The 72,089-nt window shown below is 45.6% G+C and overlaps 1 protein-coding gene across 1 annotated transcript; it reads left to right on the top strand.

Moving 5' to 3' along the window:
• The first annotated feature begins 32,450 nt into the window (after window positions 1-32,450).
• MYOG (myogenin) lies at window positions 32,451-54,032 on the top strand. Its single transcript, XM_075333571.1, has 3 exons — window positions 32,451-33,012; window positions 41,770-41,848; window positions 52,009-54,032. Exons 1-3 carry the CDS (start codon window positions 32,506-32,508, stop codon window positions 52,128-52,130), a joined length of 708 nt encoding a protein of 235 aa, XP_075189686.1. The 5' UTR covers window positions 32,451-32,505; the 3' UTR covers window positions 52,131-54,032.
• The last annotated feature ends 18,057 nt before the right edge of the window (window positions 54,033-72,089 follow it).

Here is a 72,089-nt window from a genome sequence, read left to right as displayed (position 1 = left end):
AAGATCACTGCTATCCAGGACTGGCCGAGACCAACCACAGTGAGGGAGGTGAGACAGTTCCTGGGCCTGGTGGGCTACTACCATCGCTTCATCAAGGGGTACACGAAGATGGCCGCTCCCATGCAAGACCTCCTCGTGGGACAAACTAAGGGTGGCAGGTCCCCTGGATCTCTGTTTGTGTGGGAGAAGAAGCATGAGGAGTCCTTTCACCAGCTGAAGACGGCCTTGACAGGAGAGGAAATCCTGGCGTACCTTGATTACAGCCTCCCGTTTGTCCTCTACACCGATGCCAGCAATGTGGGCTTGGGAGCGGTCCTGTCCCAGGTCCAGGACGGGCGAGAAAAGGTGATCGCCTATGCCAGCAGAAAACTCCGGCTCACGGAAAGGAACCCCGAAAATTACAGCTCCTTCAAGCTTGAGCTCCTGGCCCTGGTGTGGGCAATCACCGAGAGGTTCCGACATTATCTTGCAGCGGCAAAATTCACGGCTTACACAGACAATAATCCATTGACTCACCTGGACACGGCCAAACTGGGCACTCTGGAACAGCGGTGGTTGGCCAGGCTATCTAATTATGACTTCAATATCAAATACAGAGCCGGCCGCAAGAACACCAATGCGGATGTGTTGTCTCGGATGCCCCACCTGCCAGATGGGGGATCAGAAGACGATGGCCTCGAAGAAATTGAGTTGCCCGCGTTCCATCGGCCACCGGTCGAAAGATTACATGTCAAACAACAACAGGCGAACCTGGACCCGCTACCCAGCCAGGGATGGCGAGAAGCCCAAGACCAAGTGCCTGCCGTCCAGTTGGTCAAGACCATAATTAAGCAAGGTTCCTCCGGACTGTATCCGGCAGCGCCCCCTGAGGCCCAACGCCTTTGGAAGGAACGAGCCCGGCTGTACCTGCACGAGGGGAAGCTGTATCGAGGGCTGATCAACCCGAAGACTCACGAGAAGGTTTGTCAGCTGGTGGTCCCTCAGGCCAGCGTGCCCAAAGTTCTTCGGGCATATCACGATGGCGCTGGGCATTTCGGCTGGAAGAAGCTGGAGATGTTGTTGAGAGAGCGGTTCTATTGGAGTGGGATGCGAGAATCTGTGGAGGCTTGGTGCCGAGAGTGTGGCCCCTGTGTGCTGAGAAGAAAGGATGAAGTCAGCCAAAGAGCCCCTCTACAGCCGATCATCACCCATCAACCGTTGGAGTTGGTTGCCTTGGACCACGTCAAGCTTACACCCAGCCGGAATGGGTATACCTATGCCTTGACCATCGTGGATCACTACTCCAGGTTCATGGTGGTTGTTCCAGTCAAGGATTTGACTGCCCGTTCCGCAGCCAGGGCATTCCAGGCCTACTTCTGTCGACGGCACAGATACCCGGAGAGGGTACTCATGGACCAGGGTTCAGCCTTTGAAGCAGAGGTGTTTCAAGAATTCTGCCAATTGTATGGTTGTAAGAAGATCAGGACCACGCCATACCATGCCCAGACTAATGGGATGTGTGAAAAGATGAACCACCTGGTCCTGGATCTTCTCAAGGTAATACCATTGAAAGAGCGGAACCTGTGGCCAGAAAAGCTGCCTGACCTGGTAGACATGTACAATAACATCCCTTGTAGTTCTACCAAATGCACCCCGGCATATCTGATGAGAGCCCGCCCGGACCGGCTGCCGGTAGACCTAGAAATGGGCTTGGAAGCTCCTGAGGCCCTTCCTTCGACTGCTGGCTGGGATACTCGGCGGCAAATCCAATACCGACAAGTCCAGGAGTATGTAGCGAAGAATCTCGGTCAGAGCTGAGAGAAACAGGCGCAACGCTTCAATAAGCGAGCGTCGGCCGTCCCCTTTGAGCCGGGAGATGTCATGCTGAAGCGGAAGAGACGGACTCATAAGCTGGATGACCAGTGGGAAAGGACCCCGTATGTCATACAGCCCACTGAATGGGAGAATGAGAAGGCTTATGTGATCAGTTGCGACCAGGGGAAGACTGACACTACGGTTTCCAGGGACCATCTGAAGAAGTGTCCTCACCCCTTGAGGGTGACAACCGAAGTTCCGGTTCCGATGCCAAGCGGGGAAAAGGAGAAGAGGGTGATCCACACAGTGATGGGCGATTTTCCAGCAGACTGGCCTATGCAAAACGGTGCGGTGATTGTTCCGGTGATAATGTTCCCACAACACGTGGAAGAAATGGAGACGGAAACGCCCGCCAGTGAGCCACTCGAACATGCGCCCAGGAACACACCTCTACCCCCTCCCCTTGGGTCTCCATCCGCCATACCTGCCATAAGGGAAGAGGGACCGATGGTCTCCTCTGTCCCCTTGCCCTCCACTGATGACATTGAGCCCAGAAGGTCCACACGCTCCAACCTAGGTCGACCCCCACTTAGGTACAGGGAAACTACCATTTAGACGTGCCGTATGTTAATCGTGTAAATAGCTGAATGAATGAATGCAAATCAAACTGAGTTTTCATCTGATTGTCGACAGTGATTATCCCGGCCATTGCCGGCAAATTGTCCCTGGAGGGACTCTCTGCGTTTTACCGCCCACATGAGAAACTGCTCATGAACATGGCCGATAACTTGCAGGCCACCCACGAACTTGTGTAAATAATTTGTGGACTGGTTTCCGTCCATGCCGCCTCCGGAGAGGCAGATTGGAGGAAGGGCCCGCAGCAGAGCAGGCTGGGGCCCGGCCACCACCCGGACCGGTGGCCATCCTCCGAGGGTCAGGGGTCTCCCTAGACGTGGGGTCCCCTGAAGTGACAGCCGGGTGCGAGACACCGTACCCGTTCCCGCTTGGGTAACCTGGACCTGGACTGGGGAAGAGGGGTGCTGCCCATTTCCTAGGGGCAGCATCAAGGATCAGGTTATTTGGGTGGGGGAGCGGATGACCATGAACCCGTCCATTTAATAAACATGTTCAATATTTGAAACGTTAAAGCACTGCACCTCCCGTAAGGGAAGATTTCTAAGTATACGTATATTGAATGTTTTCATATGTTATTTATCTTTTACAGTTTGAAAAATAAAACCGGTGATGGATGGGCAGCCCGCGGACAGTCTGCATTTTACCAAGGGGGAGTGTGACAGGTAGTCACATACATAACAACATGCACACACCCCCCACCCTAGGCAGCAACAACAGTCAATCAAAAACCCTTGTTGCCTCCCTCCAGGGTCTGATGTCCACACCAGGTGGGGCGGAGCCAGACGGTTGGCCCCACCCACCGAGGAGTTCACAGGCCTGGATGCGGGAAAAGTGTCAGATCAGTTTAGGAGGTGGAAGTGAGAGGAGTAAACACCTCAGGTGTCTGGGTCGGAGCCCAGGCACTGACAGCAAGGTTGGCAGACGGTGGTGGCCATCTGCAGGAGTTGGTGGAACTCCGCAGAGCCGTAAGGACCGGGGTCGGGGGCGTCGGCCCGCCGGTAGCGGACCGGGGAATGGAGTGAAGCTAAGCACACAGGCAGGGCCATCGGACCCCGACCAGGCTTGGAGCCGCCGTCAATAGTCAAATCCGAATGTGCCAGGAACCCCAGGGGTTTCCTAACAACCAAGTCTCGATTGAAGACAACAGTCCACCCAGAGAGGATATACAGCCACCGCCACAGGCTAGAGATCCAAGGGCCAGCGCCTGCGGGCAAAACGGGCTCCTACGGCACCTATACGCCAGGGAGCGGGCTACCGGTGGGCAACCACAGGAGTCAAGAACATCTTCACAGGTGCAGGGAAAGACAGCCACCATCAGCCGTCTGGGGAGAGCACAACAACAACACAGCAGCCAGCTGCGGGACCTGTCCATCTGGCCGTTTTGGTTTACCAGAGACTCTGTTAGTGATTGTCTGAGTGAGTACACCAGTGCCGTCCGGCACCACGCCACGCTGTCCCTGCAACCCTGCACCTCAGCCATTCAGCCTCCCCATTACATCACCGGGCCCCGGGATCACCAACCCCCTACCCACGGAGGGGACAACATCCTAGCTGCTCCCTACCATCTCTCCCGGGATCCCCGTTACCAGAAGCGGTGGTGCCATCATCACCACGTCCCGTGGGTGGCGTCACGAACAATCTCCCTAAACATACCACCCCCTTTTCAGCTGCTCGAGTCCCCGGGTCTGGTCCACCGCTCGAGCCACCGAGCAGCAGAAGCCCCAGACCCGAGCGTGGCGAGCGCGTCCCCTCCGCCCGTGACAGATGCAGCACGCTTTGGCACTATGAGTTACAGTTTACTCTGCACAGATCAATCAAAGTGCCATGGCGTGCTACAGCCGCAGCTCACAGTATAGTGATTGGTGCTGAGAGTGGTGACTGTAGCCGTCTTGCGCACACCCCCATTACTGAAAGTCGGAGGTCTTTGGAGGAAATAAGTTAATTTTCTCCTGGTATAGTGATTAGTGCTGTGAATCTCTGCTGGGATAACAAAGTGCACATCCCCATAACTGAAAGCTGGAGGTCTTGGGAGGAAATAAGTTAATTTTTTCCTAGTATAGTGATTAATGCTGAGAGCGGTGAATTTAGCTGCTCCGTACACATCTCCATGACTGAAAGCCAGATGTTGTGGGAGGAAATAAGTTTATTTTCTCCCAGTATGGTGATTAGTGCTGAGAGCAGTGACTATAGCCGCTCTGTGCACATTCCCATGACTGAAAGCTGGAGGTCTCTGGAGGAAGTAAGTTAATTTTCTCTCAGTATAGTGATTATATAGTAATTAGTGCTCAGAGCAATGACTGTAGCTGCTCTGAGCACTAGAGATGAGCCACCACCCTAGTGTTCGAGTTCGGTTCGGTTCGTCGAACGGCGGGTGTGTTCGTCGAACGTTCGACGAACGTTTGTCGAACACTTTCGAACACCATTGAAAACAATGGCAGGCAAACACAAACACATACAAACATGCACAAACATGAACGCACACACACATATTATGCTCACCTTACCTTCCATCACCGGCCTCCTGGGACTTGCAGTTCGCCGGTACAAGATGTGTATCGGGTAAACATCGCGGCCGATGTCGGAACTTCCGCTGTCAGAGCGCTGACCTCAAAGGCAGGTGCCGCTTGCCTCTGATTGGCCAGCATGCTGCCTTTGAGTAGCGTCTGACAGAGGAAGTTCCTCCCTCATCGCCATGGCTACCCGATACACGTAGTTCGCCGCTACAGGATGTGTATCAGGTAAACATAGTGACCGATGCCGGAACTTCCGCTGACAGAGCGCTGACGTCAAAGGCAGGTGCTGCTTGCCTCTGATTGGCCAGTTACGCTTTTGGTGATCGAACCGTTATCGAACATAACCTCGAACTGTCGAACTTGAAGCTAATTGTTCACGTTCGTCGAACGACTCGAACATCGCCTAAAACAGGTCGAACTTGAAATTGGCGAACAGTTCGATTCGAACACCGCTCATCTCTACTGTGCACATCTCCATGACTATAAGTCAGAGGTCATGGGAGGAAATAAGTTTATTTTCTTCCGGTATGGTGATAAGTGCTGAGAGCGGTGACTCTCTAGGCTGGGATAACAAAGTGCACATCCCCATGACTGAAAGCCGGAAGTCATGGGAGAAAACAAGTTTATTTTCTTCCGGTATGGTGATAAGTGCTGAGAGCGGTGACTCTCTAGGCTGGGATAACAAAGTGCACATCCCCATGACTGAAAGCCGGAGGTCATGTGTAGAGATGAGCGAATCGGTCGTGGTTCGGCTCGAGTTCGGTTCGTCGAACGGAGGTCCCGTTCGAGTTCGGTTCGTCGAACGTTCGACGAACCGAGCTCGAACCGCATAGGAAACAATGGCAGGCATTCACAAACACATAAAAACACCTAGAAAACACCCTCAAAGGTGTCCAAAAGGTGACAAACAACTCACAACACAACACAAACACATGGGAAAGTGACAAGGACATATACTCATGCGAAATCAAAACAGCTGGACAAGGAAAAAGAGGAGGACACACAGATATATGAGTATATGCAAGGAAACGTCGATGCCATTATTGTGCAACTTGAGCCCTGCTCATTTTAGGCTTCCAATCTGGATAAATTGCCTGAGCTTGCCACGTACGCCTTGGGGATCTTGTCGTGTCCTGCAGCCTGCGTTCTCTCGGAACCTGTCTTCAGTGCTGCTGGGGGTCTGCTGGCAGATAAGCACACGTGTCTGTCCACTGATAATGTGGACATGGCTCTCAGAGGACTTTTCTTCCCCTGGGTCATCCAGGGGAGGTGAAAGGCACGCGTATTTTTGAGAGTGTTTCATGCAAAGCATCTGTTTCATTTTGAACAGGGGGATCAAGTGATGCCAGTCAAGTGGGGTGTGTGTGGCCCAATTAGTGGAAACGAGGGAGACTGTGGTTGGAGTCCCCTCGCTTTTGAAAAAAGAACCAAGATGAACAAGTCATGGCTCTCAGAGGACTTTTTTTCCCCTGGCTCAGCCAGGGGAGGCGAAAGGCACGCGTATTTTTGAGAGTGCTTCATGCAAAGCATCTGTTTCATTTTGAAAAGGGGGATCAAGTGATGCCAGTCAAGTGGGGTGTCTGTGGCCCAATTAGTGGAAACGAGGGAGACTGTGGTTGGAGTCCCCTCGCTATGTTTCTAAAAGAACCAAAATGAACAAATCATGGCTCCCAGAGGACTTTTCTTCCCCTGGGTCATCCAGGGGAGGCGAAAGGCACACGTATTTTTGAGAGTGCTTCATGCAAAGCATCTGTTTCATTTTGAAAAGAGGGATCAAGTGATGCCAGTCAAGTAGGGTGTGTGTGGCCCAATTAGTGGAAACGAGGAAGACTGTGGTTGGAGTCCCCTCGCTTTTCAAAAAAGAACCAAGATGAACAAGTCATGGCTCTCAGAGGACTTTTCTTCCCCTGGCTCAGCCAGGGGAGGCGAAAGGCACACGTATTTTTGAGAGTGCTTCATGCAAAGCATCTGTTTCATTTTGAAAAGGGGGATCAAGTGATGCCAGTCAAGTGGGGTGTGTGTGGCCTAATTAGTGGAAACGAGGGAGACTGTGGTTGGAGTCCCCTCGCTTTTGAAAAAAGAACCAAGATGAACAAGTCATGGCTCTCAGAGGACTTTTCTTCCCCTGGCTCAGCCAGGGGAGGCGAAAGGCACGCGTATTTTTGAGAGTGCTTCATGCAAAGCATCTGTTTCATTTTGAAAAGGGGGATCAAGTGATGCCAGTCAAGTGAGGTGTGTGTGGCCCAATTAGTGGAAACGAGGAAGACTGTGGTTGGAGTCCCCTCGCTTTTCAAAAAAGAACCAAGATGAACAAGTCATGGCTCTCAGAGGACTTTTCTTCCCCTGGCTCAGCCAGGGGAGGCGAAAGGCACGCGTATTTTTGAGAGTGCTTCATGCAAAGCATCTGTTTCATTTTGAAAAGGGGGATCAAGTGATGCCAGTCAAGTGGGGTGTGTGTGGCCCAATTAGTGGCAACGAGGGAGACTGTGGTTGGAGTCCCCTCGCTGTGTTTTACATGATTTTCGAAGGGCATGACATGCCTAAGAGGTTGAGTTTCATCATCTGCAACTTGTTGGCAACAGAAAGGCTGCCTTTACACCCTTTTGAGACCGAGGATTTTCGAGACCTTATGCCCATTGCAGTGACCCAAGAGCCGATGGCCAGTCGTCACTCCTTCTCCAAGAAAGGCGTGCCCGCGCTACCACAGTACACAACCTCACCGATTCCTTGAGAAACTCTGTGTGTGACAGGGTGCATTTCACCACAGATACTTGGACCAGTAAGCATGGACAGGGGAGTTACATGTTGCTGACTGGGCACTGGGTAACTATGGTGAGAGATGGAGAAGGGTTTGCTGTACAAGTCTTGCCGTCCCCACGACTTGTGTGTCAATCCTTCCTCTGTATGTACAAGTTCCTCCACTGCTTCTGCCTCCTCAACCTCGTGTGGGTCCTCCACCTCGGCCCAAACCCTGTTTGGTCAGTCCACCCTTCCTTGTAACTGCGCCCAAGGAATCCCACACACCTCCTTACTATGCTGGCAGCAGAGCTCAAGGCCATCAGGCGGTCAAATGTTTACTTTGAAATGTAGGGGAAATGTGAGACACCGCTGAGGAATTGTGGACAGTTAGCTCTGGAGAGTGAGACCGAGTTTCATCAATGGATGTCTCCACTCAACCAGTAGCCAGGGAAGGTCGGGTGCGACATGATGCAAACCAGTCTGCGACCCTTCTTCAGGGCAATGTGACACACGTGCCTTGTATGGCTCACGTGTTGAACCTGGTTGTCCAGCAATTTTTAAAACACTATCCCGGCCTACATGGCCTTCTGACCAGGGCACGGTGTAACGCCTGCCTGGATCGACACACTCAGATGGGCTGTAAAGGATAGGCTAGAGGCAAGCCACTCACCAAGCTGGACACCCAGAACCCTGAAACCCTTTAACCCCTATACAGTGATTTGGAATTACACAGGGCCCAAGTTGATCAATACCTGTGGAAGGCTGCAGTTCCAGAGAATAGTAGTCAGGCAGGGTCAAAACATTAATTGAGGATGAGGAACAGATGGGATGGCCAGGACTTAATCAGAAAACAAGCAGAGGTGAAATGCGGATCGGCCAACGAGGTACATAAACAGCAAGCAGGAAAAGTAGTCACAGGTAACAAGCACACAAAATCATAAAACTGAACTGGGGGTAACAGTAACAAGAGGTTCATAGCTTTGTCTGGCAGTGGTCTGCAGACAGGAGGGGCCTAAAAAAGGGTGTGCTGTCTTCCCATTGGTTGTAGCTGAATGATGGTACTTCATCTGTGAGATACCCACCACCTACATTCAGCCTGTGGTTCTGCATCTGTCAAGGTAACGCAGCCCAGTGGGTGAGCATAACCTGCGTCCACCTGCGCCGCTGGCATCGACTCCTTTCCCATCATCAGCACTATGCACGAAAGGAACACGTTGTCACCTAGCGACCAGAGTACAAATTGATTGAGTGGACTACGTTGGTGACTTAACAGCCGTGTGCGGCAATGATGCAAACCTGTCTGCGGCCCTTCGTCAGGACAATGTGACACACGTGCCTTGTATGGTTCACGTGTTGAATCTGATTCTCCAGCAATTTTTAAAATACCATCCCGGCCTACATGGCCTTGTGCAGCGGGCACGCTGCTATGTGCTCACTTTCATCCTTCGCACCTGTCGCGGGCGGAGGAGGGGACGCCACGCTCTCCCACTGCTCGGGTCCGGCTGACGCTGCGGCTGCTGCGGCTTGCTGCTGCAGCTCGGTGGCTCGAGCGATGGGCCTGATCCCGGGGGCTCGAGCGGCGCTCCTCGCCCGTGAGTGAAAGGGGATTGGGATTTGGGATAGTTTATTGTCCATGACGCCACCCATGGTTGTGGTGATTTGTTGACACCACCGCTGCTCTGTATGGGGATCCCGGGGACTGATGACAGGGAGCAGCAAAGTTGTTGGTTCTCCCCTCCGTGGGTAGGGGGTTGTTGTCCCTGGGCCCAGTGATGAGGTGGGTGATGCAGGGCTTGGTGTGGTGCAGGGACACGGGGGCAGCACTGTGCCTTGCGGCACTGTGGTACTCACTCAGCCTGAGACGATGACACAGTTCTCGGTAAAACACACGGCTGGAAAGACGGTTCCCACGGACGGCTGCACTTGCTTTCCCCAGTAGTTGACGGTGACGGTCCCTTTTCCTGCACCTAAGATGATGATGGTTGCGATGGGTTCCCACCGGTAACCCGCTCCCCGGCTTGGATATGGGCCGGAGGAGCCATACTTTGCCCGCAGGCGCTGGCCCTGAGAAACTGGTGCCCTGGCGATGGCGGTGTCTCTCTGTAACGGTTGGACTGTTGCCTTCAATCGGGACTTGCTTGTTGGGAGACCCAGAGGTCCCCTTCACTAACGGATTTGGCAAATTCACGGCGACTCCTAGCCTTGCCGGGATCCGAAAGGCCCCTGCCACTGGTGCTGACTGTTCTTCGTATACCGCTCTGGTACCGCCGGGCCACCACCCGTCTGCGGTCCTTTCAGCAACCTCCAAACAGCCACCCCTGCAGACAGTCACCGCCATCTGCTGACCTTGCTGTCTCAGTCCAGGGCACACACCCGGACCAGCTTCAGGCTGTCTTAACTGTCACTTTCCCTTTACTTCAGCTTCTCTCCTTAGCTCCTCTACCACTTCCTTCTACTTCCTCCTCCTAACCTGCACTGCCTGGTTCTCCCGCCTCCAGGGCTGTGAACTCCTCGGTGGGCGGAGCCAACCGTCTGGCCCACCCCCCTGGTGTGGACATCAGCCCCTGGAGGAAGGCAACAAGGATTTTAGGTTAGCCTTGGTGTTCCTAACTGGGGTGTAGGGTGTGGTGGTGTTATGACCTGTGACCCCTGGCTTGCCCAGGGCGTCACACACCCAGCAGCTCAACAACTTTCATCGCTCCTGAAGTCTTAGGGTCTGGCGGTTAAACGCCTGAAATGCGATGTTCCGACACGCAGGAATTTGAATCTGCACATGTTTCAGCGTCTGTGGCAGCACCGCAGAGCCCTGCTGAAATACGGTATGACGTATATCCTGGGCTAACTTGATCCAGAGGTGGTGCAGATCACGCTGCTGGAGTGGTGTCAGATCAAGGACCTATGCACCCTTCTACACAGTTTACAAATATCGACGAAGATCTTTAGCACTGGCGATGCCATTCTCAGCGTGACAATTCTGGTCATCTACAAGATGGAGCACACTGTATGCATTATTCGGAGTCAGGTGTTGGTCCAAGAGGAAGGGGAGGAAGTACAGGAGGAGTCATATGCAGAAGGGATAATAAGATCTACAAGGTCCAGACGGTGAGCGGCACCTAGGCGGAAGTCAAGGGATGGTGGGGGAGAGGGATTAACAAGGGCGCATAGTATCAGCAAAAATTGTTGAGGAAGGTGCAGGAGCCCATTAAGAAGTGGAGGACGAACTGGCGATGTGCATGGAGGACTCAGCAGATGAGTGAGAGCTTGCTCACATTTCGGTTGTGCGAGGTTGGGGGGAGAGGGCAGAGGAAGGAAGCATGATTCTCCCTCTCTGCCACCAACACACCAAGGACTTGGTCCTCCTGGATGCACAAGACACATGAGCGCCTTCTTGCTGCACTACCTACAACATGACCCTCGGATTGTACGAATTCGAAGTAATGCTAACTACTGGGTTGCCACACTGTTAGATCCCTGGTACAAGACAAAATTTGGCGAAATAATTCCTGCCATAGAAAGGGACGCACGTATACAGGAGAATCTGCAGAAGGTGGTACGGATTCTTAGATCTGCTTTTCCAGTAAACACCAGTGCTGCACAGAGTGAATCTCAACGCTTTGTCATGGATAGGAGGAAATGGGCTTTTACTTGTCCACATCTGAGGGACCGAGGGCTGGCTGCTGTGCTGAGATGGCATTGAGTACGGTGTCCCTGCAGAGTTGCACTTTTGGTCATATACCAAATGAGTTGAAAAAGGACAAATGCTGGTGGAAAGGGGAACAGGTGTGTTGGAAAGGGGAAAAAAATTTTTGTCCGTGGGTTTGTTGGTTAAGCAAAAGTAACATTTGATGAAGAAACACAATCTGTTACGGTGGGACTGGCAGATTTGGATAAGGTGGTATATACTATGTTACCGCTATATAACGAAAATTAATAAGAAAAGAAAGAGAAAGGTATATATCCCCATCAGCAGTCAATGTCCACCGTGCTCCCAGATGGAAAAGGAGAGGTTGGCAACTGGAAGGTTAGGTGGAGGATACAGATCTGTGTGGCTATGAAACTAATAGTTGCCTGAACCGAGTTAGACGCCACTCGGATCTTGAGACTGGGAGCCCTGTTAGCGTCACAGGGTCCACACTCCCACCCAGCCCAGGAACTCCCTGTTAACATCACAGGGGCCATTCAGTACGCTGACCGTGTGCATTGGGGCCACACCTGCAGGCCTGTTAATGCCACTGGGCTGCACAAGCAGGACTTGTAGGACAGGAGCTGGTCTTAACCGTTCTGCGTTACCAACTGTGGTGGCAGCCTGCATCGACGCCCTATCCCTGCCTACCTCTGGCCTAAAGCCGCAATGGGTTCAACACATGGAGGTGTGCTCTTTCGGAGCATAATAGAAGACTGCGCACCTCCTTGTTGGCTCCAGCCCGTTTTATAACCTGGGTCCGCCCCAAACCAGGGTGGACCACAATGCATTTCTTGGAGACAAAAGCAGAGTGACACGTCATGAGTGGCATAACTAGCGTCCTATTTGGAACCGCAACTTCAATAATGACCTCATGGCTGCCACGACACAAACACCTCACCAGTCATCGTCTGACCATCAATAATGAGGTGACAAGTCATAGGGGCGGGCCTCTGCAAGCCATTTGGGAGTGGCCTGGCCACATCGTCAGGACACCTGGTGCCCTGTGGTCTATATGGGCCCCCCCACATCAGGGGCAGGGCCAAAGAGTTCATTACCGGACCTAGTCTCTGATGCAGTAAGTGCCTGAGCATGGTCAGTTGTATGAAATAGAGTCTCTGAAAAAAGACTATCAGCTTTAGCATGGTGTCTCGGCACAAAACAGGACTTAGACCCGGCACGGAATGCAAGTACCTGTGCAAAGAGGCTTTTCGCACTAAGTGTGGGAGCATGCGCTGTATCCCGAAATGAAGACTTAGCCTCAGGAATGGCACAGTCAGGCTGAGCATACTCACTAGGCGAAACACTGTAGTTAGGCTGCAGCTGGGGTAAATCGGCACACGCATGCGCACTAGCTGCCTCTCCACACTTACACGTGGAGGAGAAATTGCTCTTCGGGTGTGGACTTGGAGATGCTGTCTATGAACAGAAGGAAAAGCTAAAGGAAGCCTCACTTTCTATCCCTCCGAATTATCAAATGCAGCAATGAATTCCCTGAGTTTGCTATAACATTAGCGTAGCAAAATGTGCATGAGGGTGTCCTGCACAGGTGCTAGAAATAGCTTGGCACCAGTGGGACAATAATGAAATACAACATCCAGTTCTATGATGCCACTAAATGGCAGTATTTTTTGCTATCATTATAGCTTATTAAAAACAGAGCAGGAGGGTGTCCTGCACAGGTGCTAGAAATAGCTTGGCACCAGTGGGACAAAAATGGAATACAACATCCAGTTCTATGATGCCACTAAATGGCAGTATGTTTTGCTGTCATTATAGCTTATTAAAAACAGAGCAGGAGGGTGTCTTGCACAGGTGCTAGAAATAGCTTGGCACCAGTGGGACAATAATAAAATACAACATCCAGTTCTATGATGCCACTAAATGGCAGTATTTTTTGCTATCATTATAGCTTATTAAAAACAGAGCAGGAGGGTGTCCTGCACAGGTGCTAGAAATAGCTTGGCACCAGTGGGACAATAATGAAATACAATATCCAGTTCTATGATGCCACTAAATGGCAGTATTTTTTGCTATCATTATAGCTTATTAAAAACAGAGCAGGAGGGTGTCCTGCACAGGTGCTAGAAATAGCTTGGCACCAGTGGGACAATAATGAAATACAACATCCAGTTCTATGATGCCACTAAATGGCAGTATTTTTTGCTATCATTATAGCTTATTAAAAACAGGGCAGGTGGGTGTCATGCAGAGGTGCTGCACATAGATTTGCACCAGTGGGGCAGTAATGGAGTACAACAGCCACTTCTTGTATGCCACTAAGTTTACTCAATTTTTGGTATTATAATGTCTTAGTAAGTAACAATGAGTTTGAGTGTGCAATGCAGGCAGACGTGCTGCAAATATCTTTGCACTTGTGGGACGATACAGAAGTCCAACAGCCACGTTTAGGATGCCACTAAGTTTACTCAGTGTTTGCTAGTATAATGGCTTAGTAACAATGAGTTTGAGTGTGCAATGCAGGCAGAGGTGCTGCAAATATCTTTGCACTTGTGGGACGATACAGAAGTCCAACAGCCACATTTAGGATGCCACTAAGTTCACTCAGTGTTTGCTAGTATAATGGCTTAGTAACAATGAGTTTGAGTGTGCAATGCAGGCAGAGGTGCTGCAAATATCTTTGCACTTGTGGGACGATACAGAAGTCCAACAGCCACGTTTAGGATGCCACTAAGTTCACTCAGTGTTTGCTAGTATAATGGCTTAGTAACAATGAGTTTGAGTGTGCAAAGGGCAGGAGGGTACAGTGGCAGGGTTGTGGGTCTCTGGGTAGAGGAAAGGAAGCCTGCCTTTCTATCCCTCCTAATGGGGAAATGCAGCGAGGAAATCCCTGACCTTAGCTACACAGATGCTGTCATCTTGTGTAGCTGTTAAACTCTGTTTTCACGGACCTGTCACCTATGGCTCTGACCCTGCCGGTACGAGCCCTTAAAAGGACTGATAGAAAGTGCTATCCCTATGCTGTACAGCGCTGTGTATGGAGCGTACACAGCAGTATCGGCGATAGGAGCTGCGCCAGTGATGACTGACACCAAGGACGCAGAAGGCAGATAATGGCGTGCTGGAGGAAAATGTCCGGTTTTATAATGCAGGGACATGTGACATGGACATCCTATCACACATGCCGTTGCTTCTCTGGCTAAAAGTCAACTTAGCTGTGTGTGTGTCTGGGATTGGCTGACATGCTGGCCCGCCCCACTACACGCGCGCGCTTAGGGAAGGAAGACAAGGAAAAAAAAAAAAATGTCGATCGCCATTATCCATACAGCAGTGATCTGAATGTGCTGTTCCCGCACACTATACACTGAAATGTCATAATAGTGTGAGTCACAGAGTGACTTACACTATTACAGCGGAAAGCCAGCTAGTAATTAGCTGGTCTTTTTGCTGCTAGAACCGTTCTCGAACGTATCTAGAACTATCGAGCTTTAGCAAAAAGCTCAAGTTCTAGTTCTATCTAGAACAGCCCCCAAAATCTCTCGAGCCGCGAACTGGAGAACCTCGAACCACGAACCGCGCTCAACTCTAGTCATGTGAGGAAATAAGCTCATTTTCTCCCTGCAGCCGCACTTTTATTAAGGTGGCCAGGCATCATTCTAACTTTATTACTTGCAGACTAACCCTATACGTGCAGGTAAATAGTATTTTCCAAGGTGATAGATTCCCTTTACTATCTTATTGCTAAATGTATGATGTCAATTTCCATGTTAAGGTGACACTAACTTACCTGCAAAAAGATGACTAGATCCATTATATTTAGTAGAAGTTTAGCACAACTTAATGTTGCATACCTAAAGTCACTTTGTTACCCCAGCCTAGTAACTGTAACTCATACGATTGCGAGTGAATCTACTAAAAATATATATAAGCTATTTTTTTCTACATACCCATGAAGTGAGGTGTAATCGGAGTTAATAATTACATACATTGATTTTTAGATCACAGGAGAGACAGGTACAATTGTCTCATGGGATGATCAACCTCTAGCACAAGAAATTAACATAAAAATATAGAATCCACTCCGCCATAAGAGATGAATTCTGTATGTTAATCTTCTGTAGGTATTATGTATCTCTACAAACCACACATCCTATGAATATATGATTGTTTTACATGTTATCTTAGAGAGGCCATGAAGTCGTTAATAAAATATTAGCTTTCTGCTTGTTAAATATCACCATGTTTTAGTGAGGCATTCTCATTTTTCATGCATTTCAGATTACCTCTATACTCAGCAAACACCTGTAATTAAATCTGGGATTGATAATTACATACAATAAACATGAACATAACACTTCTTCCCAATCCTTCATAATTCACTTAAAGGAATATACAAGAAGACAAAATTAAATAATATAAAAAAAAATGTGAGCGAGAGAAGTATCCATGAGTATTTAATGAAGAGCGAATACCGAGCACTATACTTCGGAAAAATGTGCACAATTTTCAATTTCTAGTGAACCTACTTAGCTGTAGAGCCAAGAATATTTTTAATGTCTGCTCCATTATTTGCACAAACAACTGGAATACAAATAATAAAATAAATGTATCGAGAATTTGCACCAAAATGCACATCTCATTATTCCTTGGTGAGCTATTGTTCTTCTGACATTTAGGTAATTGGTATGCATGTCGTATTCATGTTTGTTCCTGCAACATTCAAGTGTCGATCAAATATATAACATCCGAATAAATGAATAAATAAAACATTTTAACTCGAAAGATCATATAATTAAAAAAAAAGAAATACAACACAAAGAAGGCAGCTGTATTTACCGGCATCAAGGCAAAACATCAATGCTCAGCTACTGCAGCGGCCTCCATGATCAAGGTGGCACAAATGTGAAGGTAGCAGAGGTGTAAAATACTGATGAAACAACCACTTACGAGCCTACCGTTCATAGAGTGGGTGGCTGCCTGGTATTATATACAGATAAGGCTAGTATAGGGCGCCAGTCACACAAGTACATGTAGTACATAGTGTCAGTGTAACGCTCGTCACTACCTTACGAAATCCCATGGGCAGAAGGGTAGTCAGGAAATCTGGGATCAGTAACAGGAGGTCACGTATAATCATAAGGGGTAATCAAAGGCGTAGTCAGGTCACAATTTGAGGGTCAATATACCAAGAGAGCATGAAGTAGATTAAGGGAGCAAGCAGAGATATGGTCAAGTAACGGTCCGGTCAAAGGCAGGAAAACACGACAGGAATAGGGAGTGGGCAGAGGGAAGTCCAATAACTGTTCAGGGTCAGAATACCAAGATCAAAACACAGGAAGATACACAAGCTACAGCAATACAGCAGAGCGAGACAATTCAATTGGCAGAGTTCTGGAGGAGCATGCTCAGTAAAGAAGCCTGAGCAATTACCCAGAAGATGGAACAGCTGAGTAACCAGCACCTCCCAAAACCAACCTGGACTCCTGTGTAGTAACCAAGCTGCCAGTTCACTATACACCACAGAACATCTCCAAGTCTGTGAGATGCTCTTCACAGAGAATCGTGACAGTCCGTCTTTCATCATATTGGTGATGCCCATACTATAAGACCAGGCGGTCTATTAGGCCTAAGCCGCACGGCGAGAAAATCAGTGCGAGTGGAGTGCGATAAAACATCGAATTCCACTCGGACCATTTCTAGCCTGTGTGTCAGCGCACATGAGTGATTATTTTCTCAGCCCTAATCGGACCAAGAAAACAATCGCAGCATGCTGCAATTGTAATGCATGACTCTTTTCTTTCGCACCCATTCAAGTGAATGGGGCGAGAGAAAAATCGCACTGCACTTGCGGTACACCGATGTACCGCGCGTGCAGAATGAGAATCGCAATAGCTGGCAACGGAGGAGAGAGGGAGAGAAATCCCTCCCTCCCCTCCTCCATGCCAGTCCGCCCCTCCGCAGCACTGGCCCGCCCCTCCGCAGCACCGGCCCGCCCCCCGCAGCTGAGGTCCGCTCGCACAGTCGGGCCTCAGTCGCATGGATACTAGCATGACACTTGGCTCCTGCTGTGCTGCCAGCGCGAGCCGAGTGTCATGCGAGCATCGCACTAGTGCCCCGTGTGGCCCTGTCCTTACTATATTTTTTTGGGTAGCTGGCTCCCTATGGAAGTCTTATCCATGTATGGAACCCAGGGGGGCAGGTGGTTGAGGTCCAGTCTGGTACCTGTTACTCGTCACCGGGCCGGCGTGGAGGTCTGGGATGTCGCAGTTGCCTGCCCGGGTTCGTGCCCCGAGATGTCTTCAATAAAAGGAGGAAGATAGAAGGTTGTTGTCGTGCCGCCACCTGTGGTACCTGGCCAGGTATTAGCTGCCGCTGCTGTCGCTGTCCTCCGAGGCGGATGGTAGCAACAAGGATGGTTTTGCTCACCACAGGTGGAGCGGGTCCCGGGGAGGATGATGAGGGATGTAGTAGTGGTGGCGGGGGCCATTGGCACCGAGACGCGAGGCGTCGGCGTCGGTAATAAGAATCTGAGTTGGCTGCTGCGGTTGCAGGTTGTTTTACTCACTGTTATGGCGCGCGCCCGGGTAGTACCGGTCACCCGTTGTGATGGGCCCTGTCGGCCTCGGATAAGTTAGAAGAAGCCACAGGTGTTTGGAAAATGTCTTGCCCTCCAGCAGTGAGGAACCTGAGCTGAGTGTTCCACTCCAAGCTACAGGCCCCGTGAAAGAAGAAAAAGGAAGAAGGTGGTGGTGTCGTGTCGCCAGAACTGAAGTCCCGGGTAGACTGACTGAAGATTCTGTGAAGTTGCTCCTACTTCTACCCCAAGTGGAACCCGTCCCCCAGGTGGCTGGCTTCAATGACAGTGAAAGTCCCATGCTTCATGATGGCCACATCCCTATCTACCCTGGGCCATCCCCCAGTGGGAAGGCACCTGAGCTGTATGTAAAGTGTGAATGTGGAACACCGGTGATTAACTCCCTCCTTACCCGAGGCGAAAACTGCACCTTAAATAAGGTGCAGTACTCTGTGGTGACTGGAGCCGCAGGGGCGCCACACATGTGCATTTATATCTGTGTGCACTCCCTCCAATAGACGATAGGTGTGAGAGTGGTTGTTTCATCAGTATTTTACACCTCTCTTCCTCAGCCTTTATCTTGGGGCTGCTACACTTGCTGTGCATTGATTTTGTGCTTTCTTGCTGGAAATACAGCTACCTTGTTTTTGTGATTTTTTTTAAATAAAACATTACTGGAAATTGGCAAGAAAGGATGGAAATGTCTTAAAAAGAAAACATTCCTGAAATTTCCCTTACAACAATACAGATTTGTCCTCAGAAGTTCTAAATTCTTGTCACCTAATAGCAAACAGTTAATATTGTTAGAACTATGGCTCCTCTGGCCATCAGTACTGTAGCTACCGGGGAGAGCAGAGAGTGTGACAGTCCTGGGCCCGGTGCTCTGAGGGACCAACTCAGAGCTATGCTACTTTTAACTGTATCGGCATGGGCAGCAGAAAGACTCGATCTGCTGATCTCTAAATTCAGCAGGTTGTAAATCTTTATAGTCCGGCAGCCTACAGAATGGCAGGTCGAGAGCGAAGAAACACAATGACATAATTGGGCCTCAACACACACAGAACGTGAGTCCTCATATAATGAAGTCACCGTATTCGTCTGCTCGGGACCTGATGCTGGACTCGCTGGGGTAAGGTGAGTATATGATGTTTATTTTTTTCATTTCAAATTGTGTTAGGCCATAATTTTTGGAGTCCCCACAAGAATAGAGGTGTCTACTATTGGGGCCCCTTTAAATAGTGAGGGCTGCTAAGGGGAGGCTATCATACATACTGGGTGCTACTAAGTAAACTATCAGATTGTAGAAGCTACTAAGGGGGCAATGATAGTGTGAAGGCTACTAAAAGTGTCATGTCACACGATGGGGGTGTGGCGCCCCTGAGGCTTCCGTCGCCACAGGTCATTGCACCCCATCCAGCGGTGTGATGCCCCATTCTGGGAGAGGAAGAGAGTGAACTCCGGTCCCCTGGTAAATCCACACTACACCCATTGCTAGGAACACACTGGGACCAGGGAAAGTGGCAGAAAACCTCCCATGCTGCATGCTGGGAGGGGCCGTAAGACCCATCCCTGCTCCTATAGGGTAGAACAGAGCAACTGGGGAGGTGGGAGGAGCCACAAGAGTGCAGACACAGAGAGGAAGTTCTAGTTTAGTCAGAGCAGAGTTGGAGAGAGAGTGGGGAAGGAGGAGGAGGCCTGCAGGAGGCAGGCAAGGAGGAGAAGAGAAAGGAAAAAGAGCTCCAAGTCAGTCAGGAGCTAAAAGAAGAAAGAGAAGCTTCCTGGTGAAGATCCTGGGACTCAGAGGGTCCAGGTGACACCAAGCAGAGAAGAGAAGGGGTCCCAGGGCCACGGGTAGCTGTAGAGCTGCGGTGGCCTGCTCCACAGGAACATCGGTGGAGGGATCAAGCTGCAACAGGGGACGGTCCCTAGAAACCGGAGGAGTGCAAAATCATCTCCAAACAGTAAAAACCGAGGCCCAGGGAATGTTGTAAACTCCCTGGGCCACAGCCCACAGCAGCACCTCTAGAAAAGGGATAATCAGCCGACAGGTGACTCCCCGGCCTGGAGGCTGTTGTAGAGGCCAAGCCAGGTTCAACCTACCAAGGCAAGGCTAAGGAAGACAGCAGAAGATAGAGACACTTAAGGGAAGGGTACCGGCTTTTACTCTCAGAATCACCCAGAAACGGCGGAGGTCCCTGACAGTGGTCCCAGCAGTCCAAGGGTCCCTGCAGGACTGTGACAAGAATTGTGAGTAAAGAACTTGAAACTGCACCCTTGAAGTTGCCTCTGTTATTTCATCTGCATAGACACTCACAAGCACCAACTGTGCCCCTGGGCATTGCTCCACCTGTGGGGAGTAGTACTACCTTTGCTGCCATATCATCCCCCGGAGGCCTCATACAGCAGCGGCGGCCTATTAGCTGCATACCACAGGTGGCGTCACGAACACAAACTTTATTCATCAAGACCACATATTCTACTGACACCCACCAGGGCCACGGAGCCGGGCCCAGCCACCACTGACTACCCCCGGACTAGTCTGGCCCGGCACCGGGTGTCCCATAGCCCTGGGGTGGGCGAGTCAACTTTGGCGTCACGAACAGGATTTCGTGCCCGGTCACACCGGGTACTGTGCGCCTGAAGAATCGTGAAATAGCCTGTGTTTACTGTGAGAAACTGCCGCCATTGAAGCCACTGAGCGCGGGAAGAAGGGGGGCGTGCAAGAAGAAAGGGCGCGAAGAGAATCCCCGCCCCCTTGTCCAAGAAAAGAGCGCGAAGCGGTGCCCGCCATAGAAGGCGGAGAAAGAATAAATGGCGACTAGACAAGCTGGCCGGCTGGCAGAAAGAGTCTAAATGCCAGACCAGCAGATAGAGAAAATGGCTCCTGTAAGCGGAGGCCAGGGGGAGCTCACCTGGATCAGGCCTGTGACCGCCGCTGAGCTGGAGGCTGAGGTCGTAAGGATGGTTGACGGGATGAAGAAGCAGAGCGGACGGGAGACAGCCGTGTGGGGGAAGGAGATGGTGCTGGCCATGAGGAGTCTGCAGAAGTCTGTGCAGCGAGGCCTGCGTGAGGGTGATGCCCACGTCCATCCAGAGTCCACACCAGCGATGCCGATCCTGCTGCAGAGCATCTCCGGCCTAGATCTGGGTGAGTCCCATGCTGCCCCTGCTGGCGCGAGTGCCCCAACCCCCGCTGTCATGCCCGCGGTCCTTGGAGAGATGCCCGGCACGGCGACGCCGATCCAGGCCGCAGCCACGCCAGGTGAGGCCCGCCAAGATTTCGCCGCCGGAGCGACGCCCATCCACACCGCAGCAGCGACGCCAAGCCCGGCCCGTCCAGCTCAGGCCCCAGCAGCGATACCCCGCTCGGACAAGCAAGATCCCGCCGAAGCGGCGACGTTAATCCACGCCGCAGATGCGGCCCGCCAAGCCCAGGCCGCAGCCACGCCAGGTGCGGCCCATCAAGAATCGGTCACAGCAGCGACTCCAATACAGGTCGCCGCCATGCCAGGCGCGGCCCGCCAAGACCAGCAGACGCAGACTGTGCTGACCGCTGTCTACCTGCTACCAGGTGGGGAGCCGGAGAAGAATCCCTACATGTAAAGAAGTAAGAAGATGCTGAACTGTAAATAGCCCCTGTCAGCCCCTCATCCTTTGTGAAGATGTCCCTTTTGTTTTGCCCCTTGTACTTTTTGAAGATGTCACCTCCCATGTTTATGTGTACCGGGCCACGGAACTGGAATGTGGTCCCCGGTGAATGTGAATGTGTAATGTGTCCTGTGTAACCAGGCCACTGGACTTAGTGGCTGGTTTTGTTTTTCCTTTGTAGCTTGAGAAAGCTGAACGAACTGCCAGGCTACTGGACTTGTAGTAGCCAAAAATGTAATTAGTTGCACCCGTTGTGCCCCCTACCAGAATTATGGGGGATGTGCCCGAACCGTGCAATGGACTGGAAGTGCACACTTAGAGTTTTCTTTATAAGAAGTTCGCAACATTTACTTATATGTGCCTCCCATAAAGGGAAGAAATGTTTTATTGTTTTTCTTTCTACACACGTGTAAAAATGTTTTTGCAGTTTCTCCACATTTTCTGTTGTTTTTCAGCCCGAGGACGTGCTGGGATTTGCTGTGGGGGAGTGTGGCGCCCCTGAGGCTTCCGCCGCCACAGGTCATTGCACCCCATCCAGCGGTGTGATGCCCCATTCTGGGAGAGGAAGAGAGTGAACTCCGGTCCCCTGGTAAATCCACACTACACCCATTGCTAGGAACACACTGGGACCAGGGAAAGTGGCAGAAAACCTCCCATGCTGCATGCTGGGAGGGGCCGTAAGACCCATCCCTGCTCCTATAGGGTAGAACAGAGCAACTGGGGAGGTGGGAGGAGCCACAAGAGTGCAGACACAGAGAGGAAGTTCTAGTTTAGTCAGAGCAGAGTTGGAGAGAGAGTGGGGAAGGAGGAGGAGGCCTGCAGGAGGCAGGCAAGGAGGAGAAGAGAAAGGAAGAGCTCCAAGTCAGTCAGGAGCTAAAAGAAGAAAGAGAAGCTTCCTGGTGAAGATCCTGGGACTCAGAGGGTCCAGGTGACACCAAGCAGAGAAGAGAAGGGGTCCCAGGGCCACGGGTAGCTGTAGAGCTGCGGTGGCCTGCTCCACAGGAACATCGGTGGAGGGATCAAGCTGCAACAGGGGACGGTCCCTAGAAACCGGAGGAGTGCAAAATCATCTCCAAACAGTAAAAACCGAGGCCCAGGGAATGTTGTAAACTCCCCGGGCCACAGCCCACAGCAGCACCTCTAGAAAAGGGATAATCAGCCGACAGGTGACTCCCCGGCCTGGAGGGTGTTGTGGAGGCCAAGCCAGGTTCAACCTACCAAGGCAAGGCTAAGGAAGACAGCAGAAGATAGAGACACTTAAGGGAAGGGTACCGGCTTTTACTCTCAGAATCACCCAGAAACGGCGGAGGTCCCTGACAGTGGTCCCAGCAGTCCAAGGGTCCCTGCAGGACTGTGACAAGAATTGTGAGTAAAGAACTTGAAACTGCACCCTTGAAGTTGCCTCTGTTATTTCATCTGCATAGACACTCACAAGCACCAACTGTGCCCCTGGGCATTGCTCCACCTGTGGGGAGTAGTACTACCTTTGCTGCCATATCATCCCCCGGAGGCCTCATACAGCAGCGGCGGCCTATTAGCCGCATACCACAGGTGGCGTCACGAACACAAACTTTATTCATCAAGCCACATATTCTACTGACACCCACCAGGGCCACGGAGCCGGGCCCAGCCACCACTGACTACCCCCGGACTAGTCCGGCCCGGCACCGGGGGTCCCATAGCCCTGGGGTGGGCGAGTCAGGGGCTACTAATAGGGCCATGCTACACAGTGGGAGCTACTAAAGGGGTCATGATTCAGAGTGGGAGCTACTGTGGGGGTCATCATACAGTGTGGGGGATACTGAGGGTGTCATTATACAGTGTAGGGGCTAATGAGGGTCCCATGATATCATGTGAATGCTACTAAGGGAGCTATGACAGTGTAGGGGCTACTAAAGGACCATGATACAGAGTGATGGCTATCGAGGGAGTCATCATACAGCATGAGGACTGCTGTGAGGGCCATCATACAGTGGGGGGGCATTAGACAGTGTAGAAGCTAAGTGAAGGCATTTGTACAGTGTGGGGATTATCATACAGTGGGGGGCCATCAGACAGTGTAGAAGCTAAGTGAAGGCATTTGTACAGTGTGGGGATTATCATACAGTGGGGGTCTGTCAGACAGTGTGGAAGCTAAGTTAAGGCATTTGTACAGTGTAGGGGTTATCATACAGTGTTGAGGACATCAAACAGTTTGAAGGCTACTAAGGGGTTTGGTATACTGTGTGGGGGCTACTATACAGTGTGGGAGAATTATACTGTGTAGAGGGGAGCTGTACTGTGGGAAACTCAATACATTATTAAATGTCAAGTAAGTAAGCACTTATTGTATAGGGACACTCAGGTTATCGTGACTATCAAAGTGGCACAAAGAAGGCATTATTACTTTCTAGGGGACAAAATGTTGGCACAGTTTGCTTGAATGCTTGTGTGATGCCCTGGCAAAACCAGGTAGTCACACATAGGCCCCTGCATAACACCATTCCCTCATTAGGAAACACACAGCCGACCAGAAACCCTAGTCACCCTCCCTTAGGGACAGACGGACACACCAGTGGGCGTGACCAGGCGGTTGGGACACGCCCATCCAGGGGTCTAGACAGCCCGGGGTGGAAAACAAGTAGATTAGCTTTGAGTTAAGTTTGGAGAGGAGTGTGGGCTGGAGCTAAGTGTAGCTCCAGCAGGAAAGTTAAAGTTGAACGGTACTAGGTTAGGAACCCTGGTGCCACTGGCTAGGAGGCAGACGGTGGTCTCCATCAGCAAGAGATGGGAAGACGGCTCAGCAGAACCGAGGTGGACCGGGACAGGGTTGTAGCCCGCCGGTACCGAAAAGGGGAACCAACCTGGAAACCGTAGCACAAAGGGGGGTACTTGGACCCTGAAGCCAGAACCGGAACCAAGCGGACTGGTTAATTCACCGATTGAGGCAAGGACTAGAAGTTCTGTCCCACCCAAAGTCCCTCATAGAACACAAGAAACCACCGATAGGGATAGGAGGTCACCGCCAGGGCCCATAGATCCCACAGGCCAGCGTCTGTTGGCACGGCTCCTTAGGCCACATCCAGCCGGGAGCGGACTCCTGAGTTTCACACTAGGAAAGTCCACCTTACACAAAACAGTGCAGAGGAAAAGGATAGAGACCACCAGCCGAGTGGGGGACCCGAATGCAACCGGCTGCGGCACTGGCCATCATCACCTTGGTTTACCAGAGACTTGTGTGGTTTATTAACTGTGAGTACACAAACACTCCCTGCGGTCGCTATCCCCCGCTCAACGTCACTGGGTCCCGGGGCCATCATCCCTACCCACGGAGGGGTAAACAACTTGCTGCACAACATGTCCCCCGGGTGCCCTGCAACAGCAGCGGTGGTGTCCCACTTCACCACACACCGTGGGTGGCGTCACAAACTTACTACGGCCTAGCCCATACATCTACATCCCCCCCATTTATTCGGCGTGCCCGTGAGACCCCCAGGTTCGGAGACCCTCGAGCCACCACCACAGCAGGCCCGGACCCGAGCAGCGCCGGCTGCTGGCACGGGGGCGGCACACTTGCACAGGGCATTTATATATTCTAAAGATTTGTTTTCCCATCCAGAGGGCACACAGTACCAAAGAGTAGGTGCAGTAATAGGAACACATACGACAGCAGCTCAGCATTAGGGTACAAGCAAGATGAGGAGTTCATGCAGGTTGGTGATAGATGGGGACAGTTATGGAAATGTGAGAAGTCAAATGTCTGTCTTTTAATGTCTGTAGACCAGTTGTGGCTGCATAAGTTGTCATGTCAGTCTAGGCAAGCTAGAAAAAACTGGAAAGGTAAACGATTCTACAAGAAAGATTATCAGCTGTCACCATCTTTAACTTTTCATTCTTGCCCATTGAGAGTGCAGTGTTATATTTATATATTTCATTCTTGCCCATTGAGAGTGCAGTGTTATATGTATACTAGAAGGTGGCCCGATTCTACGCATCGGGTATTCTAGAATTTACGTATTGTGTAGTTTATGTATGATTTTTGTTATATATATGTGCGGTATGTGCGTATATTTGTGTGTGCAGCGTTGTCTGTGTGTGGGTGTCTGTGTAGGGCAGTTGTTTGTGGTTTCCAGTGTGTGTGTGTGGTGTGTTGTGCAGTGCGCGCGCGCGCGCGCGTGTGTGTGTGTGTTGGGGGGAGGTGTGCACTCTCCATCGTGCTCCATCCCCTATGCTGCGCACCCCTCATCGTGCTACATCTCCCATCCTGCGCACTCCCAAACGTGCTCCATCCGCCATGCTGCGCACTCCCAAACGTGCTCCATCCGCCATGCTGCGCACTCCCCATCGTGCTCCATTCCCCATGCTGCGCACTCCCCATCGTGCTCCATCCGCCACGCTGCGCACTCCCCATCGTGCTCCATCTCCCATGCTGCGCACTCCTAAACGTGCTCCATCCGCCATGCTGCGCACTCCCAAATGTGCTCCATCCACCATGCTGCGCACTCCCAAACGTGCTCCATCCGCCATACTCCACACTCCCCATCGTGCTCCATGCCCCATGCAGCGCACTCCCCATCGTGCTCTATCCCCTATGCTGCGCACCCCCCATCGTGCTCCATCATCTATGCTGCGCACTCCCAAACGTGCTCCATCCGCCATGCCGCGCACTCCCAAACGTGCTCCATCCGCCATGCTGCGCACTCCTAAACGTGCTCCATCCGCCATGCTGGGCACTCCTCATCGTGCTCCATCCCCCATGCAGTGCACTCCCTATCGTGCTCCATCCCCTATGCTGCGCACCCCCCATCGTGCTCCATCTCCCATGCTGCGCACTCTCAAACGTGCTCCATCCGCCATGCTGCGCACTCCCAAACGTGGTCCATCCGCCATGCTGCGCACTCCCAAACATGCTCCATCCGCCATACTCCGCACTCGCCATCGTGCTGCATCCGCCATGCTGCGCACTCCCAAACGTGCTCCATCCGCCATGCTGCGCACTCCCAAACGTGCTCCATCCGCCATGCTGCGCACTGCCAAACGTGCTCCATCCGCCATGCTGCGCACTGCCAAACGTACTCCATCCGCCATGCTGCGCACTGCCAAACGTGCTCCATCCGCCATGCTGCGCATTACCAAACGTGCTCCATCCGCCATGCTGCGCCAGCATCAGCCTCTCTACCCGCATCATCAGCCTCTCTGCCCGCAGCATCAGCCTCTCTCCTCCCAGCATCAGCGTCTCTGTCCCTAGCATCAGGCTCTCTCCTTCCAGCCTCCCTCAGCATCAGCCTCCCTTTCCCAGCCTTCCCAAGGATCAGCCTCTCTCCTCCCAGCCTCCTTCCTCCCAGCCTCCCTCTCCCAGCCTCCCTCAGCATCAGCCTTCCTGTCCCAGTCTCTCCCAGCATCAGCCTCCCCAAGCATCAGCCTCCACCAGCATCAGCCTCTGTTCTTCCAGCCTCCTCCAGCATCAACTTCCCTAAGCATCAGCCTCCCTCGTCCCAGCCTCCCTCAGCATCAGCCTCTCTCCTTCCAGCCTCCCTCAGCATCAGCCTCCTCTCCCCAGCCTTCCCTAGGATCAGCCTCTCTCCTCCCAGCCTCCTTCTTCCCAGCTTTCCCATCCCAGCCTCCTTCAGCATCAGCATTTCCCTCTTCCCCATGATCAGCCTCTCTGCTCCCAGCCTCCTCCAGCACGCCCTGCTCCTCTGCCGACACTCACACACCCGATCGCATGCACTCACACACACACCCGATGGCATCCACTCACACACACACCCGATCGCATCCACTCACACACACACCCGATCGCATCCACTCACACACACACCCGATCGCATCCACTCACACACACACCCGATCGCATCCACTCACACACACACCCGATCGCATCCACTCACACACACCCGATCGCATCCACTCACACACACTCGATCGCATCCACTCACACACACAGACACTGACGATATCGCACTTACGCGCTCATACTCACAACATCCGGGGATATCACATGCTTCTGGCCATGTGATCCTCCGTCAGGTCCTGGAAGATCACAACAGCACATTTTCGCCGCCGAGAAGCAAGCGATATCCCAGGATGTCGTGAGTATGTGGATGCGATGTGAGGTGTGTGTGAGGTGTGTATGAGAGTGAGTGTGAGTGTGATCTGATGTGTGTGTATGTTTGTGTGTGTGCGTGTGGACCTTCCGGCGCAGCAGGACCTTGATGGGCTTGTAACCATGGTTACCTTGCTCGCATGGTTACCAACGTATCCACACCACTCCCACCACTGCCGTGGGAGCGGGGGCCGGGGGAGGGGGAGGGAGTACAGTACTCACCTCCGTGACAGCGCTTGTAACCATGCGAGTATCCACACCACCCCTTTGGGAGCGGGGGCCGGGGGGGGGGGGGGGGGGGGGGGGGATAGGGAGTACCGTAATCACCTCCGTGACAGCCGTGTCAGTTAGAGAAATGCGCGGGGAGAGGGAGGGGGTGGGGCCAGAGCTAACGTGCATTGCGTGAGGGGGGCGGGGCGTGGCGTGGCTGAATTGCCAATGCCTGCAGGGTGCCGGGGCGAGAGGCCAATCTGTGGGTGGGGCGGAGCCTGGGCGAGCGGCTGGCCAATCCGTGTGGGGGCGCAGCCTGGGTGAGCGGCCAATCCGTGTGGGGGGGCGGGGCCATGGCGAGCCCAGCGGCCAATCAGCTTTGTGTCACCGTAAGGACACAATTTTGGAGCATGACAGACAGACAGACAGACAGATAGACAGACAGACAGACAGACAGACAGAATAAGGCAATTATATATATAGATATGATTTTTCAGGGATTTTTGATCCTCTTACACTAGCACCTCCCCCATACTTCTAATTCTAAGTGTCTGCACACTATTTTCTTATTTTTTTTTTTTTACCATCTTTAACTGTACAGTAATATCTGACATGTTCTACAGTACTGGTGTCTACCACTATATGGTCACCATATGAGATAAAACACCAAAAGAAATTTTTGCAAAAAGGTAAGAAGCTGTCCCACCTCGTCAAGGTGTACCCATCTGGGACAGTCCCTAACCAACTAAAGTTAAAAACATTTTCTATACCTGACTTGTGTCTATCAAAACTTCAATGTGCTTCTTACCTTTTTGAAAAAATGTATATACTAAGTACCTTGTTATTAAGCACTTGCAATTTATTTATTTACTAGCTGTACTACCCGGCTTCGCCCGGGTTAATAACTGCTGTTAACAAAATAGAATGTATTAACAAAAAGGTATTCTGCACACAAAAACCACAAAACAAATAGATATCAATGGAATTATAATGTCTGTCTCCCCCTCTGTATATATCTCTCTATCTCTCTCTATCTCTTTGTCTGTCTGTCTCTTTCCCTGTCTGTCTCTGACTGTCTTTGTCTCTTTCTCCGTCTGTCTCAATCTCTTTCCCTGTCTGTCTATCTATCTCTGTCACTTTCCCTGTCTGTCTCTTTCCCTGTCTGTCTCTTTCCCTCTCTTTCCCTGTTTGTCTCTATCCCTCTCTTTCCCTGTCTGTCTCTTTCCCTCTGTCTCTTTCCCTGTGTCTGTCTCTTTGTCTGTCTCTTACCCTGTCTGTCTCTTTCCCTCTCTTTCCCTGTCTGTCTGTTTCCCTGTGTCTGTCTCTGTCTCTTTGTCTGTGTCTGTCTCTTTGTCTGTCTCTTTACTTGTCTGTGTCTGTCTCTTAACCTGTCTCTCTCTTTCCCTCTCTTTCCTTGTCTGTCTCTTACCCTGTCTATGTCTGTTTCTTACCCTGTCTGTGTCTGCCTCTTTCCCTGTCTGTGTCTGTCTCTTTCCCTGGCTGCATTGTGACACGCCAACATTCCATTTAAGGGCGTGGCTGCGCATTCTTCTGAAGTTCTGGCTGCACTGTGGCTCCCAGCTCCATTCGCGGGGTTAAATTTCCCCTCAAAACATAGCCTATGATGCTCCCGGGGTCCAGAAGTGTGAGTGTGTAAAAGTTTGTGGCTGTAGCTGCGACAGTGCAGATGCCAATCCCGGACATACACACACACACACATACACACACAGATACACACATTCAGCTTTATATATTAGATAGTCAGGGTACTTTTCATACACTTTTTCTTTTTGTTTTTTTTTCTAGTCTTGAGGCTGCCATTCACATGCTTGTAATGTTGCATGTTTACTGAACATTTGTTACAGCTCAGTTTCTTTAGGTGTTTTTTGTCTGTTTTCTTGCTTTAGTGCAAGATGGGAGTACAGCCTCCTTATACTGAGACTGGGCAATCAATTTGCTTCCCACTTTGCTGTGTATTTAATCTGGGACCCAGCTGACCACTTGTTACCATTCACATTGGAGTTTTGATATGACACTAGTCAGGTATAGAAAATGTTTTTAACTTTAGTTGGTTAGGGACTGTCCCAGATGGGTACACCGTGACGAGGTGGGACGGCTTCTTACCTTTTTGCAAAAATGTATATACTAAGTACCCTGTTAACACTTGCAATTTATTTATTTATAGTCATGGTATTTTTCATATAATTTTTCTCTATGTTTTTTATGGTCATCATATGGCAGTAAAATTAGTGTTGTTCTTTGTCTAGAGATGCTTTTTTCTAACACCGCCATCATCTGCTTAAGTCTTCCTACATCCACTATTACAGTGCGCCAACATAGCTGTAATTAGGGTTACCTGGTTAAGTGCCTACTTAGAAGTTTTGCCCCCCCCCTTCCCAACAAGACCCCTAGCCGAGGCCTCTGCCAGCTATAGTGGGGCCATTCAGATAAGCGATTCTTCATTCTTTCACATAGAGGAGTGTTCAAATCAGGGGATCCTCTTATCTGACATTTATATGCCAAATAAGCCATAATAAAAGGAATTACCTTTTGTGGCTGTTTTTGGCTCTCTTTACTGTTTTATAGTTCTTTTGCATAATCATGCATCCAATTATCAGAATTTCAAAATTGTTGGATGCTGGATTTAAAGAGAACCTGTCGTCACGGTTATTCATGTTAAAGTAAAGGTATGGTCATTGTTAGGGCTGTTATGCAGATTTAATAGATACCTTTAGTGAAGATATCTGCATAAAGCTGGTTGTTTAATCAGCATTTGAGGTTTGGGTTTCCTAAACTTTCAGTGTATTGGGGCAGGACTATGGGACTGGACTGTGGGTGGGGGGTTCGGCTCTGTACTAGCCCTTCTGCTGGCCTCTGATGTCTGTATCTTACTCCTGTTTAAAAGTTCACCCCAGCACTGTCCTAGCTGCAGGGGGCACTCATGCAGATCTCTCAGTTGGTTTCAGTAAAATGCCGATAAATGCTCAGAGTGAGATTTTGGCTTGTCATTGTGTCAAGATTTAAATCTGCGCATGCGCTGCCACATGTCCCACTAGAACATCAATCTGTGCAAGCACTGCCCATGGCTAGGAAGGCGCTGAGGTAAACTGTAAAACAGAAGGAATATACAGACATCAGAGGCAGGAGGAAGGGCTAGGGCAGAGCCAAAGACCCTATCCACAGTCCCACCTCAATGCATCAAAAGCTGATTCAATCCAAGCGTCAAACAACAAGGATACAGACTTCTTCACTGAAAGTATCCATTGAATATATATAACTGCCACATTATGGCTATATCTATACTTTAACATGCTAAATCATGATGACAGTTTCTGTTTAAAAAAATGTTCATGTATAGCAATTTATTAGAGATGACCAGTCCGATTTCTGTTGCCTTGGTCCAGTACCCAGTTCATTCCTCTATGGCACAGTTGATCTTCACTTCTGCCAACAGTATCCTCAGCCTTACATCCTGGACACCTCTGGCGCTTACTACACCTTGTAATACAACAGACGAAGTGGAGGAAAGCTTGACATGCCCAATGGAATAGGTCACCACACATCCAAGGAGTGCAACGATATGAAGTCCGCCAGGTGAACTATAACTTGAATAAGAGGAAAAAAATATTGGCAAATCCAACGTAAAATAATTTTTTTCTTTATTTTCACATAATGTTAAAAAAGTCCATCCATATTCAGAAGACCCTGACGCGTTTCCGACTTTTCCTATGATTAAGGACGCTCTTTTGCGTCGGAAATGCGTCAGGGTCTTCTGAATATGGATGGACTTTTTTAACATTATGTAAAAAGAAAGAAAGAAATTATTTTACGTTGCATGTGCCGATATTTGTTTCCTCTTATACACCTTGTAATATCATGATATGTACAAGTCTGCAACATCATGACGTTGCAGGGCCTAGTAAGCACAGAGGCACCAAGGATGGCAGGTTGAGGATGCTGGTGGCAGATGTGAAGACCAGCTGCCATGGAGGACCAGAATGAACAACGTGTCAGGGCAGCACCCATTGAATTGCTCATTTCTATTTTTTTATCATATAATCTAAATAATTTATTAAAGGTAATGGGAAAGATTTATCAACAGAGTCATAAAATGTAAGGATGGAATGAAGAAAAAAAAAACAGTATTAATGTGTCACTAGCCAGGCACTCCATTACTGGTGCATTTTGCTTACTAAATTGCCACAAATTTTTCTTTCATTTCTTTAGTTTTCTTTTATAAATAAAATCACACTAGGAAAAGTTTTGCCTATTCCAATGCAAAAAGTTTTGTTGTTAAAAAAGATAAATAAATAAATAAAAAAAAGGAAAATGTTAATAATGTACTAATAGTTACTTTATATAGGTATAGCAACATTTTCTAAAAGTCCAAAAATCTATTCTAAATTGTATATAGGAAGGAAATGTTTTGCTACTTTTTAAACAGAATCCACTAGGGAGAATCCTGTCTTTCCAGACGTAAAAAAGTTTTGATGTCAGGCAACAGCTAAAAAGTGGATCAAATTTCGTGAACGTTTTCTATATTTATCTCTGTGATTTAATGCTGGACAGAGGGTTTAAATGGCATCAAACAGTTGGTGTGAAGGGGAGAAGTGCAGTTGCTGTGTAGTTGCTGAGGAGACACACATCTTAACAGTTCTGAAGTATGGAACTCTTTGAAACCAGTCCTTACTTTTTTCCAGACCAAAGATTTTATGACAATGAAAACTATTTTTCTGCGCGGCTCCCCACATACGATCAAACTGGATTTTCAGATCGTGGATCAATAGGACTTTGTACTGATGGGGTTTTACTGCAAGAGGCCAACATTGAAGAAAAGGTTTCACCCCATTCCACTATAAGTCAGCAGGACCACTGTCCTGGACAATGCCTGCCATGGGCCTGCAAGATGTGCAAGCGCAAGACGGTGTCATTGGACAGAAGAAGAGCAGCTACCCTGAGGGAGAAACGCAGGCTAAAGAAAGTAAATGAAGCCTTTGAAGCCTTAAAAAGAAGCACTTTGTTAAACCCTAATCAAAGACTCCCCAAAGTTGAGATCTTGAGGAGCGCCATACAGTATATAGAACGACTGCAAGCTCTTCTGGCATCTCTTAACCAGCAAGAGAGAGACCAACGAGATTTGCTTTACATCAGTAATGGATCTCAAAGAGTGGTAAGTTCTGGTTTAGTTTTCAATAAAAAAATATATGTATCTCTCTATCTATCTATCTATCTATCTATCTATCTATCTATCTATCTATCTATCTATCTATCTATCGATCAATAGCTAAGTATCTGTCCATCAATCTATCCTGCTATCCATGTTTATGTATATATCTACATCTATCAATTTATCTAGACATACCAACTTTATCTATCTATCTGTTTATCTATCTATCTATCTGTTTATCTATCTATCTATCTATCTATCTATCTGTTTATCTATCTATCTGTTTATCTATCTATCTATCTATCTGTTTATCTATCTATCTGTTTATCTATCTATCTGTCTATCTATCTGTTTATCTATCTATCTGTTTATCTATCTATCTATCTATCTATGTATCTACATATATTTATCTGATAATTATGTAAACCTATATACCAATGTCTATCAACTTCTACCTGACTATATACAGTATATCTGTATATCGTAAATTCAAATCCAAATGTCAAATTCAAATCTGTATATCATCATCTATCATCTGGTTACTTGTTATGATTTGTCTTATTCCATTCATATTGTGTTTCCTATAAGTTGTTTTATATGAGACTACCTAATGAATTCCCTTAGCTTGGAGAGTTGAATAAGTGGTATGTTGAATTCGAACACTTAAAGGGACGTTTTTGCTACCTCATCTGAGAGCAGCATGATATAGACCCTGAATCCAATGATGTATCACTTAGTTTACTGGATAGAGCGATTCTGACACAATTACAGTTTATATATTTAGACTGTAGCAGAGCTCAGAAAGCGTCCCCATCCCACACCATGCTCTCTATTTACAAAATCTATAGACATTGAGCTGCTACTTAGAGCAGATGACATGCCGGACTAGCTGACCTCTAGCTGACCTAATCCGGCAATAGTTATCTCCTCCAGCTAAAACATACATTGCAGGTAAACAACAGCACACACTGTGATAGGAGATGCATTGCTGAAATCTATGTGTTTACCCCCACAGCTTGCTGTCTTCAGATTACATAACAAAACCCTGCTGACAGATTCCCTTTAACCTGAGATGCATGCTTCCATTTGTTTCTTCATAATGACCTTGACCAAAACATTCAATGTCCCCAGCATGACAATCATATCAACAAGTGCAAAAGAGAAAATCACTTGACTTTCACTTACTATTGCTTTCAGCGTTATGTATGAGTAAATTAGACACATGCGCCATGGAATAATGGAAAGTAAATGTTCTTTTTTGTGTTATGAAAACTAAACAAAAAAATATGTATTCAATTATTAGTAATTATAAGATACTGTATTAGACAGATACTTACATAAAAATGTAATTCATAAAAGAAAAATAGTTATACAATTAGATATATAGACAGCACTTGGGATTCTACATATATATCCTATGACCCAGACTCACTGTCCTCATTGTCCTCCAAAACAGCAGATATAAAAAAAAGTAGATAGAGTACTGTGATATGTGTATGATATGGGTGAATACACCAAATTTTGAAATTTACAGTACCAAGGTCTTCTAGAGAGAAAGATAGACATAGATAGATAGAGGATGGATGGATGGATGGATAGAGAGATAGATAGATGCATGATAGATTGATAGATAAACATATATAAATAGATAGAGAAAGATATAGATAGAAGATAGATAGATAGATAGTAAATAGATACATAGACATATAGATAAAGATAGATAAACTGATGGATAGATAGATAGATAGAGAGATAGATAGATAGATAGATAGATAGATAGATAGAGAGATAGATAGATAGATAGATAGATAGAGAGATAGATAGATAGAGGGATGGATAGATAGATAGAGAGATAGATAGATAGATAGAGAGATAGATAGATAGATAGATAGATAGATAGATAGATAGATAGATACAGTAGATAGATAGATAGATAGATAGATAGATAGATAGAGAGATAGATAGATAGATAGAGATAAAGAGATAGATAGAGATGAATAGTAGATAGATAAACATATATAAATAGAAAGATGGAGATAGATAAAGATATAAATAGATAGATAATATACAGATAAATAGTAGATGTATAGATAATAGATGATAGATAGACAGATAGATAGATAGATAGATAGATAGATAGATAGATAGATAGATGGATAGATAATAGATTAATAGCTAGATAAAGAATCAGGTAGATAAATGGATAGTTTAATAGATAGATGGATAGATAGATAGATAGATAGATAGATAGATACATAGATAGATACATAGATAGATAGATAAATAGATAGATAGATAGATAGATTTAGAGATAATAGATTAATAGATAGATATTAACTTTGGCTTTTGTATTTGGTAATTTTAACTACGTGAAGCCTTCGGCCCCAGGACATGGCACTGCTGCTGTCACATGTCACAGATGACAAGTATATGCTCAACTGTCACAACTTTGTTTTCCTCCTACATTTGGGCAATACTTGAACTCCTTCGATATGTCAATGCCAGTAAGGTTTTAAGGATGACCTCTAACCTCCCAGGCTGATAAAGGTCGTGTGGTCACTTAGGAGAGGAGCCGGTGATCAGGCTGTTTGGGGCAGGGTCAGGAACGCCAGTCCTCATGGGACCATAGCCCACTGTCATGCCTCATTAAGGCTCTCCACACAGTCATGTCAGTCATCTCATTTACTAGCACCTGCCCTGCTATGTAAGTAATGCAGTGAAAAACAAATGGACATTGTGTTTAAACGGATTTAGTACAGGAAAACATCTGTTCTTCAGAAGAAAGCAGTGACAATGTGAAGCTTCCTTTTGACCGTACCTGAGTACTAGAGATCGGAGCCATTATAAGTTATGATGACAAGTATCCTCACAGTGAGAAGGGGCTTATCTTACCTCACCTTACATTATCTTAAACACATATTGTCCATTATACTTTCTACATATGAACCCCCCTCCCCCAAGGGGATGTTAATGGATGGCCAGATTATTTTTTTATCATGAGTCTACATCTACTTGTAGTTACTGATGTAACAGCCATCAACTTAATGGCTGATATACTACAGTAATACCGTAGTAAGCCATGGTGGTCCACACTGCTTGCATAGTGCAGCCATTCTCATTCGCATTGCATCAGTGGCACACTATGTATATAGATTAGTGTTTTGCAACCATTTGGCAACCAATACAGCTGTATAAAACTTACACAATCTTTTACCTTGTACTACAGTCTGTGGAACAATTAATGAAAAGTATACAGAATATATATCTTGTCTGAAGTTTTTACCCCCTCAAACTAAAAGGGAACCTGTCATGTGAACGCTATTAACCTGTAGATGTTGAGTTAATCTGCAGGTTAATAGTGTTCTAAAGCTGTGTAGCTGCTGCACTGAAAGTCCGGCTACTGGGTGGAAATAAAATGTATTCCTCCAGGTGACCTCTGGCTTTCAGTCATAGAAGCGCAGCTACAGTCATTGCTCAGTACACAGTAAGCTGTGGCTGTAAGCATGCCGTGGCACTGACTGATACCTAACTCTGCCCTGCTGTACTGCTATCAGTCAGTGCCAGGTTGTCGTTATAGCTGCTGATCACTGTGTATTGAGCGGTAACTGAAGACCTGCCAGCCGAACCGTAATGACTGAAAGCCGGAGACAAGAAAAATAATGTCTCTGTGTTAAAATTGGATAGCACAGGGAAAGTAACACCTGACCAATGTTTTTTGAACATGATTTTCCAAATGACTCTTTTTTTTCCTACAAATTGAATGTCAATGTGAAAAAAATCGCAGCATGAATAAAACTCTTCTGTATTTCGGATTTGGGGGCGTAAAAAAAAGGTCAAATATGGATCATTCATATTGCATCTGACTTTTATGGATCCATTGCAATTAGAAACATGTGAAATTGTATTTGGTCTTGTAAGTTTATTAACGGCTGATGTACAAAACGTACACACGGATGGTATATATATATATATATATATATATATACTGTATATATGAATGTGGACATTGCGGATGGCAATCAGCTGATTTTTTTAAAGATGAAAATGTGATGATTTCTCTTATGCTCATCTGAATTTGACCTTAAGTTAATTAATTCGATCATGATATAATGCCTTCAACTTACCGTGCTTATCTTGGATTCTAATTTATAAGATTTTACATGTACAGGAATATATAGCTGGCTGTGGGTGTTACTAAAGGCTTCCTTATGGTTCTATAACAGGCAGCAGGACAATAAATCCCTTACTATATAGCGTAGTGTCTGATGAGTGACAGTAACAGGCTGTGTGTGTGGCACAGTGATTCATCCACCTTATGTATTCAGCGAGTGTAGCTGCGGTCTCCATCTTTTATAGTATCAGTTTACCGATACATGTGCGTCCATTCATTCAGCTGGTTTACTTCCATATTCATTACACTTAGGGCTGTAACCCTTGCTTAACTAACATGGAGATTTGTAGTCACTTCTCTGGAGTTATAGTCATTTATTTGTAAAAAGTCCATTTCAATTCAAAGAAAAGACAAACAGATGAACAATGGACGGGTAATGGTGGCCTTCTGTTTGTATTATTTACGAGTCTCATTACTTGTATATTTTATTACTATACGTTGGGTTTTATACTTATTCTTCCCTAGGAGAAACAAACCCTTGGAAAGAATTGCACATAACTGGAATCAAACATGCATGTTTTCATGTTATTTTTTAACAGCATATATTTTTCATTCCTCTAAAATCTACTTCTAGTGTTTGCTCAAAAAGGAACCATCAAACACTGCGCTGCGTGATTTCAGCATCTTCACACAGTGTTGCAGACATTCAGTATGAATATGGGGTTTGAAGATGCAATGACTGTAACCCTGTATTCCCTTTATAGATGCTCGTAACAAAATATTCATTTTAAAGGGAACCTGTCAGATACAATATGCCTCCAGAACTACGAGCAGTTCTGGGTATATATTGCTAGTCCCTGCCTAACCGTCCCTGTATACACTAGCATAGATAAAGAGATCTTTAGAAAAAGTATTTCTAATGATCCTTTATGATATGCTAATGAGTGCAGGGACTAGTCGCAAGGGCATTACATCCCCCAATTAGTCCGCCCTCTTATCATATTAACACACTCACAGGGGCGTACTAACTTGTTATTCAATGCCCATTGCCCAGCGTCATCAATGGTGATGCGTGTACCTGTGTCTGTCTTCACCGCCTCTCCGACGCTTGGTGTAGGCTCAGTGCACATGATCAGAAGTCACCGTACGTCCGGTCATGCGCACTATGAAGCCAGGTGTATGCGTCTCGGCTTCAGAGAGGACTATTGTGCATCACCGGAAGTGCACACCATTCTGGTCATGCACACTGACTCTAAACCCGGCGTTTGAGAGGCAGTGACAACAGAAACATATACGCATGTCACAGCTGATGACACTGAGCAATGGGCATTGAATAGCATGTTAGCACGCCCGTGTGGGCTTGCTAACATGCTAAGAGGGTGGACTAGTTGGGGAAATAACGCCCTTGCGACTAGTCCCAGCACTCATTAGCATATCTTACAGGATCTTTAGAAAAACTTTTTCTAAAGATCTCTTTATCTATGCCACCACATGCAGGGGCAGTTAGGCAGGAATTATCAATATACACCCAAAATTTCTCGTGGTTCTGGGAGAATATTGCATCTGACAAGTTCACTTTAAGTGTCTCCATTCTTTTTTTCAACATTTTTGATAACTTTTTATATTTTATTTGATATTTAGAATATGTATTTTTTCTTGCATTTTTAAAGTTTTAGTAAAAATCCCATGGGGAAAGCAGCAGGAAAAAATGCCATACACAACGCATACTGATTTAAAAGAAAAAAAACATGACTGACCATCAAAACATCACAAAAATATCAAAAACAAGTGTATGAATTGTTTTGTATACTTCTACCTAAAATTTAAAGTATCATCTGAACACAGAATTTTTTACATCAAAATAACACTGTGAAAAAATCTATAATGGAAACACCATATAAGACATCATGAAAATGCTGTGTGTGCATACAGCCAGAATTTTAAGCCATTTTTTGTTACTATTTTTATTTTGTATTATCCATTTTCCTAATTCTACTAAGGCCTAAGACACACGGCATGAAAATTGGAGCGAGTGGAATGTGATAAAACATCGCATTCCACTCGGACCAATATTAATCTATGTGCCAACACCCATGAGCGATTATTTCTCAGCCTTAATCGGACCAAGAAAACAATCGCAGCATGCCATGCGATCCTTGTTTCTCTCAAACCCATTCAAGTCTATGGGGCGAGAGAAAAATTGCACTGCACTCGCAGTACACCGGTGTACTGCAAGTTCAGGGCGAGAATGGCAATAGCCGGCTACGGGGAGAGAGGGAGATAAATCCCTCCCTCCCCTCCTCAGCGCCGGCCCGTCCCTCCTCAGCACTAGCCCGCCCCTCCTCAGTGCCGGCCCGCCCCCCGCAGCTGTGGTCCGATCGCATGATCAGACCTCAGTCGCAGTGACACTCGCATGACATTCGGCTCCTGCTGCGCTGCCAGTGTGAGCCAAGTGTCATGCGAGGATCGCAGTAGTTCCCGGTGTGGCCCCGGCCTAATTGTCCTTGTAAATTGAAAGGTCACATATGAAGTACTGAAGGTCCACATACATTGGCGAATCCAAAAAGTATACATAGTAAAATTGTTGTAATTTTTTTTTGGAAGCACAATCCACATATCCTAGATGGTGAAGTATGAATGAGAGCAAACACAGCTACGACACACATTTCTCTCCTGTTCTGGATTCCAGGCTGATATTTTTCAGCCAAAGTTATATATACTGTAACATATGCAGCAGGACATATTCTAGAATGTAGACAATCATGTTCTTTTAAACCTTTCCATTACAAATTTAATAATAAATTTCCCACCTTGCACTTCTTTTAGGGCGAATATTTTAAATGCTTTTGTTTCTTTGTACAACCTTTATAAAACATTACTAGAATAAAATACAAATAAAATGTAACAAACTGAAATGCGCTGTATGAAGGTCAAATAAGGGCAAAACCTACAGTCCATGGTAGCGTTCTCAATCAAATTTTCATTAGTACAATCAAAAATAGTAAACTATATATTTTATAAATGAAATATGATTTTCTTCACTTATGAGACACTTCTCCTCCTGCTGCTTCCTGAAATCATCATTGAGTGTCACAAAGGTTTTTTGCAAGTATCGCCGAATGTCATGGTGGCTTCATGATCTGGGGAAACTTTAGACTCTTAGGGGTACTTTGCACGCCGCAACATCGCTAGCTGATGATAGCGATGCCGAGCGCGATAGTACCCGCCCCCGTCGCACATGCGATATCTTGTGATAGCTGCCGTAGCGAACATTATTGCTACGGCAGCTTCACGCGCACTTACCTGGTCGGCGACGTCACTGTGACTGCCGAAGAATCCCTCCTTTAAGAAGGCAGTGCGTTCGGCATCACCGTAACGTCACTAATCGGTCGGCAAATAGAAGCGGAGGGGCGGAGATGAGCGGGATGTAAACATCCCACCCCCCTTCTCCCTTCCGCATTGCCGGTGGATGGCGGGCGCAGGTAAGGAGATGTTTGTCGCTCCTGCAGCTTCACACACAGCGATGTGTGGAGCTGTAGGAACGACAAACAACATCGTACCTGCGGACGCACCGACATTATGAAAATGAACGACGTAACACAGATCACCGATTTTTGACTGTTTCACGCTCGTTCATCTTCTCTCCTAGGGTTTACACGTTGCGACGTCGTTACTGGCGCCGGATGTGCGTCACTTTCGATTTGACCCCGACGATATCACAGTAGCGATGTCGCAACGTGTAAAGTACCCCTTACACTCTGCCTTCTAATCTCTCTGAGTCAGTGATCAGCGCATGGTGACTCGGGCATTGACTTACAGACCTGTAGTTCATATACAGGCTAGAAAGAGTTAAAATCTGCTGGACTGCTTGTTAATCTCCTTTGGTCACATGGTATTGGAGAGACAGTCATATTTACCCCCTTTCTATGTATGCTGGTTGGACATTTGTCTTAGTGCCAGCTATAGCTTGACTATACTGGTCTGGAGAGATGTATTAATCCAAGCTTACTAGTGGTTGTTAAATTATTGTTGTACGCGGTTGTAGTGTTAACCCTTGTTGCCCTTTTGTTGCTGCCTTTACTTCACTTGCTTTTCCCTTTTAGTTTCTTACCGTTTATTCCTGAGACTGTACAGTATGACTAAATATCTGTTTTCCCTGTCTGTCTCATCTGTGTTTCCATCACACTCCTGCCCCTTCCTTTTCTGAGAGAAGGGGGGACAGATTAGCTTTACTCAGGAGAATAGTAAGTCATGGGACTCTGGCATCTCCACCATTAGGGGTAATCCCAAGGTTAAGGATACCCTAGCGTGAGGGACAACATAGGAGCCCCTTGTCCCTTGCTATGCCAGTCACAGTGTGACATTGACTCATAGATCTACAGCTCACAGAAATATGGAAAGGAAAGATATAGGAGAACAGTAAATTTAGCAGAAACATATCAGTAATGCAGCTTTTTAGTAAGTGTTGTATCTCACCACAGAGCTAGTTTTGCAGCTACACTAATACTACAGGTGGGCAGGAATGCTTCAATTAGTGCTATGTATGGGAGCTCTTAATTCATATTTTCCTATTCACTTAGCTTAAATAAGTGCACTAATCTGTATTTTTCCTTTGCATGCTCATTTTAATCTTTCTTTTTTTCTTTTAGGTATCAAGTGAGTGTGGATCAAACTCCTCTTCTTGCAGCCCAGAATGGAACGAGTCTGATTTTAGCAGTAGCCAAAGTGGTAAGATAGAAGATTTATCACATTTGTAAAATATTAATGTTTTGACAATGCCTTTTCATATTGTACATAATGTTTTACACCTAGAATAGCAAATAAGTCAATAATTTTTGACAATCTATAATATTAATTGATTATTTTACAAAACATAAATAGCATTATTCTTTTTGAAATTCAAAAATAATATTAAGCTACAAAGTGAGCTATAAAATACCATGAAATCCAACACACATGAAAGGATGTCATGATGATTAAATATACTAAAATCTTGAATTTAGTATTTGTTTCAATTTTTTAATTAGATAATCATTCATAAGTGACAGCCCATGTGATCTTACATTGTAACTTACCTTGTAAATCCTATTTTATACAATTAATGTCAACAAATAATTAGCAGTAAACAAGAAAAAAAGTCAATAAAACTGCTCAACTGAATCTCTTTATCGTTCTTCTCCATACATGGCAATATAAGATTACTAGTTTATGCCAGTGGTTGACCGATAACCATAACAATTTATGACTGGATCATTCCATACTTAGGTAAAATGATGTGCTGACTACTCTGATCAGATGATATAAAACAATAGATATATACAGTATATATATATATATATATATATATATATATATATATATATATATATATATATATATATATATAAATATACACAGTACAGACCAAAAGGTTTGGGCACACCTTCTCATTCAAAGAGTTTTCTTTATTTTCATGACTCTGAAAATTATTGATTCACATTGAAGGCATCACAACTATGAATTACAACATGTGGAATGAAATGCTTAACAAAGAAGTGTGAAACAACTGAAAATATGTCTTATATTCTAAGTTCTTCAAAGTAACCACGTTTTGCTTTGATTACTGCGTTGCACACTCTTGGTATTCTCTTGATGAGTTCCAAGTGGTAGTCATTGGAAATAGTCTTCCAACAGTCTTGAAGGAGTTCCCAGGGATGCTTAGCACTTGTTGGCCCTTTTGCATTCACTCTGCGGTCCAGCTCACCCCAAACCATCTCGATTGGGTTCAGGACTGGTGACTGTGGAGGCCAGGTCATCTGGCGTAGCACCCCATCACTCTCTTAAAGTAATGATGGCCACTCGTTTTTCTTTACTTAGATGCTTTTTTCTTGCCATAATACAAATTCTAACAGTCTATTCAGTAGGACTATCAGCTGTGTATCTACCAGACTTCTGCACAACACAACTGATTGTCCCAACCCCATTTGTAAGGCAAGAAATCCCACTTGTTAAACCTGACAGGGCACACCTGTAAAGTGAAAACCATTTCCGGTGACTACCTCTTGAAGCTCATCAAGAGAATGCCAAGAATGTGCAAAACAGTAATCAAAGCAAAAGGTGGCTACTTTGAAGAACCTAGAATATAAGACATATTTTCAGTTGTTTCACACTTTTTTAACCCCTTTAGCCCCGGGGCACTTTCTGTTTTTGTGTTTTTGTTTTTTGCTCCCCTTCTTCCGAGAGCCGTAACTTTTTTATTTTTCCGTCAATCTTGCCATATGAGGGCTTGGTTTTTGCGGGACAAGTTGTACTTTTAAATGAAACCATAAGTTTTACCATATGGTGTATTGAAAAGCAGCAAAAAAATTCCAAGTGTGGAAAAATTGCAAAAAAAGTGTGATGGCACAATAGTTTTTGGGATGTTTTATTCACGGTGTTCACTATATGGTAAAACTAATGTGTAGGTATGATGTCTGAGGTCGGTGCGAGTTTGTAGACACCAAACATGTATAGGTTTACTTGTATCTAAGGGGTTAAAAAAATTCACAAGCTTGTCCAATAAAAGTGCCGCACGTTTTGCGCCATTTTCCGAAACACATAGCGTTCTTATTTTTTGGGATCTATAGCTCAGTGACAGCTTATTTTTTGCGTCTCAAGCTGATGTTTCTAATGGTAGCATTTTTGCGCAGATCCTACATTTTGATCGCTTGTTATTGCATTTTGCGTAAAACTTGCGGCGCCCAAAAAATGTAATTTTGGCGTTTGGAATTTTTTTGCCACTACGCCGTTTACCAAACAGATTAATTGATTTTATATTTTGATAGATCGGGCATTTCTGAACGCGGCGATACCAAATATGTGTATATTTATTTATTTTCAATGGGGGGAAAGGGGGGTGATTTGAACTTTTAGGTTTTTGGTTTTTTTTAAATTTTTTAAAACTTTTTTTTTACTTTTTTTATTTTATTTTACTAGTCCCCCTAGGGGGCTATAGCGATCAGCAATCCGATTGCTGATCGCTATCTGCTGATCACAGCTATACCGCTGTAAACAGCAGAAATAGTCACTTTCTTTTTTCCTCTGCTCCGTGCCGAGGAAGAATGAAAGTGAAACTTCATAGCAGCAGGCGTCATCACATGACCCTGTGCTACGATGGCAACCACCGAACGTCACGTGATCACTCACGTGACGTCCGGAGGGGGCAGCGGTAAGTAAAAAACATGGCCGCGCGCATATAGATCTCGCTGCCAGACTTTGGCAGCGAGATATAAGGGGTTAATGTTCCGGATGGAATGCGATTCCACTCGGAACATGTAGGCACACATGTCAGCTGTTGAAAACAGCTGATATGTGTGCCGATCCACTCCGCCTACCGGCGGCAGGGGGCGGGGCTTACCGGGACACGATCCATGACGGAACGATCCGTCCATGGTCGTGAAGGGGTTAAGTATTTCATTCCACATGTTTCAATTCACAGTTTTGTTGCTTTCAATGTGAATCTACAATTTTCAGAGTCCTGAATATAAAGAAAACTCTTTGAATGAGAAGGTGTGTCCAAACCTTTGGTCTGTACTGTATATATATATATATACATATATATATATATAAAGTTTGAAATTCACAGTTAGTAAATGACAGACATCATGAAGATTAACCCATTGATAGCCATCTTAAAGGCCAGTGTCTTCAGCCACCCAAATCACTAGATGTGCAATAAATATTTGACCGGTGTGGGTCCTTCCTATGAGATCCATCGGCAGACACATTTACAAGAAGTAAAGGATTATTCTATCTGGGCCCTGACCAGTGTATTAGGTAGCCTGTGGCCCAAGAAAGTTAAAGGTTTTGTTCCAAGATATGAAGACATTCCTTATCCGAAGGATAAGGAATAGCTTCCTGATTGCTGGGGGATCATCCACTCTGACCTCTATTTACCTTGAAATCAGGGCTTCATTTGAATGAAGAGGTGGTGGAGCATGCACACTTTACTCCTCTCATGCTCAATAGAAGAAAAAAACATGGAATCCAGCCATAGAGAACCATCACACAATGAAAAGGGAGTGTTGATAAAATTTCACATTTATAACATTGGTATAAAAAACATGTCAAGCAATCACATAATGGTAAAAATGAACACCACAGTGAAAAAACAGATGAAAAAGACACGTTTTGGCTACGACTTAACAACCATGATTAAGGTGTATCTGAAACGCGCCGGTTTAATCTGTTATTTTTTTTTTTTTGTTTGTTTGTTTTTTTTACCATGTTGTCACTTTTTACACTTGTCTGATAGCTTGACATGTTTTTTATCCCAAAGGACTCTATTTCAAATTTTATCAACACTATCTTTTCATTGTGGGATGGTTTTCCATCTCCGGATTCCCATGTTTTTTTCTTCTGTTTATCACAATACCCTGCCAAGGGTCTTTGCCATGCTGAACAACAGGACAAAGATACATTGTGGACATGGAGAGCTGATTTATAATACTCTTCTCATTCTCAATGGGACCATCGGAGGGGGGCCATAGACAATTATTGCACAGTGGCCCTTTGTTCCCATTCGTCGCACCTGCTGATTCTAGTTGGCATCAAGAATGGAGAAGTGGTCCCCTATATGCTACTTTATCTTTTCACTTCCATGGGGGTTCCCAAGATTCCAAAATCCCCTCCAGGACTTGTATCTAGCAAACATCTATGAAATGTCCAGTGTACATGCCATAAATATCTTTAACTATATTACCAAATAACGTAACACAATTAGGCCATCTGCCGACATCATTAGGTATCCCATATTTTACATTTCAGCTTCTGGGCTGGTGTTTGACAGTGCCGCCCCTGCAGCAGTCGAACTGCTTGGATCAGGGATTTGCTGTGGCTCAAGGGTCCCCGGACCCGGGGCTCAGCCGCCGCTCAATTAAAAAGGGGAAGATATTTACAGGGGAGAGTTCGTGACGCCACCCGTGGTGTGCGGTAAGAGAGTTCCACCGCTGCCGATGGGAGTACCCAGGGGAAGATGGAGTGGGGCAGCCAGATGGTGAACCCTCCATGGGCAGGGTAGGCTCCAGGACTCTGGAGATAAGTGGCGGATAGTGTTGTGCAGACTATGCGGAAGGCAAGACCCGGGGAGGCAAGTGTACTCACTCAGGCTATGAAGATGTTGGTGCAATCATTAAGCAGACTCTGACACAGAAGTAAACCAAGTCTCTGGGTGGCGCTGCCACTCTGGGGAGCTTGTACGGGTGTCCATCCCCTCTCGTATTGCTTAGTGGTCTGGAGCCTGCCTCCATGCACAATTGTGTAGATGTTGCTGAGTGACCCTTCGGCCTGAAGCTGTCAGGGTCCCGCTCCCTATATTGATATAGTGGAGCTGTGCTCTCGATAGCTGACACTTGGGATTTCAGTGGGCTGCATAAACTGGAAGGCCCTATCCCCCTCGTTGTGTTGATGCCTTCGATCTGTGAGCTCTTGGGGAAAGTTCATAAAGAGACTATCCTCCACAGGTGAATTATCAGGTTGCGTTAAGCTACTCCCTGATCTAGGGTCCTGTACCCCGCCGTGCTCGGTACCGGTCTGGTTACTGGACTTCTAGTGCCGACCGTTCTCCAAAATTAAGTCTGGACACCCTCTCCCAATACCCTGCGACCGGGTGTCCGACTCCTCTGTTCCCAGACCACCGTCTGCGACCCAACCAAGGTCACACAGGGAGCTCCAACTCCCTCAGCTCCTCACTCTTTGAGAGCTACTACTCAACTGACTTCCTTCCCTCCCACCAGTCTGCCTGACCCCTAGGTGGGTGGCCCTATTCCATCTAGACCATCCACTAGTGTGCCTGACAGGGTGTGGTGTGAGGTGTGGTTAGGATTTGAGTGCTGATGGGAGCAATACCAGTAATTAGAATTCCAGAACCATGGAGGGTGAGTTCTGCACCATGAAGGACAGGGGTGCAGTTCCCTGTGCACCCTGATGATAGAGTCAGGGGCGTCACATGACACCTTAGTGAGTGTTGTTTTTCGGCACGAGGTCTGAGCTGTTTGACTGATTGAGGGAAAGACTACTGACTGCAAGAGATGATTGAATCAATTTGAGGCAAATTTAATTTTTTAAAATTTTATTAAAAATTTGTGTTCTCCTAAATCTGAATATTTTGTTTGTGAATCACTTCATACAAATTCATTTAAAAAGGAGCCAGAGGATCAGGAAAGAGGTAAAAAAAAAGTAAATAAAAATAATACAGTGCCGAACACCTGTCAAACTAATGCATTCCCCTTCACTTAATCAACTTCTCCTTTGGCACATTACGGTATAGAACTATATAATACATCACTTCTATCTAATAATTAAAATACAGCACATTCACAAGAAATAAAGGGAAGAGACAAAAATAATCCATTACATTTGCCACAGGTAAAATAATTAATTTAGCACAAAATCCATGACATAAAATGTATGCATCGCACATCTGACTGGATTTGCATGAGAACAAAGTGTAAATGAATTGTTTTTCTAGGAAAGGTCGAAAATGTGTACTTTATGTTAATGGATTAAATAAGAACAGAAATCCCTCCAGGCTCCGAGCTTCTGCATTACAAATGATATGCACCGCTTAGAAAATCACATGTCCCCAATAAACGGCTTGTGAAGGTCATGCTAGTAATAATGTGCACTAATATAAAGTGCCAGCCAAAGCACAAAAGAGTAATAAAGTGTCCGCTATGTCTGAGAACTATGACCTGACTCTGAGAACACATAATAATACAATTTCCAATGTCATTTCTGATGGAAAAAGGCTTAGTCCCGGGAAGGAATGAGCTACGATACAGATTTACAGAGCAACATATCTCATGTGCACTGATTCACAAATGTCAGAGTCCGGACCATGTGCACTGATTCACAAATGTCGGAAACCAGCTGAAAATAATTATATTGGCTCCCTAAAGTAAAGTTCCAAGATTTTGTTTATTATTTTAGGGTATTACCTTTTGAATATCTATCTAATCTTGCCCGAATCTGCACCTCTGAAATGTAGCCCTGAACTTACAAGAAACCTCCACCATGCTTCACTCCATGCTTCACTACATTATTATATTGTTCTACAGCCTTTTGGCAACAAACCGCCTTCTATTGCAACCAGATATTTTAAGTTTTGACTCATCAGTCCAGAGAACCTGTTGACATTTTTCATTACCCCCATGTTCATGTGTTTTTGTGCATTGATGAGTCACTTGGCTGTGTTTACATGCTGAAGGAATGTCTTTTTGGTCACAATTTTTCCATGAAGACTATATCTGTCCAGACGTCTCTGAACAATAAATGGATGTATATGGGTCTCATTCTTAAATTCAGTTCTGAACTGATGGCACTGCTGGACATCTTCCAATTTGAATGGAAGTAAGCATGATGTATCTTTAATCTGCTGCAGTAAGTTTCCTTGGCTGACTATTACATCTACCATCCTCAATGGTACCTATTTCTTGTTGTTTCTTCAAAACAACTAAAACATCCTGAAACCCCAGCCTGACTAAAACCTTTGCCTGGCAGACACATTGCAGCATTACTACCTTTTGTCTTGGTGCTGTGCTCAGTCATTCCATGGTGAATAACCTGTGACGTGAAACTATCTTCCACAACCTCACCCTTAAACCATATTTTGTCTGTTCTTAATTACCTAACCCAGTTTTAAGCATCCTACACAGCTGTTTTTGTTCAATAAATGACTGTGTTTCTACCTATGTATGTAAAGGATGATCATTTTCACCTTTTTAGAATAATTGGTTACTCGTATAACTGATTAAAACTTTACAAAATCCCTCACTTTGTGCAAAATAGTTGATACTTTTCTGAACGCAATTGGTAGTCACACCAAATACTATTTTTTTTTTTGTTCATTACTTTTGCATTTTATTAATTGATAAAAGTAAACTGTTAACACTTCTATTATTGATCATTTTGTTACATTTTCTCCACACTTGCCTAAATCTTTTGAAGATATATATTCATATGCATGTATATACACACACAAAACATTTACATATCTGGAGATTATGATGAGATTATGATTCTTTTACAAAAGAAGTAAAAAAAAAAACAATACTCACCTCACCATTCCAACACTGATACCATTCTGATGTTACCGAGTCAATACTTCCTAATTGCAGCAATCAGGTCATGTGACTGCTGCTGCTAATCACTGTAATGGGAGGAAAGGGGGATGGGGTTATTGGTAAAATGAGTACAAACTTTTTTAACCAATTCGGAGCCTGGTTAGGACAACCACATTAAAAGTGAATCTGTCAGTAGGTTTTTGCTATGTAATCTGAGGACAGCATTATGTAGGTGTTAAAACACTGAATTAAGGGATATGTCACTTATTTGTCTGTGCCTTTGTTTCCATATCATGAAGGTTTTATCACCAGGAGCTTATCATTGCCAGGACTTCAGTGTACATAAGCCTTGTTTTGACCACAACCCCTTTTCTAATAGGCAGCTCACTATCAATAGACAATGTAAATAGTAAGCTGTGGTGTGGGTGGGGCTAGGTTTCAGAGCTATCTGAGTATCCAAGGCTACATTCCCACAATGAGCTTTTGGTGAGTTTTTGATGCGGCTTTTTCACTGCATCAAAATTGCAGTGTCATACAGTTTCAGCAAAGTAGATGGGACATATAGAAATGTTATGCTTCACCGTCTTTATGTTTTACGCTGCATAAACTAACCTGTGGTGCGGTTTTCAAATCCGCAACATGGCAATTTTTCTTGCACCTACAGGAAGTTTTCTGTACAGATTTTCTCCTTAAACTTGAATTAGATTAAAAAAAAATGTTTCCACAGCAGAAACACATCAAAAACGTATGTACTCCGCACTTAAAAATGTCCACAAAAATGCAATAAAAACATGTAAAAAACAGACAAAAACACAATGAAAAAACGCATGTAACCTAATTTAAGTAATAGGTGCAGAAATGATGTGGACATTCTACATCAAAAACTCACCAAAAGCTCATTGTGTCAACACAGCCCAAGAACTCTGGTTGTGTCACAACTGCTTCATCCAGTAAACTAAGTGATACATTATGGGAATCAGAGTCTCTTCCTACATTATTCTGCTCTCAGATGAGGTAGTAAAAAGCTGGATAAAGATTCTCTTTGAAGTGACTTTTAAGTTCACTTTAACATAACACCAAGCCAAGGATGACACATTATTTCCTGGTAAATCACCTTCTCTCTTAAGAGCTGATGATAAAGTATGTTAATGGTGCATAGAATAAGCACACAAGGTATAGCGTTCCTGACTGTGATTAGAAAGTGCTACTTGTAATTCACCTCAGGATTTAACTTCTTATCCATATAGGTAGGCTACAACAAAGCTAACAATGTATATTTATGTCTCCAAAGGCAACAGACGAGCAGCATATAGCAAAAGATGGCACACCATAGATTGCTTGTTCCCAAATGCTTCTCTACAGCTTTCTTGACATTCTGAGAATGACAAAAATGCTGAGAGTTGTAGTTCTCCTGCAGATGGAGCTCACACAGCTTGAAACCTGTAGACCATAAAGCTGTTTATAGAATGATAAAAATAAATAAACAAATTAACATTGATAAAAAAAAGTGGCGATGGAGTTTGATTGCTGTTATCGAATCATATTTTAGTTGTTATTAGAAACACCACGTTTGACACAGAACACAGTAGGTTTGGCATCTTTTTATGTATTTTCTCAGTCTTCTCTATGTTGAAAAACAATATGAAAAAAGCCTTAAAAACACTTGTAAAACTGCATGAAAAACATGTACTTCTCTATTATGAATAGAAACTATTTGTCAACTAAAACCCTAAAGAAGGGTTTTTACTAAAACTAAACATTTATGCACTATATTGTTTGTAAATAAAGAAGTTGTCATCTAATTTAAAATTGATGGTCTATCCTTAGGATAGGTCATCCATGTCTGATTGGCCAGGGTCCAACCCAACACCCCGGCCAGGGTCCAACACCTCGGATGCTATCCTTAGGATAGGTCATCCATGTCTGATTGGCCAGGGTCCAACACCCCGGCCAGGGTCCAACACCTCGGATGCTATCCTTAGGATAGGTCATTCATGTCTGATTGGCCAGGGTCCAACACCCCGGCCAGGGTCCAACACCTTGGATGCTATCCTTAGGATAGGTCATCAATATCTAATCAGCCAGGGTCTAACACCCAGGCCAGATTCCAACACCTTGGACACTATCCTTAGGATGGGTCATCAATGTCTGATTGACCGGGGTCCAATGCCCCGCATCCCCACTGATCACCTGTCTTCAATGCCGGCAATGGCAGCATGTGGTGGAAATGCTCAGTTCTGGAGCTGTTCCATCTTCTCATAGTGACTGCGGCCGGGTACTGCACATCCGATTTCTATTGATTTGATTGGAGACGGATGTGCAGTACTCTTCTGTGGCCATTATCAGAAGACAGGGTGGCTCTGAAATTGAGCATTTCTGGCCACCACTTTCACCGAGAACAGCTTATCGGCAGGGATGACGGGTGTCAGACCCTAAACAATCAGACATTGATGACCTTAAGCATAGGCCATGAATGTTAAAGTCGTGGACAACCTCTTTAACGTTTAATACTTGTGCTTTGTAGATACGTATCTTTACTTTTGTACTGAAGTCTTTTCTTTTTTAATTCTAAGCAGTTTCACAAAGCCTAAATAACTTCAAAGGTTTAGTACCGCTATACTGCTAGATATGGAGAAGTGGATATATTTTATCCCTGTATTATTTTTCTACATAATGACTGTATTTTATTTCTATGACACTTGAAATAGTGTGATGATGAGAACGCTAGAAAATTGATCCTCATCCACCATTATGCTTTCACACCTATTCCATTAACGGTTGGAATATTTTCACTTTTTTGTCTTGCAGATCATCTTCTAAGTGATGACTCTTCTGAGCAGCGTGACATAACCTCGTTGTCTTCCATCGTTGACAGCATCACATCTGGAGAAGTGTCGATTACCTATCCGGACCAGCATATTGTGAACTAAACATCGAACACATGTTTTCATGTTCACATTTCTGAAAGTTATTACAAGATCAGGAGTCTGTGGCTGAGACACAAAAACACAGCTCAGATACATGTAGATTGGGGTGCAGTGACTGTTAGGGGACTTCTTAAAACAGAATTCATCCAATTATTTTATAACTTTATTTCTCCAACCCAGTCATTTACGGTAGGAAACATAACGATTACTGTAGATTGTTTCGTCTTATGACTACTCTACGTCCATGGTGATGTAGTTTGCACTTGCTCCTTAAAAGTTTATTGGTGTTTTTAAAAATGATGTGTTCTACTGAGAAATAACACTGGAGCATACACCAGACATAAGCATAACTGGAGCATATCTTCTACAAATAGACATTTACTGATCTGCTACTTGGGTCAACTCAAAAAACTGCTCAGATGTAGCCTGAGACTCTGTCTCTGTTTGGCATATAGTTCAGGATCGCTTCCCTAACTCTACCCTGATATGCCCATAAACTATTAATAACCAAATATATTGTATGCAGGCATATTATATTATTTTAATCTAGAAGAAAAAAATATATATGTAGCCTGCATAGAATTAGAGAACTGTTGAATAATCTGGATTCAGGGGCGCACATATCATTGGTGCATCCAGGGACCCAAGAGGTTGGGGGCTCATTTATACCTCCAAACCAGGTGGAATTGTGAATATTGATGAGTTATTCGGCTAAAATGGGGGCATATACTGTTCTTGCACAGGACCCTCTTCTGTCTGTGTCTGAATTTAAAGGGTTTTTTTAAAAAAAAAAAAAAAAAACAGCACAAGTTTTTTTCCTAGTAGTGTCTGGTACTGCAACTCCACCTAATTAAAGCAAGTAGAGTTGATCTTCAGTACCATACAATGTTTGGGAAAAAAAACAATAAAGAAAACAATCCATTTTACTTATCTTCTTGACCCCTTTTAAGGCTGTGCACACAGTGCATTTTTATCGCTTTTTTTTATGCAGTTTTGTCACAAAACTGCAAGCAACTCCTTATGCCAGCAAAGTCAATGAGAATCCTGAAGTGTAGTGCACGTGTTGAGTTTTTTGCTTGCAGATTTGGTGCAGAAAATATCTGCAGCATGTCAGTTCTTTCAGCATTTTTGCCTGCTTTTTTAACTATTGAAAGCAATGAAAAAATGCATGCAAAAAAACATAAAAAACGCATAAAAAAGGCATAAAAACGTGGCAAAAATTAGATTTTTTGTTTGCTCTTCATTTTTCCTGCCAGGAGATGCAGAAATTTCTACAACCAAATACTCATATGTGCACACAAAGAATTGCGAGAGTCAAACCCCAACTCTTAAGAATACATGTACAGGATCTTCATGAAGAAAAAAAAATGAATTCTCCTTTTTTTTTTTTTTTTGCTTTCTAAAAGCTCTCTAAGCTTGTGGGTTGGACAACTTTCATTTATGTTAATTAAAATCAATTATTCTTATTATATGAATGACTATCCCTTCTTGGGTCATATTTAAAGAACTGGCCTATAACATTGCCAAGATAAGGCAAATTATTTAATTAAATTATTACATTAAAATATAATTACACCTAATTAATTTAAAATAAAAAGATATCATTTAATTTAATTTAAAAATCAATCCAGGTTATATTTATTAATAATATAAGGAAACACCAAGAGACATTTTGTGATTTGGACAACAGAGAACAATACTTCTGATAAATTCCATCTTTTAGTATAAGAATGTTTTGTAATATATATTTTCATAGTCGTTTTTATTAAAGGGTGTGCTGTTCTGCAAAATATACATTTTGTTATGTTCGGTGGGGCCAATTTTTTTTTTTTATTTGATTATAATGTGGTTTGACCAATTTAAATGTAACATGATTTGACATTCTTTTTTTATTAAATGTGTGGGTTTGCCATCCTTTTATTTTTGCTAACTTATTTGTATGTTTTTTTTAATTAAAGATTTTGTTTGAATATATCGTTTGCTGTAGGAATCTTTATGTCTTTTGTGTAAGGTATTGGATGCTTCTTTATTATATCAGAGATCTCATTATTGATCCTTTTACTTTTCATTACTACTGGAATCACTTCTAGCTGCATTTACAAACATGGCACTATGGTGGAAGGTCTGCAAACACCACAAAGGTGGAAGGGGGAAGCCTTTAAAATGTATTTTTAAGAACATTTCCAGAAATGGTTAAATTATATATAATTAGACATATATGAAAAAAAATGAAACAGAAAATGCTACCCTGTTTCCCAGAAAATAAAACACTGTAATTTTTTTTTTTGCCCCGAAAAAAGTGCTAGGTCTTATTTTCGGAGAAGGGCTTATTCTCTGGGAAACATGGTTGGGGGAAAGTTTAGCCCCCCAAAAAATGCAAATCCTCCTTCCCTGGATCGGCATACTAACCAGACCCCGAGTGTCTGCGTGGCTCCCAGGTCCTCCTGTGCTCCTCAGCGGGTGCTCCCAGCGGGTGTGCTGCATGCTGTCCTTGCCACCTTCTAGCCAACACTCACACATCAGATCACACACACACTCATGAGATCGTACATACAATTGGTTATACCATTTGCTTCCTGCCAGTAGGGGATTCTCTGCTCTCTTGTCTCTATGATGTGTTCCACCACTGGGTCCTCCATAAGTTTCACCTGCAGGTCCTGGCACTTCACTGCACAGCATTCCAGGTCTTTATGTTGCCCAGAAGCAATCGATATTGCTGGATGTGGTGAGTGTGTGTGTGCGATCTTATATGTGTGTGTGTGTGTGTGTGTGTGCATGTGTGATCTGATGTGTGTGTTCCGCTGCAGGTCCTTGATGCATTCCACTACTCCCGGTCGGTATCTGGTGAGTATGATCACGGGGTCTTTTTCTCTTCTTTCTTTTGAAGGTGTCTGCTGTTGATAATGAAGTGTCCTGCAGTATTCCTTCATATTTTTTTTTAGCTGCATGGAACTTCATTATTGAGCCGTGACTAGGTCTTATTTTCGGGGTAGGTCTTATATTTAAGGCTTGCTGAAAACTCCTGCTAGGCCTTATTTTCGGGGTAGGTCTTATTTTTAGGCAAACACAGTAGTAGAATATAAATGTGGTGCCAGTGCATAGGTTGAAACCCAGCAACTTATACAAAATAAAAGTCCAAAAAAGTGAATAAAACTCAAAGCTTGATTTCAAAAGAAAAAGTGAATATTTTATTGGTCCATGTGAACAGGTGGCAATGGTTTGTCAAGCAAAGACAGAGTTTTACAAGTTAGCTTATATAGCTACAACACATTTGCATAATTATACAGTGCAATTATGCCAGTAAAATTACAATAGAATTAAAACAATTCCTTCTCTAAAAACATTTGTTTTTTTAAATCTGGAAGCTATATATACCCATACTTTTCCTGGCACAGGTGAAATGCTGCTATTTAAATATATAGCCAACCAAAAATTACATGGATGTCTGGCTCAGTGAGAGACCCTCAAGAAGTCCATATACCCTAAACAGGAGTCTAAGCAACAGACAACTACTTTCACATCTAACTGCTACAATAAAGTAGCAAAAAATACACGGTGAATCTGATTTGTTTCATTTTAAAGCAACCTTCCCATTAACTTTCTTTTGCTGCTTCTCTTCTAAGTCAGGTGCTGGGAATTTGGCCTCTAAATCCATGTAAATGTTAGTGTACTTTAGAGTTGTGTCAGTGCTAATATACTCACCGATCTTTGTGTCGCGCCCGGGGATATGGGGTACTCGGTCCTGGGCAGTGTCTCTATTGGGAATGTCACGGTGGTGGCCATTGCCCGGTTTCATGCCCTGGGCCCTTTTTTGTAATGGGGCTATTTATAGGGGAGAATGAAATAATGTTCACTTGTGACACCACTGGCGGTGTTGCGGCTAAGTGTAGGGAGCAGCCGCTGCAGAATGTCTCTGCTGGGGATGGTGGTATTGGCAGCTAGAATGGTAGACCCTCCGCAAGTAGGGTTTTGCCTCAGAGGGTGTATGGTGCAGGGGGCGTCAGAAGAAAGTAGTCCACACAGGTGTTCAGTGTAACTGGTTTACTCACTGCTGGTAGATGTTGACTGGTTGCCTGAGGCCAGCTGGTTTCTCCTCCAGGTCCTCTTCGTCCCAGTGCCAGTTTGGTTCTCTGGTACCTTCTTCCCCTGCACCTGTCTCTGGTAAGTGGGTCCCCGTGGTATAGAACAACTGGGGGTCCCCGTTCTGTGGTTTGTCCACTTCTGTCTGCCTGACGGTAGCATGAACCCTGTAGGGTTGGAGTCGCTGGTCCTGTCCCCAGTTCTCCCTTTGCTACTGAGTCTTCAGATTCTTTAGGGTCAGCAAGGTCCTTGATGGTCCTTTGCTGTGCAGGTGTTAACAGGTCGGCTTGGAGCTCTTTCCTGTCTTACGGTCCTGTACCCCATCGGTGCTTCGTTCCGGGAGTACTCCATCATACTTCACTGGCAACTACTTCTCCTGGGTTCCAGGTCACCGTTAACCCGAGTCAGGACTTGGCTTTGCTTCCACCTTCACTCCTCGCCTGTCTGAGACTTGTCTCACAACTCTCCACAGTCTACCCCTCCCACCTGGTCAACTAGTGGACTGGACTGGCTCCACCTCTAGGCGGCCATCCATTGGTCCCACCTTAGCTGGGTACCATTGTAGGTGGGATTTCTGGGGAAAACTGGGATTACCTGGGTTTTTGTTGGTACTGGCACTGGGGTTCTGGGTCCTTAAGGGGGTAGGCCATGCACCCTTGTGGGGATGCAGAACCCTGTAGCACCCTGAGGCTTCAGGGGTGCTACATTCCCCCTTGGTTAATTCCAGCATGTCCTCGGGCTGCAAGGTAAAACTGGTTACACTTTTATTATTATTTTTTTTTCAACAGGTAACTTTAATACATAATAGGTCTTCCCACACAGGGGAGGTTCTTCACTTTAAACGTTTCAACTGGAGTACTGATTCTTGCACCCAACACCCAAAGGTCCTGGTCCCAGGACCCCCTAAGGAGGAAGGTCACCGATTCCGTTAGTGAACAGGTCCGGACCATCTCTGTCCTGGACCTTTCCTGCACCCGGCCTCTCCTTGGTGGTGGTGCTTAACAGGGTCCACTGATGGTACTCTGGTGATGCACAAGTGGTGCAACTTTTTACATATACACAAGTTTGTGTTGGCTGCTGACTGTCCTGCAGCCTGGGGTTCATTTTTATCAACACATATCAAAAACTGGTAACCTTCAAATCTGGAGCAGTTCAAACAATAAAACAGTAAAAAGGTAGCAATCAGAAGATGGCTACAAGGGGTTGGAAAGGGGAAAACACAACACATCCCAGGAAACCGATCTCCAGCTAGGGATGGAAGCGGTGTGGCTGGTAACGATATGTCCTTGGCAAGCTGGACTGGCTGAGGGCAGGGTTCTGTCTTCGGGCAGTTCAGTGAGGTCAAGAGGGTCTGTGTTACTACCTCCCAGCGCTGCTCTGCACGCACGGCCCGGTTCTCGTGGGCCCACACTGCCACCACCATCCTCCGCATCTCCTATTCTAGTCCACAACTTGCTGGAGAGACTGTACCCACACCTGGATGCAAAACCGGGCTAATTCTCCTTCCAGCCAGGCAGCGGTTCCCGGTACAGGACAGCTGGACTCCCGATCCTCTGGAGCAGCCATCCTGTTTTTCCTAGTGTCCAGAAACTTTGTTGCAGAGTTCTGGCATCCCTGCACCAGCGTCCGCTCTCACATCCATGACGCTCCGCTTGGTGTTCCTCACCACTGTCTCGCGGGACTCGAGCACCTTTGGGAACTTCCGGGTGAGGTTACTGCCTTCTTCTGCCCGCGCTGACAGGATTTCTGGGCAGAGTTTCTTTTCATGCCTTTTGGTCTGCTGTGGTGCAGTTATTTTTCACAGCAAAATGGTGTCGGTTTTTCAAACAATAAAGTACAGTCCATAAAATACAATCTTTTAAGACAAAAGTCACCCGGTTTTACCGGGTACAGTTCAATCCTGTTCGTGACACCAGGAAAAAGGGTTGTCGCGCCCAGGGATATTGGGTACTCGGTCCTGGGCAGTGTCTCTATTGGGAATGTCACGGTGGTGGCTGTTGCCCAATTCCTTGACTTGGGCCCTTTTTGTAATGGGGATATTTATAGGGGAGAATAAGATAATGTTCACTTGTTACTCCACTTGCGGTGTTGCGGCTAAGTGTAGGGAGCAGCTACTGCAGAATGTCTCTACTGGGGCTGGTGGTAATGGCAGCTAGAATGGTAGACCCTCCACAAGTAGGGTTTGCCCCAGAGGGTGTATGGTGCAGGGGGCGTCGGAAGAATGTAGTCCACACAGGTGTTCAGTGCAACTTTTTTACTCACTGCTGGTAGATGTTGACTGGTTGCCCAAGGCCAGCTGGTTTTGCCTCCAGGTTCCCTTTGTCCCAGTGCCAGTTTGGTTCTCTGGTACCTTCTTCCCCTGCACCTGTGGTATAGAACAACTGGGGGTCCCCGCTTTGTGGTTTGTCCACTTCTGTCCGCCTGACGATAGCATGAACACTGTCGGGTTGGAGTCTCTGGTCCTGTCCCTGGTTCTCCCTTTGCTACTGAGTCTTTGGATTCTTTAGGGTCAGCAAGGTCCTTGATGGTCCCCTTGCTGTGCAGGTGTTAAAAGGTCAGCTTGGATTTCTTTCCATCGTACCGGGAGTACTTCACCGTACTCCACTGGCAACTACTTCTCCTGGGTACCAGGTCACCGTTAACCCGAGTCAGGACTTAGCTTTTCTTCCACCTTGCCTGTCTCACACTTGTCTCACTACTCTCCACAGTCTGCCCCTCCCATCTGGTTAACTAGTGGACTGAATTAACTCCACCTCTAGGCGGCCATCCATTATTCCCACCCTATCTGGGTACCATTGTATGTGGGGTTGCTGGGGAAAACTGGGATTACCTGGGTTTTGGTTGGTACCGGCACTGGGGTTCTGGGTCCCTAAGGAGTAGGTCCTGCATCCTTGTGGGGATGCAGAACCCTGTAGCACCCTGAGGCTTCACGGGCACTACATTTGTCTTTGCATATCCAGCAACATTCTGGTTCTTTTCTGAGTCACATGATGGGAATTTGGACTCTACGAACCACACTGCAGCTCTGTGTGGCCCAAAAGTGGCTGTTATAATATTACTCTATGGAGCTTACATTATAAAAGCGACTTCTGGGCCACACAGAGCCGCAGTGTCAATCGGAGAGTCCAAATTCCCATCACATACTGTAAGGGTGAAGAGCAGCAGAATGTTTCTGGATAGTGTCAAAGATGGTGACCATTGAAAACATTAGCACACTCACACTACACGACACTAACATTTACAGTTTTAGGGAAGAGAAGTCAATGGGAGGGATTCTCTAACAACTCATTTTTCAAGATGGCTAAACATTTTCTGAAGCAACCATGGGCTCATATATGTCTTCAGCAACAACCATGGCCTTATATTTCTTCATTTGAATAGGTGCCATGTGCTACAACATTAGCTAATTGCTATGGAACGTGAAGCACGTTATTAGAATGGAAAAGATGTGACATAGGTTATGTCAACTCTCCTAACATTTCTGTCTCGGCAAATAACATAAAGTAGGAATAATATAATTCTGCAGGATCTTTTCATTTAGGGCTGTATTGTTACTCCTCCTTGAAATATTTGAATAAAATTGTGAGGCATATGATATTCATACATGTCAGTCAACACCTACTTTTCATATTTACACACACGTTGCCCTGCAAGAAGGATACAAATTCACCCAGATATGGTCACAAAATAGGTGACAAAATCCAATTAAGACAAAGGAAGAAGCACTTTCCAGAACACAGCTCCCTGCTGTCAAAGTAATTTAGCTAGGGAAGTGGGTGGGCAACTGCAATATTCTTGACATCTTCACAGGCATTCAGTAGTCAAGATGGCTCTGAGGAAAAGGTTACAATATTGAAAAGTGCTTTGCTCCCACAAATAGAGCAGGCATAATTCTGGCATATTTCTGGCTTTCTGCAAGCAGCACATGACACATCACACATATTTTCCTTAAATTGTGGGACGTGCAAATCAGTCCATAATTAATAACATACTAAATGAAGCAAACAGACACCTTGTGTTTCCTATTCTTGGACAGATCAAATCATGACTAGAAATATGATGGTCATATCTTCAGCGTGGGACAGAGGTGAAGATATGGAGAAAACTGCCAATTTATAATTTAGTGGAAGCTGAAGGCACATCCCATGTCCAGTCCTGTCTTAGGTCACAAGAGGGGTGGTACATAAGAGGTAAGTAGGTTCTTTGAAATGACAGCTGACATTTTGAGGGTGTCTTTTTTAATGCAACACGTGGGAAAGTCCTAAGGAAACCAAGGCTCCACAGTCCTCCTCTGTGCCAAGCCAGTACCAGGCCTAACCATAAGGAAGAAGTTAACTGATCCATCTGTGTATCTTCTTGCAACCATAACTTACTCATAACTGTATTTCTGACACATCTGTAAATCCCATATTTTATATAGTGTATTATCTAATGTGCCTTTAAGGCAATTAAAAATGTAATTTAATCCTGGGTTGTTCTTTTATCTTGATGCACGAATCCCATGTTTGTGAGTTTGGCTTAGTATTACACGCTAGCTGGGCTGTTTTCTGGCCCGATATAGTCCTGCTAATGAACCAGGCCTATATCTAATGAGTTAAACAAAATTGAGATACAGTAGTGGATCTCATAGTAAGGTTATAAGGCAAAGGCTTCATAAAGCATAATTATAGACCAACAGACATAAGAAGTATTTTAGAATTGCCAAATAAATACCCCTTATTTATCTTACAATAGCTCAATGAAGTATGACAAAAAAATGCATATAAAACATTTTTATTGGTACAAAAAGTCATTTAAAGCCATTAAGGGGGACATAATCATTACAAGGTAATATAATAAAACCAAGTTCAAACAGACACAGGAGGGTGAAAGAAAACCCCCACAGGTCTACACATCACATATCTAAGCATAGTTTCTTAGGACCATGTAATTGCCACATACACAGGAATAGATAGATAAGTTCCCAGTTAAAATAAATTGGGATCTCTCTGTTACCGTGTTAGTAAAGTACTGCACAGCACAACCAGAGAGTGACCACACAGTGGGGCAAAAGCACATAGTGGCATACAGGTACACCAAGCATATACTATGCAGACTGCTTACCAAAATACGACGTGTAGACAGGTGGGGGGAGAAGTCCCAACACATGTTTCGCATGTTGCTTCGTCGGGGGACCATAGACACTGAGGGGGAAGTAAGGGTATATTGTCTTCCAGAGTCCACATGATGCAGCTCACCTGGCGCACTCAGGGTCCTCAGGTGTAATGCTACAGACGGCGTGGGCTCTCCAGTGCTCCACAGGCTAGGGAGAAAACTCCCAGTGACATCATTTACCCATGGAGCACAGAGTAGGAGACCGCATCGTCTTCGCATGCGCATAAAGCTATGTAAGGAGAATATATGAAAAGCAGAAACCGCTGTGTGAATACTGACATGAAAAATCCAATAGCTATAATTTCATTCTTACATATAGCTATTGGATTTTTCATGTCAGTGTTCACACAGCAGTTTTTGCTTTTCATATATTCCCCTTACATAGTCACTGGTGTGCATACCTTCTCTCCATATAGTGTAGATTTTTTTAGGTTTTTGCACCCAGTTCAGACTCAGAATTGTGTTCCAGACGTTATTTCTTAATTGATTTGTAGTCTATTGTTTGTGAACCCGGCCCCACCACACCTATTGCCAGTCCACATTATACGCATATATAGCCTGGGTCTCAGCTTCCCATACACGGTAAGTTTTTTAACTGCATGAGAGGACACACACAAGCTAGGGACCCCAACGTAGAGAAATACTTTGGCATAGTGTTGGGGCTCTATTGCATTGGTCAATTCAATAGCTAAATTTCTCTTTATTCATATGTTCATGGCAGTAATGCAGATTCCATTTTTATATTTTCATTCTTACATATACAGTTAGGTCCAGAAATATTTGGACAGTGACACAAGTTTTGTTATTTTAGCTGTTTACAAAAACATGTTCAGAAATACAATTATATATATAATATGGGCTGAAAGTGCACACTCCCAGCTGCAATATGAGAGTTTTCACATCCAAATCGGAGAAAGGGTTTAGGAATCATAGCTCTGTAATTCATAGCCTCCTCTTTTTCAAGGGACCAAAAGTAATTGGACAAGGGACTCTAAGGGCTGCAATTAACTCTGAAGGCGTCTCCCTCGTTAACCTGTAATCAATGAAGTAGTTAAAAGGTCTGGGGTTGATTACAGGTGTGTGGTTTTGCATTTGGAAGCTGTTGCTGTGACCAGACAACATGCGCTCTAAGGAACTCTCAATTGAGGTGAAGCAGAACATCCTGAGGCTGAAAAAAAAGAAAAAATCCATCAGAGAGATAGCAGACATGCTTGGAGTAGCAAAATCAACAGTCGGGTACATTCTGAGAAAAAAGGAATTGACTGGTGAGCTTGGGAACTCAAAAAGGCCTGGGCGTCCACGGATGACAACAGTGGTGGATGATCGCCGCATACTTTCTTTGGTGAAGAAGAACCCGTTAACAACATCAACTGAATTCCAGAACACTCTCAGTGAAGTAGGTGTATCTGTCTCTAAGTCAACAGTAAAGAGAAGACTCCATGAAAGTAAATACAAAGGGTTCACATCTAGATGCAAACCATTCATCAATTCCAAAAATAGACAGGCCAGAGTTAAATTTGCTAAAAAACACCTCATGAAGCCAGCTCAGTTCTGGAAAAGTATTCTATGGACAGATGAGACAAAGATCAACCTGTACCAGAATGATGGGAAGAAAAAAGTTTGGAGAAGAAAGGGAACGGCACATGATCCAAGGCACACCACATCCTCTGTAAAACATGGTGGAGGCAACGTGATGGCATGGGCATGCATGGCTTTCAATGGCACTGGGTCACTTGTGTTTATTGATGACACAACAGCAGACAAGAGTAGCCGGATGAATTCTGAAGTGTACCGGGATATACTTTCAGCCCAGATTCAGCCAAATGCCGAAAAGTTGATCGGACGGCGCTTCATAGTACAGATGGACAATGACCCCAAGCATACAGCCAAAGCTACCCAGGAGTTCATGAGTGCAAAAAAGTGGAACATTCTGCAATGGCCAAGTCAATCACCAGATCTTAACCCAATTGAGCATGCATTTCACTTGCTCAAATCCAGACTTAAGACGGAAAGACCCACAAACAAGCAAGACCTGAAGGCTGCGGCTGTAAAGGCCTGGCAAAGCATTAAGAAGGAGGAAACCCAGCGTTTGGTGATGTCCATGGGTTCCAGACTTAAGGCAGTGATTGCCTCCAAAGGATTCGTAGCAAAATATTGAAAATAAAAATATTTTGTTTGGGTTTGGTTTATTTGTCCAATTACTTTTGACCTCCTAAAATGTGGAGTGTTTGTAAAGAAATGTGTACAATTCCTACAATTTCTATCAGATATTTTTGTTCAAACCTTCAAATTAAACGTTACAATCTGCACTTGAATTCTGTTGTAGAGATTTCATTTCAAATCCAATGTGGTGGCATGCAGAGCCCAACTCGCGAAAATTGTGTCACTGTCCAAATATTTCTGGACCTAACTGTAGCTATTGGATTTTTCATGTCAGTATTCACACAGGAGTTTCTGCTTTTCATATATTCCCCTTATGCAAAGCGCTGCCACACCCCAGGCCCTTGGGATACTCGGTTCCGGGCGGTGGATAATGGGGATCACTGTCACATGTGGCTGTGCCCGGTTCCGTTACCTGGGGGCGCTCGGTAACAGGGTTATTTTGTATGTCACTTGTGACACCACTGGCGGGTTGCGGTAATAAGATGTCCCGCCGCTGCTGTGGTTTTAGAGACAGATGGTATAGCAGCAAGTGTGTTCGCACCCTCCGCCAGTAGGGGCTTAAGTCCCATGTAGGTGTGCTGCGCCTTGTGGTTCGCCAGTAATAGACACGACACAGTTCTTGCAGATTAACTGATATTTACTCACTTGAAGTTGCAAGTGCAATTTGGCACGGCTGGTTAACCGACTTTCCTTTGTCCCGGTGCTGACGTGAGTCCCAGTTGAGCCCTCCATGCACATGCAGAGCTGATGGTCCCCTTGCCTGAAGCTGTTGGTGACCTGCGGCGCTCCGCTCCTTTGTTTTCCGGGCCCAGTATGACAGGCCTCACAGTCCCTTGTGGGGTACGCTACTTCTCTGTGCCCTCTCCCGGGTCCTATATATGAGGCTGTGTCCCTGAGCCTATGGGTGGTGGGGTACCCTGGAAGTCACCACACACGGCTGGATCAGCAGACCGCCTGGAGCTGTTGTCTACTCTGGAATCCAGTACCCCCTTGTGCGTAGTGCCTGGGATCTTTCGACCCTCAAGCTACTACCTCCTAGTTGCCTTTTGGGGGTCTCCTCACAATCCTCACACCCCTCTCACTCTCTGTCTCCTTTTAACTGTCACTCCTTCAACTGTCGTTTTTCCTCTCTGCCAACTCTGCCTAGCAACACCTGTTGCTTCCCACAAGCCACACCCCTTTCCCAGGCTAACAGCTAAGGGATTGGTTCTCACATCTGATCACTGTTAACCCTCTACATGCTGCGCCGGCTATTGCCATTCTCGCACTGCACTCGCGGTACACCGGTGTATCGCGATTGCAGTGCGATTTTGCCATTTTTCTCTCACCCCATTGACTTGAATGGGTGCGAGAGAAACAATGATCGCATTACAGTCGCAGCATGCTGCGATTGTTATCTCGGTCCGATTAGGGCTGAGAAAATAATCGCTCATGTGCGCTGACACACAGTCTAATATTGGTCCGAGTGGAATGCAATTTTTTTATCGCACTCCACTCGCACCGTTTTTCTCGCCTTGTGTCTTAGGCCTAAAGCGGGCTTTACACGCTACGACATCGCTAATGCGGAGTCGTTGGGGTCACGGAATTCGTGACGCACATCCGGCCGCATTAGCGATGCCGTTGCGTGTGACATCGATTAGCGATTTTGCATTGTTGCAAAACAGTGCAAAATCGCTAATCGGCGACACGGGGGTCCATTCCCAATTATCGTTACTTCAGCAGTAACGAGGTTGTTCGTCGTTCCTGCAGCAGCACACATCGCTGCGTGTGACGCCGCAGGAGCGAGGAAGCTCTCCCTACCTGCCTCCCGGCCGCTATGAGGAAGGAAGGAGGTGGGCGGGATGTTACGTCCCGCTCATCTCCGCCCCTCCGCTGCGATTGGGCGGCGGTTCAGTGACGTTTCAGTGACGTCGCTGTGACGCCGCACGGACCGCCCCCTTAGAAAGGAGGCGGTTCGCCGGTCACAGCGACGTCGCCGGACAGGTAAGTATGTGTGACGGCTCTGGGCGATGTTGTGCGGCACGGGCAGCGATATGCCCGTGTCGCGCAACAGATGGGGGCGGGTACCCACACTAGCGATATCGGGACCGATATCGCAGTGTGTAAAGTAGCCTTTAGACTCATGGTGGGGTTAGGTTCTTCACCTGTAATATGGTGAAGGAAATATTTTTATTTTTATTTTATGTTCATGGGAAGCTGGTCTTCAGGTCAGGATGACTATTAAATCTGCCGAATAGACATGTTAGCATAAACCTGGAATAAATAGGGAATAACTAAGAATTTTAGATTGTATGGCCAAAAAATAAATGTTTGCAGTGTTGACTTCATAATAGGCAGCGAGTGACAGTAACGGAAGCAATGCTAAGACAATTTTTTTTTTGCATTCAACTAAGTACCATATACATAATCATATGAATACCTCATCACTAATCAAAACTAAAATCCTTGGATATTGTTATTGTGATCGTCATTCTGTTTTTCCAGAAATATTACTAATATTCCTAATTGGCATCAATGAATATTTAATTTCTTCCTGTTTTCTGCTTGAATTGATGAAGACGCAATGTTTTGATTGATACAAACTTTCATTACCATTCCATATGTCTCACCATGTCCTCCTGTTAATTAATAATGGTGCAACTACCGGCTGCCAAAATAATTGATTTATTATGTTTAGCAGAAAAAATGACTAAATATTTGTATTGCTAGCAGTAATTTGCACTCCATAATGTAGACCTTTAAAGTTTATAACACTTTATGGTGAAGAAAACTACAATATTCCAGCTGAGGATGTGTCTTATGGGTTGTTATTGCTGGTTTATGGCTTCTAATGACTTAATAATGGATTTGTCTACTACATACAACTTTATTTTATGGGTTTGTGGTTACTTTTATTAGAATGATCGTTTTGTTTTTGTGGTTTATTTGTGTTTTGTTTTTAACAAAATCCTAATTTCAATGTAATGGATTCTGATGTTGTTCCATTTCTTGTCCATAGATACAAAAAATGCCATTAGATACAATGGCATTTCAGGAAATGTAGCTGATAATTAGTGCTTGCGCTGATAATCACTGTGTCCATGGTGACAAAATTATCTCTGACTCAAAGAGATCTGCAGTAATTATTGAAAAATTGCCAGACATGCTTCAAAGTGGACTTCAGTTACTACAGTGTCGTAGACGTTACCAAGAATTAGATAGCAAGCACAAGTGGTAATAAGTATGCAATAGTATTATAGACAAACATATATCCATAAGATCATTTCTGGTATTAGGGATACAGTCAGGACATAAAGCAGACTATACATAATTACCCCATTCCAAAAACAGGACCAGAGCTGTTCATAGCATAGAGCAGGCCAAGTCCCTAGCTATGTGTCATAGGACTAAAACATGAACAAGGACTTGTAGCAGCTAGTAGTAAATTAATATGCAAGTGCATGTACTCTTTGATAAAAGTACAATTGCTGCTAAAAAGACATAACTATAAAAAAAATGTAATACATGACTTACTCTATTGCTACACACATAAAAATGTGGGCTTCAGGCCGGTGTCACACTTGCGAGTGCCTCACATGCGTCTCGCGAGACTCTCACATTGCATCACCTGTCATGGACTCACACTCTGCTCACAGGAGTGTCTCATCGGTATAGAGATGCATGCAACCGACCCGCTCCTGTGAGGAGAGTGTGAGTCCGTGACAGGTGATGCAATGCGAGACTCGCGCGAGATACACGCGAGGCCCTCGCAAGTGTGACACCGGCCTTAATCAAAGTGTATGAGCCCATCTTCAAGCAACAATGTGACTTTTCTTAGAACTCACTTTTAAGATGGGAAATAAAGTCACTTTGGGCTACAAAAAAAGTGCAGAGATCATATGAAAAATTTAGCTGAAGACTAGTGATGAGCAAGTGTGCTCGCCACTGCTCAGTACTCAGTCAAGCATTTTGGTGCTCGGGTAGGCATGGTGCTTGGCCGAGCACCCCAATGATCGGTGGATTTCCAGATGAAGAAGTGGGGTGACAGTTCAAAACTCATTGAATAAATCACCTTCAGTCAATCTTCCTGGATTTATGTTATTGTAACGCCCTGGCCAGCCAGGTAGTCACAGAAAGAGTTAAACCTCCTTGGTACCACCTGATCCCACACTGGTACAGTGAGGCAGCCACCCCCTCCCCCCCATTTAAAAAAAAAAAAAGAGCAGGAGGGGAGGAGTTGAGTCAGTCAGTGGAAGGAGAAGGAGAGGAGAGCAGTCAGGGGTTGTGGCTCCTGGGTTGCTGGGGAAGTGGAGCAAGGAAAAGGCAGAGTCTTGGAGCTGAAGTGGAGAGTAGGCTCATGGGTACCCGTAGTGGACCGGGGCAGGGTAGTGGCCCGCCGGTAGTCTGCCAGGGACCCCGGACTTGTGCAGAGGGAGGACTTCCCCCATCCGAAATGGAGAAGGTGACTCATAGCTGGAGTGCAGGAGAGAGAGAGAGAGAGCCCAGCTTCTTGTACCAGGTGTGGGATCCGAACACCCCCATACCAGAGGCCTACGGACACCGGCAATTTCTGGTTAAGTACTGGACTCTGTGTTTCCTGACCCTACACATGAAAACAGCCTCATCCAACACCAGGGCAACCGAACTGTGAGTTTCCTGCTCCCTGCAATCCCTGCCACCACCACAACTCCCAATTGAGCTCCGGGACTACAACTCCCCTACCCGTGGAGGGGATCCCACCTTGCTGCCCCACACCATTAGTCACGGGCATGGTCCAAAGAGGCAGCGGCGGTGCCGCCATCTCATCACTGCAACCCATGGGTGGCGTCACAGACAATCTCCCTTTACATATTTCCCTTTTGTTGTGGAGCCTGGGATCACAGACCGGGTCAAGCCACCATGATACCTCTAGAAGCGACCCCCATTGGCCCAGTTCTGAGTACCCCCTATCCCTGGGCGACACATTATATCTTCAGCAGCGCAGTAATAGTTCCACATCAACTTTGTTCCTGATCTACCCCCAATTCATTATAATATACTGAGTCCTCTCCCACCCCCAATTTATTCACTTTAAAGAAAAAAAACAACTTACTTCTCCTGATGATCCCTTGCAGCTCTGCTTCCTTCCTCTTCTGGTTGCGCGTACATGCTAAACAATACAGCCAATGTGATGGCGTCATTGCACCAGCTGAGACATAGAGAAATTAACAGACAGGAAGCCAAAGATGACAAAGGTCTCATTGACTAAACACTTATGAAAATTTGATCCAAAACACTGATGATAATTGGTCTGTGTTTTTACATATGATAAAAATACTGACATCTGAATGAGACAATTGGAACATTAAGAACGCCCCCCACACTCAACCACATAAGTATACTATCAACAAGTATGTGTACAAATGATATTCTCTGAACGGTTGACTGTTGATGATATATTAGTCTCTTATATTGGCTTTTTTTAAGCTATTAAATATTGAATATCCCAATTGGGAACCTTCTAATATACCACAGTGTAAAAAAAAGATTTTGAAATGTAAAATGAAAAAACTAACTCTTCGTAAAATATTAATACATGTTGGCTCCCCTTCTTCTTTGTTCTCGCGTCATCTTGAACCTGTGCATCTAACATAACAGGATACTTGTGCATCTTTTCTTCTTTGTGTTATTAACCCAATCTTGTCCAGTCTTCTAGCTTTAGATACATTACTTTAGGAAATCTTGTTTCAATATATTTCCTACATGGATATTCCCAGTAAGCAGGGTTAAAGCACAACACAATGTTCAGAATACAGCCTCCCCGTCTTCTCCCTTTGTGCTTAACAAGCTGACATATACTTTTATTCAAGGATGATTGAGCAAATTCCAGGAATAAATCAACATCAGTTTAAGCGAATTGTTGTCTTTATATCAAAATCGGAGCCACCAGCTGAAAATGCTGCTTTATATTTGTTCAATTACTGAGATAGGCGAAATCACCTTAATACATGACAGCTCATTTTAAATCCTAGAAAAAAGAAGGATATAATGTTATTTCCCGCTTACAGCTAAAAGCTAGACAACAATGTGAAATGGGAATACATTGAAAGAACAAAAGCATTGTGGCGCATGCTACACCATGCAAAAGAAAAGAATAGCCCTATGTAGAAAAGTGACAAAATGTTTGGCAGTAGTGTAATATGTTATGAAAGGTGAAAGAGAAAATATAATGTAATGATCGTAAAACTCCAAACTATGTAGAACGCAAAAAAATCCCGAGAACATAAAGTGGAGATTTTCATTAACGAATTCCTTAATTTGTAGGGATTGTAGTTTTTTAGAATTCTGTCTTTCTAGATGTTGTCCTGTGACATTGAGTGAAAATTGAACACTTCTGAAGGTTTCCCAGAGGTTCAGTCATCTTACAAAGCATTTTTACATAGATATCCAACTTTCTTAATCTAGGAAAAGTGACCACCACACTGTCCCCCCTTATGATATATGGCCTCAGGATAGCTGAAGATAACGGTAAAGTTGAGCAACATTAGATAATAAAAAGAGAAGAAAACGTGAAAAATCACTGACCAAATATAAAATAGTATCAAAGGTATTACTGGTTTATGACGAAATTAATTATAACTATGAATAAATTGCCTAAAGTCAGCGAGTTTTGGCTTTTTTATTTCTGAGATTGGTGAGCAGGTTTAGTAGAGCTGTGACATTGTGCCATTAGAGAAGACATACCAATAGAAAGCACAAGCTTGTAATGCTGCGAAACTTGCTTGTTTATATTGGTTGTAGTTCAAAATCTTTAAAACTTCTTAATAGGTAACCTGAAAAAGCATTTGGGACTGAACAGTGCGAACAAGGTGACTCCATCTGCCTCATTATAGTCAATGGGCCCCATTAATGTCTACGCCCAAATGCTGTTTTTCAGGGGCTCAGACAAATATCTCAAGGGAGCCACTGAATGAATAATCAAACGCTTTGTGAACATAGCCTTAGGTGGGCTTTTCACGCTGCGACATCGGTAACAATGTGTTACTGACGCTGCAGCGACAGTTCCCGCCCCCCATCGCAGGTGCGATATCTTGTGATTGCTGCCATAGCGAACATTATCGCTACGCCAGCTTCACATGCACTCACCTGCCCTGTGACATCGCTCTGGCCGGCGAACCACCTCCTTACTAAGGGGGCGGGTCATGCGGCGTCATAGCGACGTCACATGGCAGGCAGCCAATAGAAGCGGAGTCCTTACTGCCTCCCATAATGCGCCGTAACTTTGTATAATGAGTGAACACCCCTATTCCCCCTCCCACACTTTACTGTAAAAGTTTCTTTCATCGTCAGCTCCACAATGGAGCACTTACTTATCCTTTATCTTCACCTCCTTTGTGGTGCTCTACCCCACACACGCTGCATCCTCATACCTCACACACCCTGCACCACTCATATCTCACACACCCTGCGCCCCAATATCCCTCAAACCTTACAATCCAATATCCCCTACAGACCTTGCACCCCAATATCCCACACAGCCAACACCCCAATATCCACACCCTCTGCACCTCCATATCCTTCACACCGTACACTCCCATATCGCATATGTGGCGCCCTGGACAAGCCAGAACGTCACAGGTACTGCAACAACACACCCTACACCCTGGTTAGGCACATCAGTCACACACAAATCCTTGTTGCCTCCCTCCAGGGGCTGATGTCCACACCAGGTGGGGTGGAGCCAGGTGGTTGGCCCCACCCGCTGAGGAGTTCACAGTCCTGGAGGCGGGAAAGGAAGTCAGAGAAGAGTTAGGGAGAGTGAGGTGGAAGGAGTAAGTGGCAAGAGAGTAGCAGTCTGACCGTGTCCGGGTACGTGGCCCAGGCACATACAGCAAGGTTGGCAGACGGTGGTGACCGTCTGCAGAAGGGGCCGATCGACGCAGAACCGTAGGACCGGGGTCGGGCGGTGGTCCGCCGGTACCGAACCGGGGAGCGAAGAGAAGCCAGCACCATCCGGCAGGGCCTACGGACCCTGACCAGGCTTGGAGTCGCCGTAAAACCAGTCAAATCCGTTAGCGACAGGAACCTCCGGGGTTTCCCAGCAGCAAAGACCCGATTGAAGGCAACCGCTCAACCGTGAAGGGAAATACAGTCAACGCCAAGGCTACAATTCCCAGGGCCAGAGCCTATGGGCAAAAGGGGCTCCCTCGGCATCTATCCACGCTGGGTAGCGGGTTACCGGTGGTAAGCCATCGGGGCCGAAAACACACTACAGGTGCAGGGAAAGGCAGTCACCGCCAACCTATTGGGAGTGACCACCGCAGCCGGCTGCGGGACCCGTCCATCCAGCCATTTGTTTTACCAGAGACTCCGTATACGTTATTGGCTGAGTGAGTACCACCGTGCCATCTGGCACTGCGCTGCCCCCGCGACCCTGCACCTCACCAAACCCTGCCATTTACCCTCCAGTTACCCTCATGGGGCCCCGCGACCACCAAAACCCCCTACCCACGGAGGGGAGAGAAAAATCTCAGCTGCTCCCTGTCATCGCTCCCGGGATCCCCGTCCAGAGCAGCGGTGGTGTCCCAACCTCACCACACACCGTGG

The sequence above is a fragment of the Anomaloglossus baeobatrachus genome, chromosome 2, assembly GCF_048569485.1.
Source record: "Anomaloglossus baeobatrachus isolate aAnoBae1 chromosome 2, aAnoBae1.hap1, whole genome shotgun sequence".
In the NCBI taxonomy this organism is placed as follows: Eukaryota; Metazoa; Chordata; class Amphibia; order Anura; family Aromobatidae; genus Anomaloglossus; species Anomaloglossus baeobatrachus.
This window is presented reverse-complemented; position numbering and strand designations above follow the sequence as displayed.

What these genes read in the sequence shown, in the direction of transcription:
- MYOG (XM_075333571.1), top strand. Translation starts at nt 32,506, where the DNA reads ATGGAACTCTTTGAAACCAGTCCTTACTTTTTTCCAGACCAAAGATTT. An exon ending in GTAATGGATCTCAAAGAGTG is followed by an intron (nt 33,013 to 41,769) that starts GTAAGTTCTGGT and finishes TTTTTCTTTTAG; the next exon opens with GTATCAAGTGAGTGTGGATC. An exon ending in TTTTAGCAGTAGCCAAAGTG is followed by an intron (nt 41,849 to 52,008) that starts GTAAGATAGAAG and finishes TTTGTCTTGCAG; the next exon opens with ATCATCTTCTAAGTGATGAC.